Genomic DNA, 70881 nt, shown 5'->3' with positions numbered 1-70881 from the left:
TCCGCAACCGGGGATGAGTGTGGCAAGAACGGGCGCTGACCAAAGGGCAGCTTTCTCAAAGCACGGAAATCAACGAAACCGCTAGCTGGGATGTCCCTGTGCACGATGGAAACAGTAGAAGTGGGCCTTGACTTTTTACACCCCCAAGAAGGAGATACTCAAACAGGCAGCTTCCAGAGCACACAACACAATGGACTTTAAACCCTGTAAATGAGTGTGGCCCTGGAAAGTGGAGCAAACTCGCCACACTGAACAAGCACCTACCTGATTTCTCCGCAGCCCTGAAGGCGTAGGGCTGCAAGTGTCCAGATGAATGACTGGCAGCTGTACACTCTGGACCGTGAGGGCCGAGCAACCAGAAGTGACCGTCAAAGAAGAGTATAACGAAGCCCATCTCCCCTTTCTTTTCTCTTCCCTCATCGTCGTTATGCCATTGTCCCTTCAAGGCTTTGCTTCCTTACCAAGACACTGACTCCATCCATACTGCGCGAAACAATCCCACACCAGTTAGGATTTAAAGGGGTATTTATTTGGGGGGGGGGGGGGGGGGTTAAACTCACAATACACCAAACGTCAGGAAAGGAGCCTAGTCGCTGGAGTAGGAGCGGGAAACAAGCACCGGAACCAAGAGAGAGGCTGAGGCTTGCCGCAATTTTTAAAAGATAAATAGACCACGCCCCAGTGGGTTGGTATTTCAGCAGCTATTGGCTGAAGGAGCGGAAGGCTCTCCCGCAGCACATCCACATCACTAGGAATGACAAGGTACACGCAGACCCTGAGACGTGTTAGATCTGCAGGTGTCAACTTGGGTTCAAGTATGAGGCCCTTCCCGTTTTGTCCACAAGGGGGTGCTGGTGCCACAGATAGAACCAATTTACAAAGCCACTAGGATGGGCCTAGCTAGAAACCTGGCCCAGAGGATGGTAGCTTGCAGAGACCAACATCAGGCCAGTCCCTTGCATGGACCCCTCACAGTCCGATAGTCTCTCCCTTTGGATCAGCTGGGACCCAGATTCGTCACGTTCTGCAGTGCCTAGCCCAGAGGTGGCAACCTGGAAGACCGAATCCAGCCTGCAAACCTAGTGAGACCATCTCCCACACTCACTAAATAAAGGAAGGTGAGAAATTTCTAGCACAAAAGCCAAGGTCTTAGCTACTCATTGGAAATCTAGGTCTTGGAGCCCACAGGCCTGCAAGCCAGGCAGGGTTGCAGTGAGGAGTCTGCTCAACCCCTGCTCCCACCACTCCCCTCCCCCACCTGAGAAACCATTTCTCTGTAGCATAGGCTCTGTCCTCACCCGTGCTCTGCAGCAGAGTAGCTAAGGTCTGATAAAGAGAACTGAACCCGGCTCGGAACACCCTTCTACTCCGAAAACCAGCTCGCCTTCCCAGAAGACAAGGGGCCCCTGGATAAGAGCTTTTGCCATCTCCTTTCTGCTCTTGGATTTCCGTCGTCGGATAACCCAGGGAGCAGGGCCAGCATTTTGAGATTCTTTGCAGATCTCAGGATGAGACTCAGGTGATCCAAGTCCATGTGCGTTCAGCATGAACTTTTCCCATTTTTATTTGGGGGAGGGGTCGGTCATTTTATGTGTATGTTTTGTCTGCACGTATGTATGTGTACCACATGTGTGCCTGGTGCCCGAGGAGGTTAGAAGAAGCCATCAGATCCCCTGGGACTGGAGTTACAGATGGTTATGAGCTACCCAGCAGGTCCTGAGAATTTAACTCAGGTCCTCTGCAAGAGCAACAAATGCCCTTAACCTCTGAGCCAGCTCCTCAGCTCCTGGAGAGTCAGTTTTCTTTTATGTATAAAATTTTTAGTTTTTGTTTTGTTTTAACTGCAGATCTGCTGGGTATGGTAGCTTATGAAAACAGAAGCAGGCAGATCCCTGTGAGTTAGAGGCCAACCTGGTCTCCATAAGGAGCTCCAGGCCAGCCAGGGCTGAACAGTGAGACCCTGACTACAAACAAACAAATAAATGAAGGCCATTTGGCTGCTGAGATGGCTCAGCCTCAAAACCACAGCTCTCCAAGTCCTTTCACAGAGGTGTTTATGGGGACTGCTAGCCCACTGCACAGATGAGGGCTGGTTACAGCTAAGGATTGGCAGGGAACCCCTCCATCAGAAAATGTGTCATCGGTGGCTACTTTGCCAGTAACCAGGTCCCTGTACACTTCGGTCTTTGTGGCCGGTGGCAGAGCCAGATAGGAAGTCACAGCCCCAGTGTGTTGGTAGAGAACACTTAAGCTCCAGTACGCTGCCTGCTCTGGAATCCCCGCTAGTCCTCCACTAGCCGGGAAACCATGGTGCAACGGTTGGGTGGTAACTCACAGTAAACTCAGATCACCTTACTTACCTGTGAAATGAAGCTTGCTAATAGTACCTTCCTCCCAGAGTGTTGCCGGAATAGCACTGATCTGTTGTAAAGCTTAGAGCCTGGCTCAGGCAGCATCTGATCAGCGTTTGCTATCACCCTGGGCTAAAGCAGCGTGCAAAACAAGCCACCTCATTCAGTCTTTTTAAAAACGATCATTTGAGGTCTGACCTAGGCACTCTGCATATACGTTACAGCTGTGTAGCTTAATCCTCTTGGGGGACTCCTAACAGTGGGGACAGGCTGTCTCCAGCTCTTCTACTGCCTTTTGGGACCCTACTTGGGTCACTTTGTCCAGCCTTAATACATGGGGAGGTATTTAGTCTTATTGCAAGTTGAGATGCCATGTTTTTTTTTTTTATTATTATTTCCGTGGGAGACCTGCCCCTTTCCTTAACAGAAAGGGAAGAGGAGTGGGTTGGGGGCTGGGAATAAAGGGGTGGGGGGAGGACTGGGGGAAGAGGATGGAGGGGAAACTGCAGATGGAACATAAAATAAATGAATAAATAGGAAAAAAGACCATTTTACAGACACGTCCTCATGCTTCCAACATACAACATAGAGAAAATGGACTTTGAGATAGTCACCAGCTGAGCATCTTGAGGACTCAAAGAAACTCTCACAAGCTGTAGAGCGCATGCCCGATGTACACAAGGCTCTGGGGTCCAGCCCTACCATTAACCTTGAAGGTGTTAAGATACAGCCCGAGAGGAACCTTCGCTGCATCCCATAGGGAGTTGGTACCAAACCACCATGGGTGACAGAATCGCCTTGCAGAAAGAGCTTGAGTCATAGCGGTGGGGCTTGGGGAGAAATCTGAATGGAGCTTGACTCTTAAGGGGACCTTTGCACCTGTGTACAGATTAGAACCCTGGTCTGGCCAGGATCTGCCTGGGTTCTCCTGCCAAATGCCAGGGCAGGCCAGCATAATGCCTGAAACCTAACAGAAGAAGGTGAGGCATGATTGCACCTTTAATCCCGGGGCTTGGAAGTCAGCGGCGGGAGGAGCTCTGTGAACTCAAGGCCAGCCTGGTCTACACGGTGAGTTCCAGGCCAGCCAGGGCTACACAGAGAGGAAGCCAAGAAGGAGGAGTTACCCTATCCACAGTCTGACTCTTCTGGCGAGTGTGACTTCATCAAGGAACCAAGTAAGAGTCGCGGTGCTCACCTACCTAGATAGAATGGAGTCTCCATTTTACTGTCCTTGTCACGCCAACAAAAGCACAGAGGAGAGATTTATCGAGGCTGTGTGAGGGGCTATCCGGGCCAGAAGGAGCCTGTGGAGTGTGGGTAGTTTATATATAGCTTGATGAATCCTTCTTCTAACAATGGCACATTTCCCAAAGATTCCATAACCTCCCAAAGCAGCATCCGCAGCTGGGGGCCCACTCTGCAGACACACAAACCTGTGGGGGACATTTCAAATTTAACTATAACAGTCTCTGCTTGGAGAAAGGAGTTGAACTGGGGCAAGAAAACAGATGTGGCCGACTTAAAATATCACCCGTTGCACCCTGTAGGCTGCTCGATTTAGATTCTCCCTGAGAAGTGAGCAGAAGAATTTTAGTACAGGGCACTAAATAGGATAATATCACCTGCTGAGGTGACCAGCAGATAGAACGTTACCTTTAATGAGAATGAAACCTAAGAACAAAGAGAGAGCCTTCCAATTGAAAGCACCTTTATAGCGGAGTCTTAAGAAGTCGTAGCCTTTCCCAGCATGTGTGCCTTATACCCTAGTTAATTGTCACAGTGATGCTGTTTGGGTTTCTCCCAGGATCTTTGGTTTACAAATGTGTGACCACCATGCTCCCAAATTCATTAACTTGGATTAGATATGCAATAATCTATTTTTCCCCCCTCAAACACCGATGATAGATGCTAAAAAGAAATCCCACACTAGCTCAGAAATGAGTATAATAAAGGGTTATTTATAGCCGGGTGGTGGCGCACGCCTTTAATCCCAGCACTTGGGAGGCAGAGGCAGGCGGATCTCTGTGAGTTAGAGGCCAGCCTGGTCTACAAGAGCTAGTTCCAGGACAGGCTCCAAAGCCACAGAGAAACCCCGTCTCGAAAAACCAAAAAAAGGGGGGGGGTATTTATTTAGGGGTAGACTCACAGATTACAGTCCTCTGCACGAATGGGGAGTAGGAACCGAATCCAACAGCCCCGGAAGAGAGAGAGAACATGTGCTTTACATTGGCATCTATAGTATAAGAGGCCACGCCCAAGTGGGCAGGTAACTTAAGGGCTACTGGCTGTAGGAATTCCTACAGCAAAACATTACTTTTCGGTCTGGGGAAGCTGCTACTCTGGTCATTCAGTTCAGGCTTGCCCAGCTCTGGCAAACTGGGTGGGGACGACGGCCCAGGGTGGGAATGGAGGCCTTAGGCTTACACTTGGTGCCTATAGAATCCCCATAGGATCAAAAACATTTACATACCTTATTGGCATAAAAATTCTTACTTGTTTTGGCTGATATTTGTAGCCGCTAGAGATGCTAACATGGACAGATGGCTCGGCTGCTAAAGACTAGGCTTTTACAACTCGAAACATAAGTGATGTTAACACGTATGGATTTAGCCACTCTTTTCCAGCTTTGGTATCAATTTCCATAGAAAACAACCCTTGGACTAAAGTTTGGAGACGCAGCAGAGCGCACGCACTGGCGTGTTCTGTTTGCTAGCCCAGACATTGTAGGTTCTGCATCCACGCTCACCTTGCGAAAAAGTTCCCCTCTTTGAGACGGATGTTCCCAAGACTGTCTCCCTGTCACAGTAAGCAACAACCACCCAGAGGCTGATCTTGTGGCTGTGTCTGGGGACAGAAAGCCGCAGGATTAAAGTGCAGTCTACAGACCCAGCCCAAGTGACACAGGCCGTGGTCTGCTTACCTTCTTCATTCTGGTTCCTCAAATGGGAGAACTGTCCCAGAGCTGCCAAGTAAGATGACCTACCCATCTTTTTAATGAGGCTAGTCACTATCCTCAATAAAAATCTTATTTTCTGATGTTTTAAGATACAAGTTAATGCCGGGCGGTGGTGGCGCACGCCTTTAATCCCAGCACTCGGGAGGCAGAGGCAGGAGGATCTCTGTGAGTTCAAGGCCAGCCTGGTCTACAAGAGCTAGTTCCAGGACAGGCACCAAAAACTACAGAAAAACCCTGTCTCGAAAATAAAAAAAAAAAAGATACAAATTAATAAGCGGGACATAGTGGCACATGTCTTTAAGCCAAGCACTTGGGAGGCAAAGGCAGACAGACCTCTGAGTTTGAGGCCAGCCTGGTCCACAGAGCAATTTCTGAGACTGTCAGGGTTACACAGAGAAATTGTCTCAAAAAACAAACAAAACACAAAACAAAGATAGCAGTCAATAAAACGTTAATTACTGACCAAGATACAACTGACATTCTCTGTATGGACATACAGTGCACAAATATCCTACGACAGAAGGACTCTCTGGGGTCCCCTGATGAGGGCCCTGATCCTATTCATGAGGATGCTACCCTCTTGACCTAACTACCTTCCAAAGGTAGTTAGCCTCCAGTTGAGAATCAGTTGACTATCAGAGACAGTGCAACTTCTTGTTCTTTCCTTCTCTGTTGTTTTGCTTTCAGACAGGCTACTGCTGTGTAGCCCAGGCTAACCTGGAACTGTGTAGCCTAGTCTAGCCTTGAGCTCATGATTGTCCTGCCTCAGCCTCTCAAGCAGGATTGCAGGCACACATCGCAACCATGCCTGGCTTTCTAGACAGTGCATTCTTGGTTGGAATATGCTTTGTCCCCCTTCCAAAATTCTTACATTGAGATCCTTGCATTCAATGTGAGGCCTTTGCAAGGTAGTTGGGTCAAGAGGGTAGCATCCTCATGAATGGGATCAGGGCCCTCATTAGGGGACCCCGGAGAGTCCTTCTGTCGTAGGATATTTGTTCACTGCATGAAGATGTATTGTGATAGCTGTAATAAAAAGCTGGATGGTCAATAGCTAGGCAGGAGAGTACAGGTGGGAACTTCCAGACAGAAAGAGAACTCTGGGAAGAAGAAAGGCAGAGTTATCAGCCAGACAAGGAAGAAGCAGGACAGGCAGTACAGAGATGAGGTAATGAACCTCCTGGAAGAATATAGATTTAAAAATATGGGTTATCTTGAGCTATAAAAGCTAATTGGAAACACGCCTAAGCTAAGACTGAGCTTTCATAATAATAGTCTTCCTGCCATTACTTGTGGGCTGGCCGTCCCAATGAGAAAGTACTACTACCCCCTTCCTGTCCCTCTCCATCCATGTGAGGATATAGGCAGAAGCTGTCCCACCTAGAGTTCCACCAGCACTGACTCCTTCATCTCAGATGTGCACCCTGCTGACCGGTGAGACAGGAATGTGAACCGTGGGAGTCACCACTAAGCTGATAGCATTTTGTTACCCAAACCAGAGCTGCTGAAGACTCGCTGATTGTAGAACCTGCACGCTAGTTTTCTGTCATGTGCATACTAATGTTGAATATGGTAAAAAATGCTTCGAAGAAAATCACACTCCTTGGGACTGCGGTCTTCTCCATAGTTTTATTGCTGCTCTTGAATGCAAACGAAACATTCCACCATCCCAACACTGCTTAGGGGCTCAGGACCAAGCTGCTGCCCCAAGCAAACTGCACCACCACACATCTCTAGAATCTCGCTGACTCCCAGGAAAAGGTCATGGTCTTTGCTTTACTCCCAAACACTCAAATTGTGCTGCCTTTAAAATGTCATATATCGGAGCTAGGTGGTGGTGCACGCCTTTAATTCCAGCACTTGGGAGGCAGAGGCAGGCAGATCTCTGTGAGTTCGAGGCCAGCCTTGTCTACAAGAGCTAGTCCTAAGGCAGGCTCCAAAGCTACAGAGAAACCCTGTCTCGAAAAATGTCATATATTGGGGTTAGAGAGATAGTTTGGTGGCTTTGCTCTTTCAGAGGACCCAAGTTCAATTCCCACCATCCATATCCCATCTGGCAATTCTCAACGGCCTCTAAACTCAAGCTCCTGGGCTACATAATAAGATTCTGTCTCAAAATAAAACAAAATTAATCAATCAACTAAAAAATACCCTCACATCTCTGAACTGGAGAGATGCCTCAGTCAGTAACATGTTTACCGTCCAACCATAAGAATCTAAGTTTGATCCATGGATCCCACATTTTTTTTTAAAGCTGGGCATGGTGATACATATCTGTAATTCACATGCTGAGGAGGCAGAGACGGGTGGGCCTCTAGAGCTCACTGACCAGCCAGTCCAGTTGGTGACCTCCAGGCCAGAGACATACCCTATCTCAGTGGCTCAGTGATTAAGAGCACTGGCTGCTCTGGAAGAACGAGGTTCAATTCCCAGCACCCATACGACAGCTCCAAACCATCTCCATCTGTAACTCCAGTTCCAGGGGATCTGACGCTCTTTTCTGTCCTCCTCAGGCACCAGGCACAAACACGGTGCACAGACATAGACAGAGATACAGACAAACATCCATATACATAAAATAAGGATTTTTTTTAAAGACAGAAGGCTCCTCGGGAATGACACTCTGGACCTTTCACACATGCGTTCACACACATACACACACACACACACACACACACACACACACACACCTGCCCATATACAGCGAGTCACCCCTCCCCCTTTTTGTCCCTGCTCCTCAGGGACCCACCAGCGGACACACTTTTCTCGTTTTTCCTCCAACATTTTCTTCCTCCCTCGCTTAGCCAGGAACTCTCTCCAGACTCTGGAACTCGCCCATTGAGTCTCTAGACATGGATGCTGTCAAGATCTCCATTCTCCTACCCCCCCACCCCCCACCCCCCACCCCAAGGCAGGGTTTCTCTATGTAGCTCTGGCTGTCCTGGAACTCATTCTGTAGACCAGGCAGGCCTCGAACTCAGAGATCAGCCTGCCTCTTCTGCCCCCGAGCGCCGGGATTAAAGGTGCACCACCACCGCCAATATCCCTTCTTATCTCCAACAGGCTAGGGGAAGACAGGCTCTTTTCCTGGACCTTTTGTGTTTCCTTCCCTGTCTGCAAATTAAACGTGGCGATGAAGGTCCTCCAAATGTCGGGTAAGCTGGTGGAGGAAAACCACAGGCAAATCCTTCAGAGCATCTCGTTATCTCACAGATACAGCAGCCTAAGCGCTGCTGATGGCGAATGTGTTACCAGCACCCAGGGATGTGGGTCGGAACCAAGAACTGAACTCCGGGTCTCCACGCGTTTCCCGTCCTTGTCAGGCCAGCATAGTCCCCTGGACAAGGTCGGAAACACGGGCCGAGCAGCAACATTTCTCCGATTCGCTTTTTAAAAAGCATTTGCGTGATCCTTTAAAAGGTTTCTGATTTCAGGGGTTGGAGCAATGACTCATCTGGTCAAGTACTTACCATACAAGCCTGAGGCCGCAAGTTTGATCCCCAGGTTCACTTGCAATCTTGGGTCTGAGGTGAGGTGGTGGAGTTAAGCAGATCCCTGAGGCTTCCTAGTCACGCAGCCTATCCTAACAGGACGAACTTCAGGCCAGTGAGGCTCAACCAAGGTGGAGGGCACTGCAGGGAGCCATGGAGTCACACTGACTTCTGTCCCTCATACCCCCGCACAGGTTCAGACTTCAGACTTCCAATTTCAAGGAAGCTCAGCTTTAAGTAAGTTCTACACAAACAACCCAAATTCAGAAAACTCCCTGAAATCGGAAATACCCTGAACCCATAAATTTGAGGTACACCATTTCAGAACATCCCGGCATATCAGACACTTAAAATGCCACTCGCTCCTACCGTCCAGGTCACTACATCACAAGGAAAGGAACCATGGAGTCGTTCCTTTGCTATGCCACCACCTATGGTCTTACTTGATGCTTCCCCCCTCAGTCTTTGTAGGTATTAGGGCTAGAAGATCAGGGTTTTAGGGACTAAAGCCTTTTTAATTTTTTTTTTTTGAGACAGGACTTCAAACAGCTCAGGTCGTACTCAAATTCACGTTGTATTCAAGGATGACCTTGAATTTCTGATCCCCCACCCCCACCCCTGCCTCCCGTGTGCTGGGATTATCTGTGTGTACCCCAATACCTGAATTCTGCACTGTTGGGAATTGAACTCAGTTCTTCATGTATCCTGAGCAAGTAGTCCACCATCTGAGTTACATCCCCAGCCATCTCTTCTTAAGCATTCTGCCAGTGCTGTGTTGCCTTCCCAGGCAATAGCCCCCAGACAGAGCTTGCTACCTGCCTAGAAAATGACTGACTGTATCACACATCTAGTAGCACTGAGATGGAGAATTGGGGCATTGTAAGGGGACCAGGATTGTGTGCTTGAGGTGTAAGAACTGGGTTGGACCCCAGGGCTAACTAACACTATCTGTTTGATCTTTGAGTCTCTTCTTGTGCCTTTCAAGGTAGGAGAGCATGCTGGATTATTAGGAGAATTGAAGGAGGTAGTATTTGTAGACTTTGGGACATAAGAAACTTCCCCATGACTCTAGATATGCTAACACAGGCATTTAATTTTGACAGTCAGGAGGCAGAGGTAGGCAGAGCTCTGTGAGTTCAAGGTCAGCCTGGTCTGCACAAGAGTTCTAGTACAGCTAGGGCTACACAAAGAAACCCTGGGGAAAAAAGAAGACTCAGTTAACCTTGAACATACACAAACCCAGGAATCATAGGATTATTTTTCCTTAATAGTATCATAAACACAAATGTTATTTCCCCCAAAGGTGAGGCCAGGCGAGGAGCGAAAAAGATGTTTCTGAGACCCTTTGGCAGAAACGACTGATAACGTAAGGCATCCCACTTGGCACTGTGACTTTCATAATATCCCTCCAGGCTGCGGCCATCCTTCCAAACAGGAGTGAACTTGGCCTCGGAAAGACTTCTTTCCTCCACGAAGTGACAGGCTAAACGTCAAGGCGTGTAAAGGGATTGCTGGATGCAAGTCTTCAAATAATAGTGAGGTCCCCAGGAGCATGCTGGGCTGAGAAAGCGTCCGTCGAGTGTCCGTCGGTGAAAAGACTGGCAGTTATGAGCGTCGCTGGGAGCTTCTGGAAACAGATGTCAGGTGTTGGCAGACCGACTGCCAAAACCAATCTTCCCCCGCCCCCAGCTACCAAGCTGATGGAGCGCTGGGCACAGGGGGCCTGGCAGGCCCCTCTTGCTTGCATCACTGCTCACACCATTATTTCTCAGTGGCTGGATAAAACAGATGGTTTACCGTGGAGTCCTGATTTTCTGTTGGGTTCAGGCTCCTATTCTTCCCTCAGGGTCGGGCGTGCAATCAATTATGACAGTGACGGTGCAGGGAGGTTCCTGCCAGTGAATCCGAGCATCCCCCCTTTATTACGCTGGAACAAACCCAGCAACCTCCAAATCCAAAACCCTGAGAAGGTTTAGCAGGGTTACTTGCACTAGCACAGAACAGAACCACAGTTCTCTGGCCCCCGAAAACCCCACTCTCTACTTGAATGTCCATTGTTTGTTCTTCTTACTGTGTGTTTTGGAGAGTGTCTTCCTGGCGACCCCAGGCCTGGAACTCTGTACTCACTTCTACGCCCCAGGTTGGCCTCCTGAGACCCCACCCCACCCCGCCTCAGACTCCGGAGCACTAGGGTTATCCGTGTGTGTCGCCATGCCAGCTGGGGCTTTTTAGTCTTAGACTTACAATCCCGCTTGTTCTCTGTACATCCTTTAATGTATCAGGTTATTTTATAATTTGGGATATCAAAACTGCACATAATGCCAGGTGTGGTGGCGCACGCCTTTAATCCAAGCACTCAGGAGGTAGAGGCAGGAGGATCTCTGTGAGTTTGAGGCCAGCCTGGACTACAGAGTGAGTTCTGGGACAGTCAAGGCTGTTACAATCCCTGTCTCAAAAAAACAAAAACGCCGGGTGGTGGCGGCACAGCACTCGGGAGGCAGAGGCAGGCGGATCTCTGTGAGTTCGAGGCCAGCCTGGTCTACAAAGGGAGTTCCAGGACAGGACAGGCTCCAAAGCTACAATACAAAGAAACCCTGTCTCGAAAAACCAAACAAAAACAAAAACATCCCCCCACAAACAACAACAAAAACAAACCTGCACATATTTATGGGGTGACAGCGCTGTCTTCATTCACTGGAATGACAGACCATGACAGTCAGCCTGAAATGTGTATTTCTTTGCATCAATTACTTTAGAGTCTACACATTCCGGTGAGTCTTCAATAAGTTTCAGTTCAGATTCATAAATGATTTAATTTAAAAGCCGTGAAGAGCTTCCCATGCAAACATGAGTGCCCGACTTTGGTCTCTAGTACCACCTATGGGAAAAACCCACTGTAGAGGCTTGAATCCCAGTGCTGGGAGGGGGCATGTAGACAGGAAGCTCCTGGGACTTGTTAGTATCCAGTCTAGATGAACCAGGAAGCTTCAAGTTCCCTGTTCCAATAAATAAAGTAGAGGGACGGGAGTGGCAGCGTATGCTCTATTCCAGCACTCCAGAAGCTGAGGCGGGTGAATCTCTGTAAATTTGAGGCCACTGTTTTTATATATTTTTTTTTTTTAAAAAATGCTTCAAGATCCCCAGCTGCAGTAGGCAGCAGAAATGCTGTAGGTCCCAAATGGTGGTAGCGGGCCATGTGGCAGCAGACAGCGGGCCCTGGGAGCAGCCAGTCCCAGGCAGAGACGGCTGCTGGTCCCAGAGCAGTGGTGGCGGGCCATGTGGCAGCAGGCAGTGGGCCCCAGGCAGAGACGGCTGCTGGTCCCCGAGCAGTGGCTGGTCCCAGGCAGGGAGACACATGGCGGGTGGGCAGGAGACAGAGACATGGATAGACAAGCCATGCAGAGTGAGGCTCAATATTTATTCAGGGAGTTATGAAGGGGGAAGGGAGAAGGGGGCAGAGATAGAGAGAAGAGGAGAAAGAGACAGAGAAGGGGGGGAAGCAGAGAAGTGGGGAGAGAGGCAGAAGCGAAGCTGCCTCTCCTAGAGGAAGATGGGAAAGAGAGATCAGCCTGCCTCAGCAGATGGGGGTGGGAGTGGGCGTGGCTTGTCTCTTAAAGAGACAGAAAACCATAACAACTGTAATATACAGAGTGAGTTCCAGGAGAGCCAGAGCTACACAGAGAAACCCTGTTTCAAAAACAAAACAAAACAAAACAAAAAACCTAAAAACAAACAAACAAACTTGTTGGGGAAAAAGAAAGGGTTAAAATCTCTAGCTAGCTCTCGGGACCCAAAAATGGTGAAGTATTACAAACATACTGGATCTTTCCCTCACAGGATCTGCTAGAGTTAGTTCCCTGCAGTTCAGCCTGGCACTTAAAGGCCTCAGGGTGATCCACAGGGAATGAAGACTGAGGGCCTGAATTTATCCCGTGCCAACTGTAAGGTTGGGAGCATAGGTCCCAGCACCCAGGCCTGGTCTGGACTTCAAATCCCAGCAGGCCAGGTCAGGACCACTTCCCCCAGGGTACTTAAGTGATCCTCCCCCCCCCAAAAGAAGAACAGGTGGTCTCCCTTTCTTCCTCCCAGGGGTCACATCCTGTGGCTTCCTGGTTTCCCCCTGGGGCCACCCGAGAGCACAGATCTCCCATTAAACCTGGATATTTCTTAATTTGGCTTGGTTGGGAATTTTTGCGTCGTCACAGAGCTCACTTAGGAATATTCCTAACATTTGGAGGTTCCCGCGAGCTAGGGCAGGTCCTTTCCACGTGGTAGGCCTCGTGTTGAAAGGCCCCTAGCCTGCAGTTCGAGCTCTCTAGGCCATGCTTAAAACCGGCTTCTGGGCTGCAGCGGCTGCCTCTTGGTGAGTCCCTTTCCTTGTCTATGCTATAGGGTTTTGGGGGTCCCATTCATACTTATTTTTGTCGTTTTCGGATTTCCATTGAAGTCATGAGCTCACACTGGGAATTCGAATCAGGTTGCAGTCAATCCTGTGGGATCGGGGTTGGCTGAGGGAGAGATCTGTGTGTACCGGGATGCTGGGCATTCAATCTCCGCGACCCCTTTGGACCTAAGAGCCACTTTGGAGGACGCTCTGAAATGGACTTAGGCCACGTGTGCTGTTCCTTTTTTAAAAAATGCTGCAAGATCCCCGGTGGCAGTAGGCAGCAGAAATGCTGTAGGTCCCAAATGGTGGCAGCGGGCCATGTGGTGGCAGGCAGCGGGCCCTGGGAGCAGCCAGTCCCAGGCAGAGATAGCTGCTGGTCCCAGAGCAGTGGTGGCAGGCCATGTGGCTGCAGGCAGTGGGCCCCAGGCAGAGTAGGCTGCTGGTCCCTGAGCAATGGCTGGTCCCAGGCAGGGAGACACATGGCGGGCGGGCAGAAGACAGAAACGTGGATAGACACGACATGCAGGGTGAGGTTGAATGTTTATTCAGGGGGTTATGGAGGAGGAAGGGTGAAGGGGGGGACAGAGAGAGAGGGAGAGAGAGAGAGAGAAGAGGAGAAAGAGACAGAGAAGGGGGAAGCAGAGAAGTGGGGAGAGAGGCAGAAGCAAAGCTGCCTCTCCAAGAGGAAGATGGAAAAGAGAGCAAGCTCAGGCCAGAAGCTGAAGATCAGCCTGCCTCAGCGGATGGGGAGGGGAATGGGTGTGGCTTGTCTCTTAAAGGAACCAAAACCGTAACATTCCCAGGTCTTTCTTATAATAAAAAGCACGCACATCAAGGAAGCAGAAAAGGAAGGGCCCAAGATGGCGGCGGGCAGGTCAGAGGTAATGAAAGTGGGCATGGCTTGTCCCTTAAAGCGACAGGAAAGCACAACAACATGGTTGGGCATAGACTCTAAAATGGGCACTTGCAGTTCAAAGCCAGGTCTGTTTTTGCCTCTGTAAGCCTATTACAGAAATCTTTTAAATTGAGCCTGCCTGATACAAATGAACAAAACTTACATATATATGGTTTTTTTGTCCATGGTTTTTTGGTCTCTGTGCTCTTGTCCCTCCCCCCCCCCCCCCCCCCCCCCCCACCTAGCCAGTCTCATAGCACCTAGCTGCCTGAGGCACTGGCCCCTCCCCCACTCCCTCAAGCCCACACACCCAACCCCTCCTGTGGAGCAACATTCTTTCCCTCCCCTCCCCTTCCCAATTTGGATGTTCAAGGTCAACTTCTACCTCTTCCCCCCCCCCCCACTTCTGGATCCACCCCCCCTTGACGCACTGGGCTAGTCCCTCCCCTGCTAAAATCTCTCACGTAAAAAAAAAAAAAGGGGGGGGGGCTAGCTTCCTTTTCTGCTAATCATCCTGCTTCCTCAGTCAGTACCAGATATTAGAAAAGAGTTTTTTAAAACAAAAAAAAATTGAGAATGAGCCGGACGGTGGTGGCGCATGCCTTTAATCCCAGCACTTGGGAGGCAGAGGCAGGCGGATCTCCGTGAGTTCAAGACCAGCCTGGTCTACAAGAGCTAGTTCCAGGACAGGCTCCAAAACCACAGAGAAACCCTGTCTCAAAAAAAAATTGAGGATAATCCCCAAACTCCTATACGGGAATTGGTGAAAATGGCCTTTAAAGTTTTTAATGCCCGAAAAAATAAGCTGAGTCTTCCCGACAGACAAAGCTACAACAATCTACAGGCCCAGGCCTTAGCAGCTGTCCTAAAGTCACAGAAGGGGGACAAGGGAAGTCAATCACAGGGCTCTATCAAGTGTGGCCTAAATGGTCACGTGGCACGATATTGCACTACACCTGCTCCGAGGTTGTGCCTTATCTACCAGCAACCTGGACACTGGAAATCACAATGCCCCTGTGCAGGCTTGTCCTCTATGCCAAGCCACGGAGGTCCGGCCTCATCACCATCGGCAAGTGAGACTGTGCCAGCCTTCAAATGTCTCAGCCTTGCAGAGGACTGACGCTGCCCAAACATGGTATATCCCGTAACCCTCTCCTAGCCTAGGGTCATGCTACAAGTGGCGGGTAAGTCCAATACTTTTATTCTCCCTCGGGCTTTAAGTTTCCCTCACCAATTTCAGCTATGGGGGTAGACGGGACCTGTTCCTTCCCACTTAAAACTCTGCCACTGTCCTACATTCTTGTAGGACAATTTTTCTCTCATTCTTTCTTAGCGATATGGGCTTACCCAGCACATTTACTGGGTGGAGATATCCTTAGCCGCTTCCCCAAAGCTTTGTTCCACTTCTTGGAGCCCCTTTTAACTCCGCCCATCTCCAAGATTCTATTTTACAGGTTCACTCCTCCTGCCAGATGTGTGCCCAGGCCAACCCACAAGGAGCTCTCCATATACACCAGCTTCGTAGACACCAACCAGGCAAAGATTGACAGGTTAATTTCACCCATATGCCTACTCATAGAAAACTTCGTTATCTCTTAACACTTGTGGATGCTTTTACAGGATGGATAGAAGCGTTTCCAGTCTCCAGGGAAACAGCAGATGCGGTGGCTCAGGGTCATGGAGCTCATGTCAGAAGCTCTCAACATCACCTGGACAATGGGACTCATCAAACAACTACTAAGCAAGCTCTTCGCTGAACTCAGGTTATCTTGGCCCTCGCCTCAGGGCCACCCCACATTCCCCTATGGGCCTGAGCCCTTTTGAGTTGCTTTATGGCAAGCCCCTTCTCCTTTACCATCACCTCCCAGTTCAAACTCCTCCACTGGCCGGGTACCTACCCTACCTCTCCCTTTTAAGGTCCCTTCTCCGTTCACATGCTGACAGTTGTCTCCCTGCCCCCACACCAGTGGACCCTAATGCCCCTAAACCTGCCCCGTTCTCTCCAGGGAACAGAGTACTCCTCAAACAGTTAACTCCTAGGTCTCTTGAACCTCGATGGACAGGACCTCACACAGTAATCCTCACCACACCCTCGGCTGCCAAGCTCTTGGGACACCCATGCTGGTACCATCTCTCCAGGCTCAAGCGGGCACGTACTCAAGACACTTGGTCTGTCCAGCAGACAGGACCTTCCACCCTCCGGTTTTCCAGGATGCTGCAATGAAGGACCTACCTGCTCCTCATTCTGGCACACTCATCTTTAGCGATAACAACTTTTTTTTCCTAGACAGCTGTCTTCTTATCTTCCCCAAGGAACAGCTGCCTGCCTTCTCCAGAATGACAGTTCATGGGAGGCCTTTCCAGCCACACCTCTTGCTAAACATGGACACCTGGCTCTCCCCTTCCCCATGCCGCCCCGTGCCCACAGAAGTAGCCAGATTTGAGTCTACGCTCTTTGTTCCCAAAGAGAGCCTAAGTGTTTGTGATAATTACCATTTCAATTTTCTGTCACCCCTATAGCCAAAGAGTCTGGAATGTTAGGTTGGGAGCCTAGGTCCCAGCACCCAGGCCTGGTCTGGACTTCAAATCCCAGCAGGCCAGGTCCTGACCCCACCCCCAGGGTACTTAAGTGATCCCCTCCCCCAAAAGAAGAGCACATGGTCTCCCTTTCTTCCTCCCAGCGTTAGCGTCTGGTGGCTTCCTGGTTTTCCCCTCAGGAATGAGATCGCAGATCTCCCATTAAACCTGGATATTTCTTAATTTGGCTGTTTTGATTTGGCTTGGTTGGGAATTTTTGCGTTGTCAGAGAGCTCGCTTAGGAAATATTCCTAACACCAACTACCATTGTGCATTGTGAGCCTAAACAAACTGCCTTAGCTCCTTGTGAGCTTACATTTTTCATCCCTGTACCAAGGACTAGGAAGCCTACCTGTCCTGTCTTCTGCCCATGTGTCACAAGATCAAAGGCAGTGATGCATGGGGTGCAGTTTTGAATCAGTCTATCTAAAATATAATTGGGGGATCACCCCAATACATGGTCTGTCAAACGTAAGGATTTAGCTAAGAATGCAAAAAGACAACACAATCCAACATTAACAATGGCCTGTTTCATACTATAGTTAACCAGCTTGCCTAACAAGAATAAATAGATTATTACTATTATTTATTTATTATTTGTCTCATTTAGGGTTTCTATTACAGTGATGAAACACCACGATGAAAAAGCGAGTTGGGGAGGAAAGGGTTTATTTGTCTTACACTTCCAAATCTTAGTCCATCATTGGAAGGAAGTCAGGACAGGAACTCAACAGGGCAGGAACCTGAAGGCAGGCACTGATGCAGAGGCTATGGAGAGGTGCTGCTTACTGGCTTGTCATCATGGCTTGCTTAGCCCATGGAGGCACCACCCTTAAAATAGGTCAGGTCTTCCCTCATCAATCACTAACTAAGAAAATGCCATAGAGCCGGATTTTATGGAGGCATTTTCTCAATTGACGTCCCCTCCTTTTAGATAACAATAGCTTGTGTCAAGTTGACACAAAACTAGTCTTTACATTATTATTATTACTTTGAGGCAGCTGTCCTGGAACTCCCTGTGTAGACCAGGCTGACCTCACACTCAGAAGATTCTCCTGCCTCTGCCTCCTGAGTAATGGGGTTAAGGGTGTGTGCCACCACACTTAGCTAAAGAGACTCTGTGCCCTTCCCTTTGCCTATGAGATGGTTGAAACGAGATCCCAAGAAATTATCTCCGCAGGAATCTCCTGCTGGAGGAGGAAAAAGTCTTGAAGGCAGTCAGAAGAGGACCTTTCTCTGAGAGGAAAAAACTGAGACAATCCTCTGGGGGTGACTGGTCTCGGCTGGATGGCTTGGTTGTGCTTACTTTTTAACTTTTAGAGGGAAATTTTAGGATCCCACAGATGGTCTGAGGTGGGGAAGTGGCTGTATTAAATAACTCCTTTTTCTGCCTTTTGCTATTTATTTGGCCCTTTCAATTGGCATATGGAAGATAGGTGGCCAAAGTCTGTTTGGGGCGCAGACTGTAACCCTCAACTCCGGTCTCCCCTTTATTCCATTTTCCTATCATTTGGCTGAGGATTATAGGCTCAGTCTCAAGGTTTTGAAGACTTTCTTTTTAATTTTTATTTTATGTGTCTAGGTGGTTCGTTTAGCTGTATGTATGTCTGTGCATAACACGAGCAGGAAGTCAGAAGGGGGAGCCGGATACCCTGGACTTGGAGTTGAGCATGCTTGATAGCCTCCATGTGGGTCCTGAGAATGGGACCACAATTCTCTAGACGAGCAATCCGTGCTCTCAACCCGTTGGGCCACTCTTGAAGGCTTTAATACAGAATCTGTGTAGCTGCATCCGTTTGTAAGGGAAAGACTTTATTCCAGGTCACGGCAATAAAGGTCGCATTCTTTACCATAGGGACTATTGTAAGGAGTGGTTGAGTTCAACTCCTGTTACAACAGCTATCAGTGGAGACTTCTGGAGGGCAAGATGGAAGAGTGACTTGATTATGAATGGGAGCAGCATGAGCGATGAACTGGCTTGGTAAGATCGGGCTCCTCAAAGCAGAAGGCAAGAAAGAGGCCTGACTAAAGCTTTTGGTTAAGAAGTTGAGAGTGAAACCCTAGATCGACATACCTAGCTTGATCTTACTTGCCAGGTAAAGGATAAAGCTAACTCTCACAGGATGCAACTCCTGGTTCTGTACACCGGGAGAGAGTCATCGCCTTGGCAAGCTATAATCCCTACACACCTCGCACGCCTTCCTCAAATCAGTTGTAGGAAAAAAAAAAAAATCAAAGCGGTCCTTATCTGCCCCTGGCGCAGGCGGCGGTCTAGAGCTGGCTGGACTCCCAGGGCGTTATCCTAGGGCGGGGCCCGCGCACCTGCCAGGCGCCAATCACAGGCCGGCGCGCCGGGGCGCAAGCGCCACTGGCCTGGGCGGGGTTTCTTTGGGCTCAATCTCCGCTCCTATTGGTAGCCTTGTGATGACGTTAAGGCAGCTTCGGCCAATGGATATGGAGCCGGTCCGCAGGGCAGGCGGAAGTAGTGCCGGCAAGGTGGCCCCGCAGTGCCGGCGCAGAGCGGTAGGGGGAAACCGGGTTGTGGCTCCTCCGTCTTGGGGCCCCAGCCGAGATGCCGCGCTTCGCCTTGACCATCATCCGCCAGTGAGTAATTGCAGTCGCCGGGAGCTTCCTGGCCTGGGTCTCTGCTGGTCCCTGTGTGCTCCAAGCCCAGGAGGGTGGTCTTCCATGTACTTTGCTTTGCGTCCTCTCAGGTCTACTTCCCTTCCTTTTATGGCACACCACCCTGCGTGAGCATGGCAGGTCTTAAATGTCAGCAGCCTTCCGTTTTCACGAGTACACTAGTGTGGAGAAGCACACGATCAAGATTCCCAGCCAGAGTGAGGACACGACCCCGTCTACCGACTTCTCAGCGTGACCTTTCTGCTCCCTAGTAGATCCAGAGTTTGCAGAATTGCTGGGCCGCGCCTCATCTTTCCGATGCTGCTTGCCTTCTCCCTCACCCCACCCCCGATTCTCTTCGCATCGGGGGTACTTTTGAAATTTACTAACCTTTATAGGCTACAGTTTTGAAAGAAGAGAAAGCCCCAGCTCTTCTCTGTCAACTGCATCACCCTGAACATTTTTTTTTTTTTAAATCTTGACAAATTACATAGAGCAGAGTCCGACCTTAGGTCACCTATTGCTTTCCTTCTCAGCACGTGTTTGCACTGTGAAGATGGGAGGCGCCTTCGGGGTGAATAGCAGGAGAGGTTTTTCAAGGCAAAGAGAAGTTGGTTGGTGTTGGGGCTCCAGCTAGGAGCAGCTTCATAGCCTAGGCATCTGAGGAGCAGACTTAATTTAATCTTTCTGTTTTTTTTTTTTTTTTTTTTTTTTTTTTTGGTTTTTCGAGACAGGGTTTCTCTGTGGCTTTGGAGCCTGTCCTGGAACTAGCTCTGTAGACCAGGCTGGTCTCGAACTCACAGAGATCCGCCTGCCTCTGCCTCCCAAGTGCTCGGATTAAAGGCGTGTGCCACCATCGCCCGGCTTAATTTAATCTTTGTGACCTGTGTCTGGATAAGCAGATTGGTGACCGCAGTCTTTCTAAACTCACTGGGTTGACCACGAGAATTAAATGGAGAAGATGGAGTGCATGGCAGCAGAGAGGAAGCTAGATATCTGGGAATTAATAACTTGTTCTTCTATAAGTAAAATTTAGCTAAAATGCAGCTAATTCTCACCTGTGTAGACCAGACTTATCAGAACCGCCTTCAGGTGAGGTCTGCATTTATCAAGGGGCTGAGTGACCCTTTTGCCTTCTTATGGCTCATTGAAGTGCTTACAGCATTTGAAGCTGGTCAAACGCCGTCCTCTTTTTCAATGATGCCTTCTCTGTCCAGTTCCTTCTTTATAGGAAACTAATCTCGGGCATCATGTGAAGTGGGCTTTCAGGATTCAGTCATTTCAATGACCAACTTAGAAATCTGCTTCCCTCCTCTCTTCTGCAGCATCCTCTGTGTTCTCTAGAAAGTTCTGGGAGGGTTCTTAACTTTCTTAAGGTTAAACAGCTTTATGCCGGGCGGTGGTGGCGCACACCTTTAATCCCAGCACTCGGGAGGCAGAGGCAGGCGGATCTCTGTGAGTTCGAGACCAGCCTAGTCTACAAGAGCTAGTTCCAGGACAGGCTCCAAAACCACAGAGAAACCCTGTCTCGAAAAAACAAAAACAAACAAACAAAAAAAAGGTTAAACAGCTTTATTGGGAGCACTGTAGGCATTTGAGTCCCCATTGCCCTCTTTTTTTTTTTTTGATTTTTCGAGACAGGGTTTCTCCGTAGCTTTTGGTTCCTGTCCTGGAACTAGCTCTTGTAGATCAGGCTGGCCTCGAACTCACAGAGATCCGCCTGCCTCTGCCTCCCGAGTGCTGGGATTAAAGGCGTGCGCCACCACCACCCAGCACCATTGCCCTCTTTTCAATCTGAGAATATTTTGGACCCAGCTGGAAAGCTCTATAGGAAATCTGGGCTGGAGAAACTGCTTGGAAAATAAGGTGACCCCCATTTAGCCTCTTACTGGGCAGTACCTGTGTGAACAGGGAGTTTCTTATCTTGACACCTGTGATTCACGGGTGAGTAAGGGGCATCAGACCCCAAGTCATTTGCTTAAAGTCCCGTGGCAAGTTGGCTGGGTAAGATTTGAACCAGAGCAAATTAGCCCACCGTTCTCTGCCTCTCAGTTACATTAAAGCCAAGCTAGTGTTTGATCGTCATTTGAACATCACCAGCTTCGGGGCTGCTTTTTCTCCTCCTGGTATAATTTTAAGGGGTGCTAAGAGTCGTTTTATTTGACGGTCGTGGTGCAGCAGCCTGTAAATCCCAGCAGCAGGAGGCAGAGGAGTTCAAGGCCAGCCTGATCTGCACTGCAGTGCCACGCCAGTGAGATCTTGTCTCCAAAGGGGGCGGGTATTCTCCTTTTGACTCAGGAAGATGGACATGTTGAAATAAAGACAGGGCTGTGATTAGCTGCCTTCCTGTCATGGCTATCCCAGCTGGCCTCTTTCTGGAGTAGCTGTGACAGCTGGAAGCCTCGAGGTTCGAGAACAGACCTGCTTTCAGATTTGACTGGTAGTCTTAAACATAATGACTCCTGGGAGAGTTGACTAACTGCATTGAACTGTATTATAATGCGAGAGAAATTTAAAGCGATTTCATTTTGTCTAGTCAAATCCTTCATTTTTATATTTTATATTTATCTTAATTTGTTATGTTTAATCTGTTCATCTAACGTGTATAGGTGTTTTGTCTGAATGTGTGTCTGTGTACCATGTGTGCACCTGGTGCCCGCAGAGGCCAGAAGATGGTGTCAGATTCCCGGGAATTGGAGTTATGGGCAGTTGTTAGTTAGCCTGCCATGTGGTGCTGAGAATTGAACCTGGGTCCTCTGGAAGAGCAGCTAGTGCTCTTAGGCCCTGAGTCATCTCACCAGCTTCCAGTTTTTCTTCATATTTGGAAATGGAGGTGTGTCATTTTGGGACTAGAACACCCTGGGTTCCGAACGTCAAATCTCATTTGTATTGAACTATAATTTCTCATGAAAGTTACAGCACAAGGAGGCCGGCGTCAGTGTTCCTACATAACAGCACAAACCAAATTTAATTTACTTCTTGTCTTCTTTCCTCTCAAGCTAACCTTTGGAATCTGTATTTGCCAATGAATTAATTGATTGGTAAGAGGGAGTTAGGATGGAGTCGCATTCGTGATTGAGCATCAGGTGACATCAGGCAAGGCTGTAATTACCCTTTTATGCACACGGGAGTAAATGTGTTGTGAAAACCCCACATGCGTGTTAGCTTCTCATGATGCCTGACTTCTGTTGTGCCCAGCTGGCAGCTGTCTGTTGAATCAGAACCCTTTGAAGGGATCTAACAGATTAAGCACGTAAACCTGAGCTAAGGAACTCATTTTTAAGAACAAGTGGTTTTATTTAAGCGGGGCCTGTCCTGTGTCTTATGTGTCCCCCATCATGTCCCATGCAGCACCCCTCCCCGCACCACCCACAGAGCCTATAAATGGCTGGTCATGAGACTTCAGTTCTTGGCACAAGTGTCTAGACTCTTCTGGAGCCGGGTGTTCTGTTCCGGAAATGGATCACTCTGCAGAATTTGAAAATGAGTGCTGTATCCATGACTCCTTCCAAATACATCTGTCTGACCTTTCCGCAGCCTCCGCCTCCTCTCTCCTTCATAAGCCAAAGTCTGGTTCAGGGAAGTGAATCCCTGGCAAATGCTTGCTTAGCCTTGCCCGCCCCCTAAACTAGCTTTAAATACCTGCCTCCAGGATGCTAGAGACACTTTAAAGCTGCTGAAGCTTTAATACTAGATATTTACACAGACTTTGGGAAACAGTTCTATTTGGGGATACCTGGTCTTTGAATATTTATAAAGTGGCTTCAGTGCAAAAATGCCTGCTAGAAGCTAAAAGGAACCAGTTGTGTGTGTGTGTGTGTGTGTGTGTGTGTGTGTGTGTGTGTTGGGGCATATGCACACTTGGAGGTGGGGATACTGGAAGTGACTTTAGTAACTGAACCTGGAGTTAAGCCAGCAAGTCCCCAGGATCCTGTCTCTCCCCAACCCTCCAGCACATACCCTCCCGTTTAGTGAGTGCCAGTGTCTAAACACAGGTCTTTCTGCTTGCTCTTACCCACTGAGCATCTCTCTCCAGCCCCAGCAGAGATCTTGATTGGCCCACAGTTAAAAGAAGTGGCTTACTATATCACGTTTATTTTTTTTTCTTTTTACCGAAAAGAAAAATTACTAGATGAGGGGCAGTGCCTTAGAGTCACTGGAAATCATTCCAGTATGTGTTCTTTTCAGAAAGATCAGACTTCTGGTGCCACCTGCAAAAGTTTGGAGTGGCAAAATTAGCAAATTTCTCTCTCCCCCCCCCCCCATGTGTGTGTATCACTTCACTTTAAAAAAAAAAAAACAAAGATTTGATTATTTTTATTTTATGTGTATGGTGTTTTTTTGTCTGTCTGAATGTCTGTGCACCGTGTGCATGCAGTCCCCACAAAGGCCAGAAGAGGGCAGTGGATCCCCTAGAACTTCAGTTACAGATGGCTACGCATCACCATGGGTTCTCAGGAAAAGGGTCAGCACTTTTAAACCAGCCACTTCTCTAGCCCCTCCACCTAATTTTTAGAGACAGGGTCTTTGGTTGATCGTGGAGCTTTCTGATTGTGCCAGATTGGCTGGCCAGGTAGCCCAAGAGATACTCTTCTCTTCAGTTCCCCAGTGCTGGCATTATGGGCCCACCCAGTTTTTGTCTTCAGGTATGAAGCTGGGGTGCCCGTGTTTGTTTGGAGAGCAGTGTACTTATCATCTGAGGAATTTCCCTTGCTCCCCATCCTTGATTTTAATTGTACACAGTGAGGGTGCGTCTTTGGCTCTTGCTGGGAGTAATCAGGAGGGTGATAGTTCTATTTAAAAGCTGTTTTATTTCTTTAGTCTTTTGAGACAGGTTTTCTGTAGCCCAGGCTGGCCTTAGAGTCAATGTGTAACTTTGAATGACCACAAACTCCTGACCCTCCAATTTCAGGCTGTGTCACCGAACCCAACTTTTGATTCTTTGAGAGAGCTTTGCTTTGTAGCCTGAGATAGCCTGGAACTCAATATGTAGCCCAGGCTGGCCTTGAACAGTCTTCTTTCCTTGCCCTCCCAAGTGCTGGAATTAAAGGCATTAATCTCTAGGAAGCAGTTTTTCTTGATCTCAGGAGTGACCCCAGGCCACCCTTCCTCTCTGTTGATTAGGAGCCATCCTTGACTTTGTGCTGCTGAACTCTCGGTATGTCAGAGGTTAATATCCTTTTCTGTGGACAGTTCTTAGGATGCTGCAAGACTTGGATGCTAGGAACTCCTTTAATGATAGTGGTCCATCAATAATGGCAAAACCAAGCCCTAAATAGTTCTATACACAGTAATTTCTTTTTTTTTTTTTTTTTTTTTTTTGGTTTTTCGATACAGGGTTTCTCTGTAGCTTTGGAGCCTGTCCTGGAACTCCCTTTGTAGACCAGGCTGGCCTCTAACTCACAGAGATCCACCTGCCTCTGCCTCCCGAGTGCTGGGATTAAAGGCGTGCGCCACCACCGTCCGGCTATACACAGTAATTTCATTTAGGTAATCATGCATTTTGTTTTTATATCTGCATGTTTAGGAACCAAACCAGTTCTCCCTGTTCTTACTTCTCTACCCATGCGAGACCACACTGATTATTTATTTATAGTTTAGTTACTTAGTTAATTTTGCAGTACTAGGTATTGAATCTGAGATCTTGCATGGTAAGCAAGTGCTATAATACCACTGAGCTACATCCCTTAGAAAGCAAAACAAAACTTCATTTTATTTTTGAGAGAGATAGTCACTGTGTCTCTGGCAGGAACTCACTATGTAGCTATGCAGTCCAGGCTGGCCTTGAACTCACAAAGTTCCACTTGCCTCTGCCTCCCGAGTGCTGGGATTAAAGACATGTGCTGCCATGACTGGACCTCTTACTTTTTAAAGGTATCCTTTCGGTGTTTCCTTCTGTGCATCCAAGTGTTTTCCATTTCTCTCACTTCACTATTATTTCAGCCTTGCCCTTTAGTCCTTTATCGTGGAGGTTGTTCTCTTTCCACACGCGTTTCGTGTTGTTTTTTTATGTATGTGAGTGTTTCTCCAGAATATATGCATGTATCACATGTGTGTCTGATGTCTGTTGAGGTCAGAAGAGAGAGCATTGGAGCCTCTGGGACGGAGTTGAGAGCCACCAAGTGGCGGCTGGAATGGAACCCTGGTCCTCTGCAAGAGCATGAAGTCCCTTTAGCCACCGAGCCATCTCTCCAGTCCCCCTTGAAGTCTTTTGGACAGACTCTACGTTCTGTGTTTTTTTGTTTTGTTTTGTTTTTCGAGACAGGGTTTCTCTGTAACTTTGGAGCCTGTCCTGGTACTCCTTTTGTAGACTAGGCTGGCCTTGAACTCACAGAGATCCGCCCGCCTCTGTGTTTGTTTTTAAGGAATTAGCTTTGTTCACGACCCCTGCCTGACATGGAGTCCACAGATTGACACTGAGTGTCTTCCACTATTGCTCTCCACTGTAATTTTTGAGGCAAGGTCTCTTACTGACTTGACCATCAAGCCTCATGGGGGTCCCTCTGTCCCTCACCTCTCCAGTGTGCGTGTCGCTGTGCCCAGCATTTCCATAGTGCAGGAATCCCAGTTCAGCCCTTACACCTGTGTGGTAGTCACCTTACTGGTAGACTGAGCCGTCCCCGGGCCTCACTTGGTGACTTTTATCGTAAGTCTACCTTGCCAAATAGGCTCGCTCACCTCCCTCTTCCAGCCTCAGTTTACCCAGATACTTCCTAGAAATGGTTCCAGTCTTGTGGGTCATCTGGTTGCTTTCTGGTTGGGATTGTTTTGATTTTTTTCTAAATTATTTATTATTATATATACAATATCCTGTCTGTGTCTATGCCTGCAGGCCAGAAGACAGCACCAGACCTTATTACAGATGGTTGTGAGCCATTATGTGGTTGCTGAGAATTGAACTCAGGACCTTTGTTTTGATTTTTTAATCCCTCAGAGTGTAGCCACACACCAGTTGGGTGCACTCTTGGCAGGCAAGGCGGCTGGAGCCCCCTCACGGTGTGAGTGTCTCAGCTCTAGAACCCAGGTTAACTCTGGGTGGATACCAAGGGTCTGGGAATTTCTTTCTTTTCCCATTTTCACACCCAGTCATGTGCTTCTTCAGGGCGGTGACCCACAGCCTGCCACCCTGGTTGCAGTCCGGTTTGAAGTCAGGATTGTTGATCAATCAATATACTTATCTTTAACAAGGACACCTCATCAAATGAATGCGTACACACTGCCTTTTAAATAAATAGCTTTTTCCTCCAGCAGTTCATGTAACATTGGTTTCCTGATCCATATACATTTGCTTTCATAAGGGAATTCTTGACTTGGAATTCATGAGTTGGGGTGGATGATTGGAAAGAAAATGTTTAGATTTGGAAGTTTAAGATTTATGAATGTCATTACTCTTTGTTGTCATTTTTCTTCTTTTCAGAAATAATTTGGTAATGTATTTTCTTTCTTTTTATTTTAGTGGTGAAACAAGACTTAATAAGGAGAAAATCATTCAAGGTTAGTCTTATCTGATGGTGGCCTAATCAGATTTGGAAGGGGAGGGACTGGTAGGAGGCACTGCAAGAGCAGTAAATTGGACTGGGACTAGGGGATGAGGGTACCATGGTAACCATAGACTTTGACTAAAACAGCCGATCACCAGGAAGAACAAACGTCTCTGAAGTGAACATGTTACACGAGGGTTCTCCAGTCATCCAGTCCTTCAAAGGGACCCGGTCACCTAGGACAAAGTTGTGCTGGGTTCTTGAAATGTGCTTAAAACCAGGTGACACATGCCAGTAATCCCAGCAGGTAGGTGCTGAAGCAGGAGGATCTCTGTGAGTTTGAGGCCCCTTGAACTTCAAGGAGTTCAAGACTGGTTTTGAAAGACCCCCAGTGCTGGGGAGACTCTCACTCAAGACTCGGGATAACATGACCCCCCCCCCCAGTAACTCACGAGAGACCGTCCTTGCTGCAATCACGAGGCTTTAATGATGAGAGGAGACGGGAACCAGTGCAGTGGGGCCGAGACTCATAACCCACGCAGGGGAAGAGTTCAACCCCGAGTGACCGGGAGAAGGAGTTTTTAAGGGAAGAAACCACAGCCTAGTAATCCAAAAGGGTCATAGAAAATTCCTAAAATCCAGTGAAGGTCACAAGGGGGCAACCCCTGCCTCTCAGGACCACTCCCAAGGTCATAATCAGCTAGTTCCTAAAACTGTACAATGATAATCACAAGGGGGAAACTCCCTGTTTTTTCAAGATTACACTCTAACTTTATCTTCAGCTAGTTCCTGAAACATAGTCACTGAACCAGCTAATCCTAGATTTTTGATTCTTCTCTTCCTGCTTGGATTTTTGGCTATTTTCTTCCTGCTGGGGGGGGGGGTCTGGATTTATCCAGGTCTTTCAGTTTATTCTGTAAAAAACGATTTTATATTAGGAAATATTGCATTTACAGGCTAGTATTAACACTTTTCCAAACAGTTAACTGATTTCTGTACTGACAGTGAAATTCTCTATGTTCTGGGGTGGTCCTTGTCATAATGCGTGCTGGGCCCTTGTATTCTGTGCTCAGACCCACGAGTCTGGCCTTTTGAGGAACATCCTGGTGAACTTCTGGGCAGATGTTGTTTCTGTGCCCTGATTCTAAAAGCTTTTGGTTTTTGTGTTGGGGTAGGAAATTCTGGCTATGCAGAAGTTGGTTTTCCTTTTTTTTTTTTTTTTTTTGCTTTTTCGAGACAGGGTTTCTCTGTGGTTTTGGAGCCTGTCCTGGAACTAGTTCTTGTAGACCAGGCTGGTCTCGAACTCACAGAGATCCGCCTGCCTCTGCCTCCCAAGTGCTGGGATTAAAGGCGTGCCCTATCACCGCCTGGCCAGAAGTTGGTTTTCCTTCTCAGTGTGTCTGGCTCTTTTTCTGGAGACCTATGGGTTGTGTGCCTAAACCACCTTTACTACTTCTGAGTGTAGTGCGTGCCCACCTGAGTTATCCTTGGGCCTGGGCCCCTCACTAACCTTACCCCAGCTCCTGAACATGGATAACCAGGTATCCCGGCCAGTGGGATACCAATGGGTGATACCTGATAAACCTAGGGGAGGAATGGAGGGGCAAGAGACACGAGAAATGATGGCAAGACAGTGTTTCTGATCAAGCCACCGTGTTTAATTTTTTCTCGGAGGCTGTTAGATAGCAAAGGGACCAGCAGGGAGGGAAGGGGTGTGTTAGGTCTGCTGGAATTCAGGCCTGGAGACACCCCTAGCTGATAGGTAAATACTGAGGGTCTGTGATTGTTGACTAACAAAGGAAAATGCTAATTGTTTCTAAAGGCCTGGCGCCTGCTGGTCTCACTAGGCTAATGTCCGGAACTTGCCTGCAAAGGTCTTGTGAATTTAAGATGGCTGTAAACAAAATGCAGATCTTAAAATACAGGTCTTTGCTTCAGGCAATCAGGATTGCATTCACATTCATTTCTAGGCTGTTTTGTCTCCTCCTGACTTTGTAAGCTGGGTGCTCAGTTTCTTCCCCACTCCCCTTTTTAAAAAAACAAGCAAAGCCCCCACATAGCCCTTATGAGGCTGGTGAGGTAGCTTAGTGGTGAGAATGTGTATTGCTTTTACAGAGAACTCCAATTTGCTTCCCAGCATCCATACTGGGTGGCTTTCAACCACCTTTAACTCCAGTTCCAGGGGATCTGGCACCCTCTTCTGGCCTCTACAGGCACTGCAGTCATATGCACACAAACACACACTCACACACACACACTCACACACCTGCCCAGACCCACATCATTTACAAAAACAGTAAAATAAATCTTTAAATCCAGTCTTTCTCAGGCAAGTTTGGGCACTTTTACCCTGTTAACTTTTATGTTTAATCTTTTATTTTTTCTTTTGCTGTTGCTCCCCCCTCTTTTTCTAGCCTGTCTTCTTTGCTTTACTTTTTCTTCTTTTCGACTGCATTTGTTTCTCCCTAGCCTTCTCCTACTCTTGAGCCATAGATCTTCTCATACAGACCTTTAGATTTGTTGTGCTTCTGACCTCTTGTGATCAGCCTAGGCTGCTGAAACAGGTTACCACAGACTGGGTGGCTCAGAAAACACTTTTGTTTTCTTCACCCACTTCTGAAGGTCACAAGTCCAGGCTAAGATGAGTACCTGTGCCAGCTTGTTGTTGCCAGTATGGCACAAGCTAGGGTCATCTGGGAAGAAGCATCTGCAGTCAAGATTGCCACCCTCAGGCTGACCTGTGGGCACATCTGTAGGGTATTTTCTGGATTAATGATTGATTACAAGGGCCCAACTCACTATGCGTGGTACCATCATGGGGCAGGTGGGCCTGAGCTGTATAAGAAAACAGGCTGAGCAAGCCAAGAAGCAGCTTTCTGTTTGTGTTCTCGTCAGCTCTAGATTGCGCCTCCCCTCAGTTCCAGAAAGCAGTCTGCCGCTGCCTCTTCATTACCCCCTCCACTTTCTCTCATGGTCCTCTGGAATTCTGTTAGATGTATGTTGTAGACTAATGCGTGTATCCCTCCAAATCCCTGTGTTGAAATTCTGACCCCCCCAGTGACGAGGTTACAAGGGTCATCTCTCACAAAGGAGAGGTGTCACCCCTCCTCTGGGTGATACCCCCGAGAGTTTTCCTGTTCTCCTTCTGCAATTTGAACTTTCCCACTGTGTGCCCTGGCAGAGGACCTCGCCAGAAAGAACCCTGGCATGCTGGCATCTTGACCCAGAAGTTGGACCTCCAGAGCAGTGAGAGATGGGTATCTGGGGTGCCTTAAACTAGAAGTGCATGTGGGAATTCTCTCTTCCTTCATATCCACAGCACATCGGTGGATTGGTCCAGCTCCTCCCAGTGCCTGCGCTGCCTTCTGAGTTGTCTTCAGTTCTGTGTTTGAGGGCCTCACACGCCCTCCTACTAAATTGCTGCCCAGGGAGGGATTTTCCTCATCAAGTCCTTCATTCAAAAAAAAAAAAATTTTTGATTCTTTAGAAGACTGTCACATTTTTGGCAGGTTTTGTTCATCGATTATTCTGAATCTGTCTCTAATCTCTGCTGCTGATTTTAATATCTAAAATTCTTAGTGTTTCTAAATCCCTTGGCTGGTCTTCCTGGCTTTCATTCATGATGTGCCTGAGTGTGCACACTCACACACAGAGTGAATGCTGGATCTTTGTGTTGACCTTTTGTTTGCTTTAAATGAGTGAGAGCTTATTACCCCTTATTGAGAATGATTTTCTCTGAAGGGGGGTTGTGTTTCATTTTTCTTCTTACCTGAGACTGTTAGCCTCCTCCCAGGGTCTGTTTGGCTTTCCAGCCCTCTGTTCCACACAGCAGCCCCAACACCGCCTGCCAGCATGTGCTGATAACATCATGCTTCCATCCTCTCCTGAGGTATAGCTAAGAGGCTTGCTTCGCATCCTGGAGGCCAGCAATGAGTAACACATCCAGTTTAGTTCCTTCCTTGTAGGATGGTCCTTCACAGTGCCCCTGGCTTCATAGCATTTTAATTTAAAAATTCTTTAAATTGTATTATAGGATTTTTTTTTTTTTTGTGACAGTACTACTCTGTAGTCCAGGCTGGCTTACAGCTTACTATGTAGGTCAGGAAGACCTCTAATCCACTGCAGTATTCCTGTCTCAGCCTCACACGTGCTGAGGTTGTAGGAGGAGCACTGAGCTCCTGTCTCCTCCTCCTTAGTGCTGGGATTAAAGGCACTTTGTTGTGAGGAGACCACTTGTTTGTTTTGACTGCTCAGACCCGAAATAATATCACAGAAACTGTATTAATTAAATCACTGCTTGGCCCATTAGCTCTAACTTCTTATTGGCTAACTTTTATTTATTTATGTATTTATTTTGGTTTTTCGAGACAGGGTTTCTCTGTGGTTTTTGGAGCCTGTCCTAGAACTAGCTCTTTTTTTTTTTTTTTTTTTTTTTTTGATTTTTCGAGACAGGGTTTCTCCGTAGCTTTTGGTTCCTGTCCTGGAACTAGCTCTTGTAGACCAGGCTGGCCTCGAACTCACAGAGATCCGCCTGCCTCTGCCTCCCAAGTGCTGGGATTAAAGGCGTGCGCCACCACCGCCCGGCTTGGCTAACTTTTATATCTTAATTTAACCCATTCCTAGTAATCTGTGTATTGCTACGAGGCTGTGTCTTACCAGTAAAGTTTTGGCATGTCTGTCTCTGGTGGAGGCTCCATAGCTTCTCCTTGACTCCACCCTCTTTCTCCCAGAATACAGCCAAGTTTTCCCCACCTAGTTCTGTTCTTCCCTGCTATAGGCTCAAAGCAGTTCTTTATTAATCAATGGTAATCACAACATACAGAGGAGAATCCCACATCATTATTTAATTCCACATATTGTGATTAAAGGCGTGAGCCAACACTGCTAGGCTCTGTTTCTCTTTGAGACTGGATCAATCTAGCATAGCCCAGGGTGGCCTTGAGCTCATAGATCCATCTGTCTCTGTCTCTGGAGTCTTGAGATTAAAGGTGTGCGCCACCACTGCCTGGCATCTAGTGACTTAGCTTTGCACTCTGATCTTCAGACAAGCTTTATTTGTTAAAACACAAACAAAATATCACTACAATACTTTTTTTTTTTTTTTTGGTTTTTGGAGACAGGGTTTCTCTGGCTTTGGAGCCTGTCCTGGAACTAGCTCTGTAGACCAGGCTGGTCTCGAACTCACAGAGATCCGCCTGCCTCTGCCTCCCGAGTGCTGGGATTAAAGGCGTGCGCCACCACCGCCCGGCCACTTTTTGTTTTTTTGAGACAGGATTTCACTGTAGCTTTGGAGCCTGTCTTGGCATTAGCTCTTGTAGACCAGGCTGACCTCAAACTCACAGAGATTCACCTGCCTCTGCTTCCCTAAGTGCTGGGATTAAAGGCGTGGGCCACCACTGCCTGGCTGATGATACATTTTTGAATGGTTCTATTCCCCACAGGACAAGGAGTAGATGAGCCCCTTTCTGAGACTGGGTTTAAGCAAGCAGCTGCTGCTGGTCGGTTTCTGAACAACGTGCAGTTTACACATGCTTTCTCCAGTGACCTCACGAGGACTAAGCAGGTGAGTTCGGGCTAAGTGTCTAGGGATAGGTCAGAAGCTTAACAACAGTGAGTTTGAAAAACCCACTTCCAGAGCCTAATGAGATGATGGCTCAGTAGGTGAGGTGCTTGACAAGGCTGACGGCTCAAGTTCAATTCCTGGGACCCACGTGGGACCCACGTGATAGGAGTGTCGGGGTCCATCCAGCCTCAACTGGGTTTGTACCTTCCAAGGTAGGGGTCTGTGGATTAGAAAAGTTGGGTAGGAGGAACAGAGATAGCAAGAAACACAGAGACATAGGATAGAACCAGGAGGGCAGCCCAGTGAATGCTGAGCACACCTGCATTTATTTTCCATCTCTTATATACCCCAATCCAAAAGCGGGGGAAGAAGGCAAAAGGCTGCTTTATAGGACATGGAGAGCAAACAGAACAATTACTTGCTTCAATTCTTGAAACAAAACAAAACAAAAAAAAGTAAAAAAGCCAGGCGATGGTGGCGCACGCCTTTAATCCCAGCACTCGGGAGGCAGAGGCAGGCGGATCTCTGTGAGTTCGAGACCAGCCTGGTCTACAGAGCTAGTTCCAGGACAGGCTCCAAAGCCACAGAGAAACCCTGTCTCGAAAAACTAAAAAAAAAAAAAAAAAAAAAAAAAAAAATTCTTGAAACAATAGCCACTATATCCTGAGTTAAGTATTCTCTTGGTCAGGCAGGACATGCAGCTCCTACATCTTAGACCAAGTGTCCTGTAGGCAGCCACTCCCTGGGTCTTGAAGGAGCAGAAATAGGCTTGTATTCTCTGACCTTTCGTCAAGGTGGAGCGGATCCACCCCTTGGCCATCTTAATATCTAAAACACCAACTAACCACCCACTAGGCCAGGATATCTTGTTTGTAGCCACTCAGACCTTTTGTCAATAACTTTGAAAGACCAAGAGTAGGCTTGAGCTCTCTGACCTTCAGTCAAGGTGGAGTGGACCCACTTCTGTGGGCCCCCACAAAGGAGCAAATTGACTCTTTTAAGTTGTCCTCTGACGTCCACGTGCCTGCCATAATGCCCACATGTCCACATACACTCTCACAAAGGGCGTGAGGTACTGAAAACAGACAAAACCACAAGGCATACGGGGGGAGAGGGAGGTAAAGAAGAAAATGAGCAAAAACGAGCAAAATAACAGAGCACAGCCAGACCCAGCAGTTATAGATATAGACTTTATTATTTTTGTTTCAAAACAGTGTATTGCTGTGTAGCTCAGTCTAGCCTTGAACTTACCATTCCCCTGCCTGGTCTCCTCACGCTCAGGGATCAAGCCTGGTTATTACACCCATCATTAGACATAGAACTTCAGATGTTACCTTATGCCTTGGTGAAAGATGAACCGGGAGACTAAGCGGAGAACTGGGAACAAGGGAACAGGAATCGGGAAAACTGGAAAACTGACAATAAATCAGACCAAGGCTTAAAGGAATCGGCAGCTGTTTAGAAACAGCTTCACAAAGAGTTAGAACTGGAGTAGGAAGTGAGAAGAGGGCTCAGTGGATAAAGTGGATCTGTGTCTGCAGCCCGACACTAGCCATCCCAGCAACTGGGGGGCGGAGAGATCCCTGGAGCAAGCTGGCTAGCTGGATAAATCAGAACTGATGAGCTCTGGGGTCAACAAGAGATCTACCTGAATAAGTAAAGTGGAACGTAATTCAGGCACACTCTCCAGGTCAACTCAGGGCCTCCCTGAGCACACCAGCACAGATGTGCATACATGTGTGCATACCACACACACACACGAAGAGCCACAACGAAGGGTAGCATGTCTTTTCTGTAAGGAGCAGATAACAAGCCCTCTAGGTCTGACAGTCTCTGTGCTGTCTGTGACAGCTGTTTATTTCCGTTCATACCATTATGAAATGAATGCAGTTGCACAAAGCGTATCAGTAACTGCTCATGTGGCTCAGTTCTAATAAATCTTTATTTGTAAAAGCAGGTGATTGTTGATTGCCTTTGGGTGGGCTACTCAGTCTAGGGTTAGTAACCCGCCTAGCAATTCAGTTATTCCAGGGTCCCGGAGAGGCACTATCTGTAAGATATGAGCTGAGAGAGAGAAAGGAGGCCATGCTAGGTTTGTCAGAGCCTCCGTTTATTAGAGATGGGGTACAGCTTATATAGGGTAAGGAGTTGGGTGGGCACAGGGGCCTGGGCTCTTGCCGCATGGTTCACGTTGGTCACATGGTCTGAGTTGGTCATGTAGGCAGGAGGTTATCTTCGGTCAGGTCACTGTAGGCCAAGAAGTCACGAGTTGACACACCTAGATCTTTAGATAGTTTGAAATGTGGGATGGGTTCCGCTAACAGATAGCTCTCCATAAACAGCCCATTTGGGTGTGGGGTAGGCTCTGTCAATAGAACGATCCCTAACACAATTAGGGGTGTGGGGTTCTCTGCAGACTCCCCAGGGTGATGGTTCCTGTAATGATTTTAGGAGGAAATTGGCTCCTAACAGGTGATAGTCTGAATTGGCCCTGTGGACTCGATGTACATAGCAGTAAATACCAGAGTCAGGCATGAAGAGAAGCCACAAGCCCCGGATGTCATGTATTCTGGGCATGTGCTCTGCCACCGAGCTGCAGCCCCAGCCAGAGAAACAATTTCTGCCCAGGAACACTATTGCTAGTAATTCATAAAAAGCTGAGTGGCATGCTTTTGAAACTTCATGGTGACCCATTCTTATTTAAAAGAAGAAGAAGAAATAAAAAATAAACATTTGTTTTTTGCTTTTCAGACCATATGTGGCATTTTGGAGAAAAGCAAATTTTGCAAAGACATGGCGGTGAAGTATGACTCCAGACTTCGGGAAAGGGTAACTTGTTTAACCTTCTACCATGGATTTCAGTGAGCCATCCCTTGTAAAGCACAGATACAGTCCTCTCATGAACTTATTTTTAAATAATATATTTTTACGTATGAATGTTTTACCTGCATATATAACTATGAACCACAGGCATGCCTGGTTTTCAAGGAGACCAGAAAACGATGTTGACTCTTCTGGGACTCAAGTTATAGACAGTTGTGAGCCGCCATGTGGGTGTTGGGGATCGAACCCTGGATCCTCTGGAAGAGCAGCCAATGCTCTTTACCACTGAGCTACTGCTCTGGCTCTTTCTTGGGAGTATAGAATCAACTAATATATTAATGATCTGTGTAGCTAGGCATAGTGGCACACATCTGTAATCTCAGCACTTGGAAAGTGGAGGCAGGAGGGTTGTTAATGTGAAGCCAGCCTGCGCTACATAGATCCTATCAAAAAAAAAAAATCAAGATCTAGAGATAATAGCTCAGTGGTAGACTTCTTGGCTAGAATGTTTAGGGCCCTGGGTTTAATCTCAGCACAGAGGGGGAGGATCGAGGAGAGGCTGGTAGGGGTGAGGAGGGGGAGCCTACTCAACTATCATGTCGTACTACATATTACGAGTCTACTCAACTGTCATGTTGTACTACATATTACGGAGAGCACATTTAACCATGTGAGGTACGTGTCTTGAGTTACAGAAGAAGATCACACTGGTAAAAACTTGTTATACTGTGTGTGAGTTTAAAGTAAAGATAATAAAGTGTTTTCCCTCTCTCCTGCCCTCACTGTGAGTGTGTGAGTTTAAAGTAAAGATAATAAAGTGTTTTCCCTCTCTCCTGCCCTCACTGTGAGTGTGTGAGTTTAAAGTAAAGATAATAAAGTGTTTTCCCTCTCTCCTGCCCTCACTGTGAGTGTGTGAGTTTAAAGTAAAGATAATAAAGTGTTTTCCCTCTCTCCTGCCCTCACTGTGAGTGTGTGTGTGTTTAAAGTAAAGATAATAAAGTGTTTTCCCTCTCTCCTGCCCTCACTGTGAGTGTGTGAGTGTGTTTGCTTTCACCCAGTTTGTATAGCAGAAGTTCGTCTTAAAACTGAGACTCAGCCAGGCCATTGGTGGTGGCTCACACCTTTAACACCAGCACTCAGAAGGCAGAGGCAGGCAGATCTCTGTGAGTTTGAGGCCAGCCTGGTCTACAGAGTGAGTTCTAGGACACAGGCACCAAAGCTACAGAGAAACCCTGTCTTGAAAAACCACAAACAAATAAACTGAGATTTAAATTTGGCACATGGAGATTTCCAATCTGAGATCTGAACCCGGGTCTCAAGGAGCATTGGTATTTTTTTATGCCCTACGATACTGACTCCAAGCTTGGGCAACATTTCTCTCAGCTCTGGTTCCTTCTGATCCTGGATAAAAATGGAACAGAATGGTGCGAGCATTCTAAAAGCCCTTCCTCTCTCAGCTTGTGTGCGTTCTCTGGGTCAAGGTACATCCCAAGTTCTGGCAGAAGGAAGTTTCCACTCTGCCTGAGAACTGGTGCTGAAAACAGTCAGGCATGATGTTGGTGGGCAGGCAGGGCCTTGTGCTGCAATCTCTCCATCTTCAGAACTGGGCAGATCCCTTGTTTGTCTGGCAAAGCCCCCATTATCTGCTTGGGATAGCCTCAGGAAGTTCTTTCCCACAGACACCTGGACAGAGCACCCTGACTGTGTTATGGGGCATGGGCCTTTGCAGAGTGCATTCCCGCCAGCAGCTCAGGGGAGACGGGATAATAAATACCTGAAGGAAGCTGGGCTCCTTCCTGGACAGTTTCAGATTTCCAAGGGCCTTTACTGTTATAGCTAAGCAGCACCTTTGTCTAACTGGACTCTTGTAGAAGTATGGGGTCGTAGAAGGCAAGCCACTGAGCGAGATGAGAGCCATGGCCAAAGCCGCTGGAGAAGAGTGTCCCATGTTCGCTCCGCCCGGAGGAGAGACACTGGAGCAGGTATGTAGCCCGCATCTAGGTTGCCACGTTGCTGGCACATCAGTGAACTGGCTAGTGACCTAGTCAGTGAATTCTCACTGATTTTGTACCCTAGCTGTTTGTGACTGACAGCCAAGTGGTTTGCAAACTTTGAAGACAGCTGCCTGCTCCCCACCCCGACACCCCCATTTTCCAAGTTACCCTGTCTGTCTCAACTACTGTGAGCCAGCAGCCATCCCTGGTGATAGAAGTACTCACTCTCTTAGATGATACTAAGAAAAACTTAACACGAGGTGGTGGTATAGGCAGTGTTGGCACAGGCGGTGGCGGCAGGCAGTGAATCAAGGTCTACCTCTGGATCCCCAGAGGTCTGGTCTTCATGCTGTGTGGCAAGCGCTTTGCCCACCAAGGTGTTTCCTCTTCTCTTCCCTCTTTCTTTTCTTTTCTGTTCTGTTCTTTTCCTCTCTCTTCTCCCTCTCTCTCCTTCAATTTTATTTGCATTGGTGTTTTTGCCATGGGTGTTGCAAACCCTGGAATTATAGCTACCAACAGTTGTGAGCAGCCATGTGGGTGCTGGGAATTGAACCCCGGTCCTCTGGAAGAGCAGTCAGTGTTGTTAACCTCTGAGCCATCTCTGGCCCCCTCCCTTTCTCTTAATGTCTTTAGCAACTAGTGATTTTTTGAAGTCCTGTAGAAGCCTTAGGGTTTTAGCGGTCAATTGTGTATTTTTGGCTTGTATTTTGAGGACACCGTTAGCTTCATTTTCTTTCCTCTTGTACTTCTTTCATTGCAGGTGAAAATACGTGCAAAGGATTTCTTCAATTTCCTTTGCCAGTACGTCTTGGACGGGACAGGTCAGAGAGAAAACTTCTTCCCCAGAGCTCCAGGCAGCTGTCTGGAGAGCAGTTTGGCGGAGGTGTTCCCTGTAGGAAAACGGGACAGTTTAGAGTTGCATCCTGATGGTGGCGCCCCAGGCTTAGCGGCCAGCATCTTAGTTGTGAGCCATGGAGCTTACATGAGAAGTCTCTTTGGTTACCTCATCAGTGACCTCAAATGCTCATTGCCAGCAACACTAGGCAAAGTTGAACTCTCGTCGGTCACTCCCAACACTGGGATGAGTGTCTTTCTCATAGACTGCGAGGAAGGACGCGAACCAGCAATTCAGTGTATCTGCATGAACCTCCAGGAGCATCTGAACGGAAAATGCCAAGTTTAAAGCCCTTACACTGGGAAGCCTCTGAAGGGAGTGCCTTGGCCTGCTGCTTTTGTGTCCTGCTCCTGCTGTTTTAGAACAGTTAAGAATTTGTGTGATGAAGCCCCGCTGGGGTCCTGGCTGTATCAGGTGATTGAGGAAACCCACCCAAAGTCAACCTGTTTTTTCCGAGTACACTTGCCATTTTTTGCAGTAACTTCGCCACTCTGTTCCATATGTTTCTTGTTAACGAGTGAGGACATTCAGCACTGCACAGTCGGGGACTACGATCTCTCTTTCTACATCCTTCATTTCACTGACCCTTTTGATATCTGGCTGATGGTATTGCCTTTTCAAGATAATTGGATGTTTTTTCACTAGCTTATCAAGTGCTTGCAAGAAAGAATGGTTTGTATAATTCACTGCGTAGTTGCAGTGATTGTGTTACCGTCCAAAGCCCTTTAAACTGCAACTTCTTACTGTCTTCAGTATGTGTAATGTAAAATGAGAAAACACTAAAGCATCTTTCATAGAAATCAGCTCTTGGGGTTTTTTTTTTTTTATGTTTTTTTATTCTAAAGGCTTCAAAATACAGGACTGGAGGGACGGGTCAGTGTTTAAGAGTACTTCCTGTTCTCCCAGACCCCAGTTCAGATTGCGTGTTGGGCAGCTCACAACTGCCTGTAACTCCAGCACCAGGGAGCCAATGCCCCTGGCCTTGTGGGCACTAGCACACACACAAATAAAGATGATAAAAAGAGCATACCACTTGATTAAGACACATTAGGGAGCCTCTGAGCAGAAGGCAAAAGCAGTTTTCCAGGCAAACCAGGAAGAAAATAGCTTAAATTATCCCTTACTTCATAGCCACTCAGCATGTACAGACTTTCCAGGTGAGGAATGAGCGAGAAGTAAACCCAGACTAGCATCCAGAAGAGGCGTGGGAAAATGGTTTTCAGAAGTAACAGGCGAAGTAGCCTCCTTTCCCCCAGATGGCGCTAGAGGAAAGGGATTTTGATTGCCCCTCAGGAGTCCTATCTGAGAAAATGATTCGCTGCTGAAAATGCGGGGCTCAAGTCACAGCATCAGGGAGAGGAACCAGGTGGGGAAAATGTGGTTGTAACCCTGGACCCTGCTGTCAAGAAGTCTGACCCGAAACAGCTAGCGGGACTGAGTTTTTACTGAGCAGTAGATACAAAATATAAGATGCCCCGGAAAAACAAAGTTCACCTGCAAGGGATGAACTTTACCTAACTGTAAAGCACCAGGTCCTTCCCCTGTTGGGACACTTTGTGGAGCTGTTGCCAACACTTTGGAGATTGGTGACCCAAAACTAAGAGTTTATTTGGGACTCCAAATGCATGTGTACCCTGAATGAAAACATTCCTAACATCGGGAGTCCAGAATGTGATCCTGTTCCAAGAAACTCAGGGAGTAATTAAGGTGGCAGAAAATGTGCCCCATAGGTGACAAAGAACTTCAGCTCAGAAATCATATTAGCATTTGGGACAAGAATTGTCACCAGAGACTTGAGTCAAGCCCAGGCTGTGGGCTTTGGTTCTGTTGCCACTCCTGGAACAGTTTTGACAGCAGGTGTGGTGAGCTGGGTTCATCCGCCCGTTTCACACACAGCCGACCCGAGTCCCTGATACTCTCTTTTACCAGGCTGTATTTTCCCATCCCTGTGTCTAGAAGATAATGTGTTACATCTTGAACATGCTAAAAGGAATAGAAAACTAAAATTGACAGGAAAAATGCGTAATGGATAAACTACCCCAAAAGCAGTATCAAAATGTTCTTCCAGCCTGAAATTAGGCGAGAAGGAACCGAGATTCTTTGCCTTCTCAGGATTAGCCGTAAAATAGGATCCTTTAAAAGTCCTCTTTCTAACTCCCACCCTACCGCCACAGGCTACCAGAGATGAATTGACACACATCTTCCTCCTGCTGAGCTATGCTCTAACCACCCCCAGCGCCTCTAGTCCAACTAAGTCATATTCAGCTATTAATTTTTTTAAGCAATTTCAGATTTATAGAAAAACCATGCAAAAAGTAGAAAGTTCACCTACTCATCCTCCCTCCAATTTATTACCAAAGCCTTACCATAGTGTGTTTAAAAGAAGTCTGTATCCGAATCAAGTGTCCTACATGTCAATTTTGAGTTACCATGTTGATGACTGCACGCATCTCGTGTCGCAGAAGTGCTGAGTGTCCCATCAGGTCAGCATTTCCTTTGACATCGGCATCACAAAGACAGTTCAGTATTCATGCCATTCTTGGGTGTGCCGAGCACTACCTGAGTTTTCCACCAGTGTGGGCCTGTCCTGAATTTGAGCACTAGAGGAGAGTGGTCTAAAAACTAGTGGGGTTCCGAGCTGTTGTGTGTTACTCTGTGGCCCTCGGTTCCATCCTCAGCACTGGGGGGAAAACCGCAAAGGGCAAGGACCCTGCTCTTTAAAGAAGAGAAATCCATCCTCAGCCAGCTCTCCAGGGCTGCCCAGGCACAGGGCGCCAAGTTACATTCTCTGGTTCTTTCTGCTTCTCCCAGTGTGTATTGTCCTGACACCTTTCAAACGTACACAAACACCCAAATGGATTCTTCATTGACCCATATTGTTTGGAACACTATTTGGGAACGTATGGATCTATTTAATTGTAACCACTCTTCTACTGAATAAATATAGCAACTTTGTTTATCGTAGGTGTTTGGTCTGTTCAGTACTCTGTAGGAGTAGAGTCACAGGGAAGTCTTGTGGGAGGCGGTGAAACAGCCTCACTCCGAATGTCGGGTTTAGTGATGAGCTACTACATGAGGACAGATGGGACACTCACCAGCTTACCATTTAATAGATGTCATCCCCTGACCAGGTAACCCTATGGTTTGGGGGCCTGTAGTTCATGGGCAGAGTGGAACTTCTGTCCTCAAGAAGTAAAACTTGAAATCAAGGCTCTGGAGTCCACCATCCTTTCAAAGACACCACTTTTGACCTAAAGCCTCCTAAAGGTCTCAATGCCTCGTACTAGGGTCTTCAGAGACATTAAATCTAAACTATAGCAAACGCCAGCAACCTTTCTTGTTTTATGCAAGTATTGCATAAACAATATCCCATCATTATAAGGATGGCACTTAGATAAAGTACATTTATGAGATTCTACATTCTTTGTCCTCATGAAGGATCTCCAAGCATCCTAACAAATAAGTCCCCAGGCTCAAAAACCAGATGAAAGAAGCATTCTCCAGACTGGTGAGCTGCCCTGTAGGCTGTGCAGTGAGCTCCACGCTTCCTGCTCTCAGGAGTCCTCACCCATGCTGGCTTTGGCGACACAGCTGTCTAAGTCATTTCTTCTGGAAGTAACCTCAATAAACTCTGGTTCACCAAGCTGGACATTGATAGTATCTGTACTTTGAACTATTGTTGATTCTCTCTCCCTAACTGAAATGAGTAGGTATTTGTCCCTGACTCCCCAGGAAAAGTGCCACCCAGGAGTCCTACTGTCACACCTCACAGGACAGTCACACTGTGTGTGTTAGGAACATATCCTTTGGGTTTATAGCTTTGACACACCCCTCCCCCATGTGTTGAAGGCCTGGTCCCTAGTGGTACTAGTGGGAGGTAGTAGCACCATTTAAGGGGCAGGGCTTAATGAGATGTCCTCATTTCATTGGGGGATATTCAGACTAGTTGGGATCCAGACTCTTTTCCCTTGCCAGCCTGAAAGTAAGTGGTTTTGCTCTGTCATGGGCTCCCCCACAATGTGCCAACTTATCTACCATAGGCATAAAAGCAGCAGTCCTCTGGGCTATGGACTAGAACTTCCAAAGGTGGCTCAAACCTGTTATCCTCATAAGTTGATCATGCCACGTATTTGTTAATAGTGATGGAAAACTAAAATGATACAATATCTGGTTAACTGAGATTTCAGTGTGGTGATGCCAGTGTGTCTTTTCCAAGCTAAAAATTCTTTCAAGGAATCACTTGGGTAATCAGAAACTCAATATTGATAAAATCACATCATTTTTGATCAATTGAAATAGTTGAATATGCTCATAAGTGGAAGAAATTTTGACTCTGAAAGTTCCTTTCCTTTTTCCCATTCTGTTTTTTCCAGATTTCCCCAAATGCCTCCCCTTTATTCTCGCATCTCAACACACACTTATGCAGTTGTGGAGAGGAGAGAGCAGAAGCTGAGAGAAATTTAATTTTTATTTAAAAATAGAAGGAAAGAAGTGGGGTTACATTTTATAAATAACTATAAATATAGAGTGATAGGCAAAGTCTTCCAAATAAATAAATAAATATTGCCACATGCGAAGGGACCTAAGAAATTACAAAGTTACCTTGGCTCTGCCATAAAGAAAGCCACACGGTGTTGGGCTAGTACGTTTACAACCAGTTGGCTACTCGAGTCCTTTCTGGGTTTTTCCCATGTAGTTGCCTCAGTGGGAGGGCCTCCAGTGGCTACTGTGCAGAACGATGCCCACAAGGGGAAATGGAAGCCAGGGAAGAAAAGGGTTGGGGTGCATGGTGTCTACTGCCATGCACGGTTTTAGTGTTTTGGGGGTGGGAGCTGGTTGGTCCTTCACCGTTGCCTGATGTTCCTCTGATAAGCAGAAACAATGGATTCACTTCTGAGTCTGGGTACATGGAGACAGTGGAAAAGGCATCTGAATCGGCTTTGCCGCTATTCTACTCTTCAGGTGTTCATTTGAATAGAGGTAGAAAGGGGGCGCCCTTTGTTGAAGTCTTTCACCAGCTGAGGCTCAGAAGAGAGTAGAACTTCAAAGCCTGCCTATCACTTTCTTGCTGTTCACTGTGAGGCTATGCTCGCCCCAGGACAGCCCTGGGGTTTCTGAGACTTCTGAAAAATGTGTTCATTTAATGCCCTAAGAGTTTCCAAGAGTAGCCTGCATTTCTGGGTTAGCCCCTGCTAGAGACCTCTCTTGCTAGCTAGACCCATGGGATCCCTTTTCACTTAGGAGGGGGAAAAGAAAAGACTTCTGTTTGCTTATTTGTTTTTCAGTCCACAGATGGCATCTAGAGCAGCTGGCATCTCAAGGACTCTTCCTCCTGTCCTGACACATGTCCACAATCCGCCTAGAACATATCACAACTCAACCTGCTGGCGGAGGCTTTCACAAAAACGCCTCTACAGAGAGTTCGTTCATTTGCATTTTGCAGAACACCTGGCAATGTGGACATTCCTAAACCAGGGCGGCAGAAAAGGACGTCCTGCTCAGAGTGCTGGCAACAGAGCAGGGTCAGAACTAGTTCTGCGAATCTGGCAGAGAGGCTGAACTTTGTGGAACGTGCTTCCGGTCACCTCGCGTTTGCCTCTCCTTGTTAGCCTCCTGCCAACCTTTCCAGCAAGAAGAAATCAGGGTTTTCTTTCTTCAGCTTGCCCAGTGAAGCCATTAAGGTGCTCAAACGCAAAAAAACCCATATGGGTCCCAGCACAGTAACAAAAAGCTATAGCGATAGCCTCTTCCCTGTGCTCAAGGTGTGAACTCTGGACCATCTTTTCTTAATTCTAATTGACCAGTGAGAATGCTAGGCAACAGACAGGCTAATAAAAGCCAAGTTTACCTGTTAGTTTTTTTTTTTTTAATGAAAAGCTAAGTGTCTACTTTACCTGATGGGGTATTTATAACAGATTAACATAATAAATTACGTGTATGTGTGTGTGGTGGTGGTGGGGAGTATTGTGCGTGTAAGTGCAGGTGCCTAGGCAGGCTAGAAGCATCAGATTTTCTTGGAGCTGGTAGTTGTGGGTGCTGAGAACTGTCCTCTGCGTGAGCAGCACAGGATCTTAAGCTCTGAGCCATCTCTCCAGCCTCCCACTGTTGGGTCTTATTCCTAATGGTAGTGCCTTGGCTGGGACCTCGCAGGTGACTCTCAGGCCCAAAGGGAAGGGGGAGAGAAACAGGCACCCAGCCTTCCACCTTGCACGTGGGCTGAGCCGATTGAAGGATGGAGGCTGAGGCCGCCAGGCTGGTGGCCTAAGCGAACCTGGGAAATGGGCGGCAGCGGTCCGCGCCCCCTGCACCCCCGCGAGCATTCCCGCGGCCTCTGCGCAGTACGCCCAGTGGGTCACTGGCCGCGGGCCCGCCTTCCTCGGCGCTCTGCAGCTCCCGCGAGCAGGATACGGGCATCGGCGTGGCACGGGGCCGCGGCTTGAGCACGTTGAGCGGGTCGCGCTCGGGAGGGTCCTCTGCGCTGCGCGTGTGGCGCCGTGGTCGCGCGGTGTGGAAGCGCAGCAGGGGGACCTCGTTCCTGCGCGCCAGGAACTGCGAGAAGGGCGGCGGGTTGGTGCCAGGCTGGAAGGGGCGCTTGGCGCGGCTCAGGCTTACTAGGTAGTGATGCTGCGGCGACAGGTAGACGTCGTAGCCATTCTCCAGAGTCCACTGGCGGAACCTGCAGTTCTCCGGGCTGAAGTGATGCTGTAGGGGAAGGGGAGCACGAGGAGATGAGGATCGCCGTTTGGTTAAGAGGTACTGCTCAGCCCAGCCCAGCCCCGCACCTCCCTATTAAGAAAGGCTGTCCCAGCCCTGAACTTGGCCCTAGCTTCAGGAAAGTGGCCGCCCTAAGAACCCTGGAGGGCACTGCACGAAAGACCTTGATCTGGAGCCCAGCTTGCTGGAGCAGGGCTCAGAAAGAGTTGATGACACTCCTCTTGTTCGGTGTTCGCGAGAATTCAACATTCATATTCTCATTCATAGCCATTCATTCTCTCTGTTTATGTCTCTGTCTCTCTTGACTGTCTTCAGGGGGACTAGGCTAACGTTCATAGTCTCCAGCCCCTCCTCCTTTGCTCCCTGTCTCCCCCTTCCTGGGAACTGACTACGGTTTCATATAGGCCAGGCAAGTGCCTTACTACTGACCTACAGTCCCAGCCCCTCCTCCTTTGCTCCCTGTCTCCCCCTTCCTGGGAACTGACTACGGTTTCATATAGGCCAGGCAAGCGCCTTACTACTGACCTACAGTCTCCAGCCCCTCTTCCTTTGCTCCCTGTCTCCCCCTTCCTGGGAACTGACTACGGTTTCATATAGGCCAGGCAAGCGCCTTACTACTGACCTACAGTCTCCAGCCCCTCTTCTACTCTTTTCATTTTGAGGCAGAGACTCATGGAGTTGCCTGGGTTGGGCTTGAACTCTGCTGCTTCTTCAAGGAAGACCTTGAACTTTCAGTCCTCCTGCCTCAGCTAACCAAGTAGCTTTGATGACGGCTTGGGCCACTTGGCCTGGATTGGAAGGAGGTTGTGGCTTGTCTCTGCCTAGAGACTGGAACTGGGATGGACTTGGAAGGGTCAAACATACGTGAAGGTACTGACACCAAGACATAGTGTAGACTGAAGATCAGGGACTTGAATTTGCTAGCAGATAATCTGGGTTGAACCTCATTCTCCCATTTGTACTGAGTTTTATAGAGTGTCTACCCTGACCTTTACAGATTTCCCAGACTGCACAGAGAATTCTAGAGGCGAGGGCTTCCTGTGTGCATAGGTGTCTATCCACTCTGGACAGATGGTTTTGCAGGTGCTGGGAGCGCACAGCAATAACTAAACAGAAGACTTTTACTTCCGGAACTTCGTAGTGACATTGATAAGGGATTCCTAAATCAATTGGCCCTTCTTCGTTTCTACCTCAAAATGATTGGGACTATGCTTTAGCCTTTAGTTTTGAAAAACCTTGATTTACAATCTGAAGGACCAGCCATCACCTGAGGGCACAGGTAGTTAATTGGTGGTTATTAGTAGGAGGGAGAGCTTCGGGTAATGTGACCCACCTCCCTTTTTCTAAGGGAAGAGACCGAAGTTGGGAGGATTGAGAGAACTTACTCAAGGTCACAGTTGGTAGCAGTACTGTGAAGACACCAAGGGTTTCTCACCTTTTCTAATGTATACATTAAAAATACGAACTGGCATGGCTTTAGAACCTACAACTTAATAGGAACTGTGTTCCATGCAAGAATGCATACCAAGGGACAGCAAGACCAGAGGCCATTTCCTATTGGGACTGAGTGAAGTGCTTAGTGACAGCAAGTAGTGACCAAGGAACACTCTAAATGGAATCTCTAAAGTTCGAAATATTAACCCCCTGATGAGAAATACAGTTAGGGCTGGAGAGATGGCTCGGTGATTAGGAATGCGGGCATGCTCCTTTCTCAGAGCTCAGTTCCCACACAGACATAGGATTTTAGAATTCACATCCTAGAGAAAGAGATAAAGTCATTATAAACTGGACCAACACAAAAAGAAACTCACCGATCCAAAAATGTTGCCTCTGAGATCCATACAAAGGAACCTTCTAGTCGCAGCTCCTGTTATGACCACGAAGCCGGCGTCCTCTGATCTGATCATCAGGGCACCTGCAAGAAAAAAATCTCAGGTCAAAATATACAGTCACCCCTCCCTGGAAATGCTTTCTGAAAACACCCCCTCCCCGTGACACCTCTCTGTCGGGGATGACATCACACAGCTCTCCGAACACCCCTCCCCCCGTGACACGTCTCTGTCGGGGATGACATCACACAGCACTCCAGGTCTAACTGCCACTCTCATTTCCGGTGACCCCCAACTCCTACATCAATGCACTTCCTCACCTCCTGCTTTATTGTCCTCCCGCACGGGACACCTTGACTTTCCAATGTCCCCCATCCACGCAGCACACAGATTTCCCTCCATCTGGATGCTATTTCCCTCTTTGCCTGGCTCATATCTTTTAGAGTTCAGAGCAGCAGTTGAGCCCTTCTAAGACGGCTGCTTCTGTGATTTCTGTGTTGAGATGTCATTCAGTGACCCAGCTTGTATAGAGCCCAGGTCCCCCTCACTCCCCGTCCCAATCTGTATGCTCAGAGATGCTGAAGTTGCTTCTTCAAAGTCAGCTGTAGCCATCTCTGTTTCTTACCTCCCTGACCAGTATTGCTCTTCAGTATAGTACCCCTGTTGTTACTACAGCATGCCCCCTTCTGGCTCTATCGTATCTGCACGCCTAAAACCTTTCCCAGAGAAGCAGAGACCCCCCCCCCCCAAAAAAAAAAACATTTAATAGACATCAGGGATGATAGAATTTGCTTTTTGGACCCAGCCCTTTGTGCTTTTCTCACTTGAAGATGCTTGCTCTTGGTGGATGCTGGTCTTGGACAACTTTCAATAAGCTCACTTAAAAACTTGCTTTTGAAGGCTGGAGAGATTGCTCAGAGGTTAAGAGCACTGACTGCTCTTCCAGAGGTCCTGAGTTCAATTCCCAGCAACCACATGGTGGCTCACAACCATCTGTAGTGAGATCTGGTGCCCTCTTCTGGCCTGCAGACATACATGCAGACAGAACACTGTATACATAATAAATAAATAAATCTTTAAAAAAAAAACTTGCTTTTGATTACGGCCTGCAGTATACGTGTATCAGCTGCACCTTAAACAATGGGTCGATACCTTGAAAGGGGTATTCCGTAATAAAGGCAAGATTAAGCCACATTGTGTTGGAAGCTGAATGGGGATTCAGCCAGACTGGACATTTTCTGTTGAAAGTAATTCCCTTAGATCTTTAAGGACACTTTTAAGTGCCTGCTGCGGAACTTCACCTCACGGCCCCAAGGAGGCTGCGCAGACAGGACTTCTAATCCCGCTTCAGGAAACAGTCTGTGCCTAGTGTGTGATAGAACATCATGGGATGCTGTGAAGCCAAGGCCTCTTTCCCACCCTGTGAGGCTCAGAACAAACACCTGCAAGGGGAGTGAGCAGGCAAAGGTCAGCTCCCTCCTAACTACAGAGCCTGGTACACGCTGAAGCTGGCATGATGTGGACAGAGGGGATGAAGGCAGACAGGAGCCCAGGGAAGTGACAGCAGAAGAGGACCAATCAACAAAATTTGTTTGTTTTAAACGGTTCAAAGTTGGGCTGCAGGTTAGCCAAGTGGGAGACGCACATGTGTTCTTTCAAAACGATGCCTGACCGTGTGTCTCAAATGTATAGCTGATTTTGTGAAAACTCAGACAGACATAGAAATACAGAAGAATTTCTGTCCTGAGGGCTTTTTGGCCCAATCGAGGGAGCTGAGGAGAGTGATTACATTTAGTAAGTATGTTTTCTTTTCCTTCCTTCCTTCCTTCCTTCCTTCCTTCCTTCCTTCCTTCTTTCCTGTCCCTCTTAAGCACTCTATATGTTTTAAATTCTCATAAACTGTTATAATGTTAAAATAAACATCATTAATATTTAGTAGCTGCTGTCATTTTAATAGTTATTGGAGCATCTTTAAGAGACAAAGAGGGATTTGCACTCAGGGCAGTGACATCTTCCTGCCCTGCAGCTGTAGCCTCCGACCGGGAAAGTGATGAAATGCCACGGGGACATACGAAAGGTGATGAAATTGCCCATGAAGGATTCTGGTCCCAATGTGGCTCCTTAAGAACCTTGTGGCCTTGGGAATGTCATCACTGTGGCACCAGTCTCTGAAGCAGTCTTCACTGTGACATGAGCATAGCATAGCCGTTCCTGCCTGCTTGGTAGGGGTCCCATCAATCAGGAGGGATAATGCTTGCAAGAGCGACTTGGCAGCTGACCACTTCCGCACCCTGACACCTTGTCAGCCTGCCTGGTGGTGGGAGGCACTGCAGGCAGTGAGCACAGTACCCTCACTCTAGGAACAGTCCTGATGGAAAGCACACTGCGGGGTGAGTGGCTACCAGAGGGGGCACTTTCGAATGAAGCCAACAGCAGTCAGCAGAAACGTTCACTTGGCCAAGCACATGCTAAGCCGCACACTGAAGGAAAGGAATGAGCAACTCTTTCCTGCCATTTCCAAAAAGTGAGTTTACTGGGGAGTGGGAAGCTGACATTGTTCATATTAGAAAAAGATTACCAACCCCAGGGAAGCCCCAAAACCCTTCTGAGTTCAGGGGAGCTTGGGCGCCTTTGGGGCAGATCATCCCATCTTGTTAAGACCAATAACCTAAACAGGAGTTGGATACTCAACTCTTAACCAAGAACTTACTACAGCAAAACTTTACATTGAGACAGTAGAAACTGCTGCCCTGTTTTGTCTCCTTAAAGATGTGATGAGAGGCAATTAAATGCTCACCTTACGAGACCTGGATAGAGGTGGGCAGTCCTTGGGCTTCCCACAGGTCAGGGAACCCTGATTGCTCTTCGAGGGAGGGGGACTTGATCGGGGGAGGGGGAGGGAAATGGGAAGCGGTTGTGGGGACGAGGCAGAAATCCTTAATAAATAAATAAATTAAAAAAAAAAAAAGATGTGATGAGAGGCCCTGACCTCCGGGGGCACTGAACATACGTGGTTCAAAGAGGTACATGCAAAGAAGACCATCATACATATGAAATAAAATAAATAAGATTGGAATAAAACCAAGTTTTGCTGTAAATAGCTAATTAATTAGTGGGATGATTATATTAATAATATGTAAAGATAAGAACAAGATAAAGATAAAGTCTGCTTTTAGGGAAATACACATAGCTGAGCAGTACTTCAGGTCCAGGTCCCCACCCCCCAAAAAAGGAAAGCTTACACAAGATAAAATCATACACAAAAGCTGAAGTCAGGTCAGTTCATTGTACTGCCTGTCAGCCACCTCGTCCATTGCTCCAGGCTTCCTCCAGCCCCTGTGTCTGTCACCACCTGACGAAAAAGGCCCGCCATTCGGACTGCTTTCAAAGCAGGCTGACACCATACATCCTCCCCCTAGCCAGCCTGGACTGTTCCAGACTGACTTCTTGGTCTCTGCAGAGGCCCTCCAGCAAAGGAATTCTATGATTCTATGCGTTCTCTATTTATAAGCAAATTCCCAATCTCTGAAACCAGAATAGTTTATCCTTATGCCCTGCCCAGCGTTTGAAATCACATGTGGTCTTGCAGCGGAAGTCAGGGCAGTCTTCCAGGAGAGGAGCCCAGTGGTGCTTCCTAAAAGTTCGATAGTCCGCTGGGAAATGAGAAGTCCATGAAGAACTATGTCGTTTGCAGTGACAGGGGCTGGGTGGTCAGGCACCTTGGAGGTCCTGTTTCACAGAGCACAAGCAGTGCTGGGGACCCATGAAGTGTACCCGGATTTATTGCAGGTTCTCCCCATCAGGCCCTGACTTCCAAGAAGGAACTCTAGGGTCCCGCTTTACCCCCCTGAGTTCTGGACGATGCTTGGTATTTGGAGAGAGCCTTTCTCCTCCTCACCTCATATACCAGTGTAGCCCTTGAACAGGTGTAAGCTGCTGGCTTTGTGTGTGCCTGTATTTAGCTGCTAGATTTAAGGTCTATTGATCATAGCAGAGAGAATGTCATGCATGCAACAGGGCCACATCCAGAAACTGCGTTCACCCATTACAACAGCAGAAGACAACAAAATCCCTATAGAAAGTTCTTCAGTGAGATGCAGATCGTTACTACTCTGAATGCTCTAAGTGAACTCAGCTACATCCTCTGAGCTCCTCCAGGAACCTTTTAGATTTTGGCTTGTATTTCACATGCCTGGCTGTCTTGTCTTCACTCCTGTGTGCCACATGTGTGTAGGTTTTGGTTTTTCTTTCATGTGTCTTGCTGTCTGGTCTGCGTGTATGTCTGGGCACCGCATTTCTGCAGTGCCATCGGAGGTCAGAAGAGGGCATTGGATCTCCTGGAGCTGGAGTTATGGATCACTGTAAGCCACTACTCGGTGCTGGACTGAACCTGGCTCCTCTGCAAGAACAGCAAGTGCTCTCGGCTGCTGAGCCACCTCTCCAGTCCTCCTTGGAATACTTCTTACATGACTGCTAAAATAGAAACCATGTTTGCCAATACCCATCTCTCATCTCTCTATTTTCTATATATCAGCCCTTATGCTTGAAGGGGCTCTTATTTTAATACATGTAATTGATTGACATTTGTGGCTGGTGATCCAATTTTCCATAGACTCTATCTTTAAGAATATTCCAGGTGTTTCACGGCACCAGGGAGTTCACAACCAGTTCAGTTTGTTAGCAACTAAACACATTTCAACTTCCCAGAGAACCACCAACTCCTACAAGGAGCACCCAGCATACCCGTTGGATAGATGCATACAGTCAGACTTGTCAAGGAAACATATCTTAGTGGACTCTCTGTAACACATGCCCCTTGAGAAGGTTTTGTTTTGAAACAGAGTCTTGCTTTGCAGCCCTGACTAGCCTGGAGCTCACTATGTAGACCAGGCTGGCCCTGCATTGTATTAAGGATGTGCCTGACTCTTGAGAACGTATCCTAGTCAGAATACTAGACCTCGGAGTTGAAGAGTCCCTGTTTCATCTATTTTAGATCTTGGGATCCTGGGATCTCCCCCACTGTCCCCCACGGTCACATTTCATCATCTGTGGCTCTGTCTGGGTTATTCTCTTTGAGTCTTGTCTTTCTATCCATTTCCCCTCCGATTCCTAGACAGAAGGAAAGAAAACTGTCTCGTGTCATTGGCAGTGATTATTTGGGTTGAGAAAAACCTGTAAGTCCAATTAAGGAGGAGGAAAAACATCTTCCTCTTAGGGTCCCCCCCCCAAACACACACACACACACACACACACACACAGAGAGAGAGAGAGAGAGAGAGAGAGAGAGAGAGAGAGAGAGAGAGAGACCACCGTGCACCAAGAATCTAGAAAATTAACTTCTCCCTCTCATCTATCTCCAGACTTCCCCTGCACACCCCTGCAGATCAACAACAGGACAACAGGTAGCCTCCCCTCTTCCCATCCTGGAGCCAGTACTCACTGTAGATGGTCTGGTGGGGTGTGCCATCTACATGGCCATCCTTGTGGATCTGTAGGTGATAGCTGTTCCTGGCTGTAGCCGTGTACAGGTGAGTCAGGCTGCCCCAATTGGAGCCAAGCAGAGGGGAGGTGTCAGGGTAGGCTCCAACAGTGCCCAGGCTGCAGGCACCACACAGAGCACCCACCAGGAGTCTGAGGCAGGTCCCCAGCATCGCACTGCTCTCTGAGTGGCTAATGCTGAGTTTGAAATCTGACACTCGCAGACAGGCCGGGACCTTTGCTGGCCTTCTTCTCTTCCTAGGAAGAAACTGAGAAGTGGAGTGGGGATCCTGGATTCCCTCCTTTCGGCCCCGGGGCTTTTAAAGGGTAGTGGTATGACATCAAACAGGAAAAACAACGCTGCCACATCCTCTGTGTTGTAATCGGCCTTTTGAAGAAAAAGCCCAGGCTCCTTAGGCTTGCGGAAGGCACGTCGGTTCCAGGCACACACATACAGGCACGCACACGCCCCTCAATTTCAAGCCAGTGCTCCCAAAAGTGAAGAGCGCGTGGGCAAAAGTTATCTATGACCGTGGGTCATCCGTTGACCTGTCCCACTTCCATCAGGAAATGTGAAGGCAGCCAACAGTCTTTAAAAAAAAAAAATAGCAACACACCAGTCACCCGCCTCCTCAGCAGCTCACCTCCCTTCAGTGTACTGAGTTTGGTTTGCTGAGACCTTTTACCTCCAGCTGCCAAGAATGTGCCGAGCTACTCCTGGATGCTGCATTAGGCAGGTGTCTTGATTGATATGGAGATATGTGGTTCCATCACAAATGAGACCCCCCCCCACACACACACCTCAGGGTGGGTTGTTAGGTAGGAACAAGAGCTCACCACCCCCATTCCCATTTGCAAAGACTTCAAGACAAGAAGAAAGAAAATAAGGTCTTGAGGTCAGCAAAAATGGCAAGGTCTGGCTTCTCAGTTTCCCTCGTTTGGATGATGCAGGGACCTAAACTGGCAATTATGGCTTTGCCAATAGGAAGGAGACTCATTTGGAGGATTGGAATGACACTGCTGGCTATACAGAGGGGTCTGAGGACAGGAAGCATCCAGGAGCTGAAGGATGGCATCTCCATGGCCAGGATCTGCACATTGGGACCTGGTTGTGTGAGTGGGTGCCTGGTGGCAGACAATGCTCTCCACACACCCTCTGCAGAGGTGCATCTGATGCAGGGTGGAGGAGTTGGTGGTGTGTGCTAGAACTAACACATATAGTCAATTGGAGAGCAGGCTGCTGTAACAGACACCAGAAAGGCAAGACCACAAGGAGAGAGCAGCTCACTCAACTATCCCAGTTTACTGAGTGCCTACCATGGAGAGGTATACCATATAGGACATCAAAATTCACGTAAGAGAGCAAGATGGGACCAATCCAGCCAAGAAAGCAGGTAAAGACAGGTAACCATGGTATAAAGCACTGGTTGAGGCAAGTGGAGATGCCAGTCTCACCTCCAAAAGAGCAGAGGCGGGCAGACTGGACGCTGGCTCCCCTAAGCCCTTGGAACAATGCATTAACTCCCACAGCCTGTCAGAGCCAAAGTTATTCGACCTACCTCTGGGTAAGAAAGAACAGGTAGCGAAGAGATCACTTTCCCCTCTAGTAACTCAAGCTTTCTCCCAGGCTATATCTTCAGGGAATATGTGCTTGTCACTCACTCCAAGGTTGGTAGAAGTTGCCTGACATTTAATTGTTCATGTCTGAGTCTTATTTAATAATGACCACAAGGGAGTGGTGGCACACGCCTATGCTCCCAGTGTTTTGGAGATAGAGGCAGGAGGACCAGGAGTTTAAGGTCAGGAGGCTGGAGGCCAGCCTGGGCTACGTGAGATCCTGTCTCAAATGCCTACTAAACGCCTCCAGCTCCTGGCGCTATCAGACTTGGGTTGTTCTCAGCATTGGTTAGAGAAGCTTTACTCTGCAGTGGGCAGCGGCCGATGCAGACTCGCAACTGGTCAACGTACAGAGAGCAAGGGACTGAGAGCTCAGCCCTAAATTGGACACCAGTATCAGCATCCACCCCCACGAAGGCACAGAGGACGTCACAGAAGACAAGGTGGAGAGACTTCAAAGCTGGAGGAAGGGGAGGAGTGCTGGGATATGCTGTCGCCTGGGCCATACAGCTGCTGTATCCACAGAGCCCCAGCAACTGTGTTGCCTGTACACGGTCAAACCAACCAAACCCGCAGCATAGACAGAAGGGATAGATTTTTAGGCCTCAACCCTTACTGAGGAGCAACTGTTGGCAGGAAATAGTTGCTGGGGGAAGAATGGTCATTGTTTTTTGGATGTGGTCACTGGTCCAGGGAATGGTCCCACATTCATACACATAAGGCCACTCTAACTGCACCTGATGAGTTATCGAGGGAAGAGATACGATATTAAGTTGGGAGGGTACATGTTGAGAGAGATAAGGAGAGTTTGAGGGGGGTGATGGGGTAGATATGATCATAGCTCATTGTATACATGTATCAAATTATCAAAAATAAAAATTTAAAAAAGAAAATCCCAACAACAATAACAATAGCAGTCACAAAACAGTTTATAGCTGATTGAAGGAATAACTGGCTTTCAGCATTGAAATGCCATTTTCTCAGAAACATTTACTGATTGCTTATCCCATGATTCCTCTTCTGGTTAGGAATGGCAAAAGCCTATGGAGTTCCTGGGAGTCAATTCATGGCTACTGAGACTCTTCTCTGAGAAAAGAGGTGAGAAGGAGGGAATTTTAAAAACCAAGCACAAAACAAATATTCTTCAAGGCGTCTGATACCACTGCAAAAGGCTTTGCTCATTCCCAAGCTCTGTGGGAGTACCAAGTTAGCAAGATGTGGAAGAAATGCTAAGGGCATTCCCAGAAGCGAGGCCCTCGGAAGCGGAAGCGCGGTGCAGCCCTCCAACTTAGAAGGAAGGGGAGAGTTGAAGAAGCTTTGCGGGAGCCACAAGAAAGGCTGTCACCCACCATGGCTGGCTGGGATTCTGGAGAGACAGCGGGATAGAGCTCTGGACCTTTCCACTTGTCTTACAAGGAAGTGATATCCACAGACTTTCCCTCAAAGAGAGGCTCTGGACACTCAGCAGCCGGATCGAAAGGCAGGAGCCTTGTTTCTGTAGGGTGTGAGAGACACGTTCCTCACTCGACAAGAGTGGAAGATGCAAGGCTCTCCAAATAGTTCTTTGCATTTCGCAGTTGTGGAAATGCTGAGAATGAAGATGAAGTTTTTCCTATCGGAACAGGGTGGAGGCGATGTTTCTAGCTCCTGGGTGCCCTTCCAGCTGGAGGACCCTGTGGGATTCCCAGAAGAACTTTAAAACCCACACATCCTAGGATTGATCTGACGTTATCACTGCTGAAGCAGGAGGGGTCAGGACGGGAGATTCGCCATCTGTGCTTTGTTCAAAAGAACTTGGAATATTCGGATACTCAAGTGTTTATCAACAAATGGGCTGGGAGCCCTGGCATGCACTAGATTTAGTACAGAGAGACTAAGGGTCCCTTTGCAGGTCTGCTCCACATCCCACTGCCTTCTAGAATGACACAGCTGGCTAGAGAGTGTCCGTGTGCAGGCTCACAGCCTTTCCTTAGAGCCTGGAGGGTGGTGGAGGGTGAGCCTTCGGAGCAGCTCTGTAGGCATGCTGATTTTGAGTCCTTGCATCTAGAGGGCACTGCTCTGTCACAGTTCAGAATCTGAGAACCGGTGTGAGCTTCTGAGCTCAAAGTGAAGCACAGATACCAGATGTGAACAGGAAAATCGTGGGTTTTTTGTTTCCCTTTTTTTTTGTTTGTTTTAGGATGTTAGATGTTGATTTCCAAATGCCTGGATGTGGCAGAAGGATTGGTCCCATCTTTATCCTGCCCTAGAAGCCCTGGGTCTGGCCTCACGAGCAAGTATTCTTAACTGCCAAGCCATCTCTCCAGCCTGACTTGAGACATTTTTTAATGAGAATAAAAAAATTATTAAAAATACAATTCACTCCTGTTATTTTAGACATACCGGCTCTAATGACACAGATTTCAGCTGCGAATGGTAAGAAAACTGCCCCCAAAGCTACCACAGCCCCGAGTGGCAGAAAACTGCCAGCCACAATTAAACTGCCACGCTTATTTAGTACAGTGTGTCTCTAACTGGCTTCATAGGAGGCCAGATAATCCAAATGATGAAGAGTTATAAATATCTTATGAAAAAAATCAAACCCTATCAAAACAATCTAAAATATTTAAATGCAGAAATCTCAGTTTTCCTGCCAGGTCAGAAACGATCACACACAAAATCATCGTCACAGTCACACACACACACACACACACACACACACACACACACACACAGACAGAGAGGGATGTTTAACTTGACACAAGTTAGCATTATTTGGGAAGAGGGAACTTCAATTGACAAAATGCCTCCATCAGATTGCCTGTAGGCAAGTCATTTTCTTGAATAATGATTGATGCTGGAGAGCCCAGCCAACAGGTGGGGATTGCCACTCCTGGGAAGGTGGTCCTGAGTAAGTCATGAGGAGCAGGGCAGTTTCTTCAAGGCTTCAGCTTCAGTTCCTGCCTCCATGTTCCTCATTTGAGCTCCTTCCCAGACTTCACTGGATGATGGCCTATGATGTGGCAGTGTAAGATGAAAGAAGTTCTTTCCTCCCTAAGACACAGGGTTTTTAATCACAGCAATAGAAACCCTGACTAAGACATCTTCTGTGATGGAACTCTTTTTTGGTCCTTACTTCTCTTCACCTTTAACTTGTTTTTCTCAGACTGGGTCATGTTTTCTCAATGTAAAGACATCATAACAATTTAAAAAATGACAGCATTGACTTGACTGCCCATAGGCTGTGATGGAAGTGCTAGAAGAAGCAAGATGAAATAAATACTGAGAGACAGAGAGGAGGGGTCCATAGTGGCTCACCTGTCTGTCACTTCCTTGTGGTTCTTTTTCCATCGCAAGCATCATGGGTTGTCAGTGCTCCAGTGATTAGCACACTCAGTTCCTGGATCCAGGCTGATGCACAACTAAGTCAACCTGGACACGTGCTTGTTCTTCGGGTCCTTGAAGTTCTCAAGGGAGAGGCCAGAACCTTCCTGAAGATGCCATTCATGTGTCCCGTCCTCTTGACAGTAAATTCATGCTTCTTGGGCTAGAGGGCAGCTCGGTAGCAGAGCACACACCTAGCATGTGCAAGAACCGGAGTCTCATCTCCAGTTCACAAACACTAACCAATTAAATCAACCCAAGGCATGGGTCTTTCTGTCCAAGCAGTTTCGCTCTTAATGTGTCAGTCAGTACTTTCAGAGAGGTCTACAAATGGCGGGGGGGCACAGGCTGGGACACCAAGGAGCTGGCAGTTCACCAGGTGGAATACATTTTGCATTTCCCAGACCTTCTTACTGACATTGTCTAGTTATTGATCATCTGTATGGCCCTGTGAGCTGGGATGGAGAATGGTTGCGGGGACTTCCCAAGAGCTTTCTGACTCCAGATACATGTATTCTCTATTAAAGGAATCTAAAGGAAATAAAAAATGCCTCATTTTCATTCAGAATTTATTAAAAAAGCAAATCAATGTAGACTCTCTAAAATAGAAAGTTGCTGTGGAATAATGCTCTTGTACACTGTAAAGATTTGTCATTTGTGTTGGTTTAATAAAACACTGATTGGTCAGTAGCCAGGCAGGAAGTATAGGTGATGTGGGATTCCCCTTTGTATGCTGTGATTACCATTAATGCATAAAGGAACTGCTTTGGACCTATAGCAGGGCAGAACTTAGATAGGCAGGGAAGGTAGAACTGAATGCTGGGAGAAAGAAGGGCAGAGTCAGAAAAAATCCAGGTAGTCCCGCTAGAGATGGATGCTGGAACTTTATCTGGTAAGCCACAGCCTTGTGGCAATATACAGATTACATGCTAAATTAATATGTAAGAGTTAGCCAGTAAGAAGCTAGAGCTAATGGACCAAGCAGTGATTTAATTAATACAGTTTTTGTATGATTATTTTGGGTCTCAGTTGCTGAGCAGCCAGGAACCAACAAGTGGCTCTCTCCTCCTATATATAGGTGGGGCAATCAGACTAACAGAATTCTGGGAAGAGGAAAGACAGAGATGCAGTTGCAAGTCAGAGAGAGAGCAAGATGAGAATGGTTTACTGAGAAAGGGGCTAGGCCATGTGACTAAACATAGATAAGAATTATGGTTTAATTTAAGTTGTAAGAGCTAGTTAGTAATAAGTCTGAGCAACAGGCCAGTTTATAATTAATTAAACCTCTGTGTGTTTATTTGGGACTGAACAGCTACAGAACCAGAAGGGACAGAAACTTTCATCTACAAATGGCACCCAAACATTTGGCAAGAATTTCCACAAAATGCCTGAGAAAGATTAAAAAGAGGATTCTAGACACAAAAGAACAGAGTCAAGCAGGACTTCTTCATAGCAGCATTGTCTTGGGTAGACTCTGCAAGCAGAGTCATGGCTCCTTTAAAAGAAGCTTCGTAACTCAGTGTTAGTGGCAAAAACCTTGCAGCTCTTTTTTTTAACTTTCTTTTTGTTTTATTGAGAAAAAAAACAATTTCCGCCTCCTTCCAGCCTCCCACTCCTCCCCCCCCCCACTCCTCTCCCCCTCCCTCTCAAGTCTGAAGAGCAGTCAGGGTTCCTTGCCCTGTGGAAAGTCCAATGTCCCCCCCCCCCATCCTGGTCTAGGAAGGTGAACATCCAAACTGGCTAGGCTCCCACACAGCCAGAACATGAAGTAGGATCAAAACCCAGTGCCATTGTCCTTGGCTTCTCAGCAGCCCTCATTGTCCGCCATATTCAGAGAGTCCGGTTTTATCCCCTGCTTTTTCAGTCACAGTCCAGCTGGCCTTGGTGAGCTCCCAATAGATCAGCCCCACTGTCTCCGTGGGTGGGTGCACCCCTCTTGGTCCTGACTTCCTTGCTCGTCTTCTCCCTCCTTCTGTTCCTCATTGGGACTTTGGGAGCTCAGTCCAGTACTCCAGTGTGGGTCTCTGTCTCTATCTCCATCCATCGCCAGATGAAGGTTCCGTCCAGATGGAATTCCCTTGCAGCTCTTTTAAGAGGCTCTCACACCAAACACTTAAATGGTGTTATGAGCAGCTAGTAGCAGACTTCTAGGTGGTGGCAGGGACTTTGATGCTCCACAGAGTTGTGGCAATAAACATAGCTCCCACAGTACCTCCAACATGAAGCTAGACCCTCAGAAAACAAGGAATGTGGCAGAACCAGCCACCAAAGCTGCAGCTTTAATACTAGCCATGTCACTTAGCAGATTAAAGACTCATGTGCTCAGAAAAAGATAGATATATTCAGTAAAGACAGATTCAGATGGGAAAAAAATACCTCTAAACTCTTTATAGTGTGTTTAAAAATATATGTAGGCCTGGGAGAGAAAAGTAAAAGGACAGAGAATGCCCTTTAAGAAAGAAATAGAGTAGCTGGTCGTGGTGCTCACACCTTTAATCTCAGCACTTGAGAGGCAGAGGCAGGTGAATCTCTATGAATTTGAGGCTAACTTGGTCTACAGAATAAGTTCCAGGACAGTCAAAGATACAAAGAGAAACCCTATCTCAAAAAAAGCCACATAATGGAAAATATACAGAGAATCTGACACTGTATGTTATTGTGTTGTCTTTGAATTATTTGGCTGATGAGGAAAAAGCAACATCTGCTAAAAGACATTTGAGTATAAATGCTGCTGGATTACTTCAACCTATATATTTTGAAAATGCCTTGACTTCAAAAATTAAGTCAAAAGATGTTACTTTGGAGAAAAGGTTCTGTTTTTGTTTCCACGGGAAATGAGAGGATGTGGATTCATTCTAGTTTAAGAAAAATAAGGTTTGATCAAGGAAGAGCCCCTGAAAAATCTCTGATAAGAGGTGATGGCCAAGATGATCCAATATTTTAGAGTTCCTCTGTTGCAGTTTCCTCTGAGTTCTACATCCAGAACAGCTTCAAGGTGACTGGTTGAATAATCCAGACTCACAGAATACTCCAGTCAGAATTTGATCATAATCCTAAATTTTCTCAGGATTCCTCAAAGATTACCAGTGCCCCCAGTCAGCAGGGAGTGCCTAGAAAACTAGTCCCACATTCCTCAAAAAATGGATTATGAATGTTTGTCTTTGTTTAGCATATTGGCTACAAGTTGTTATGAATAACAGTAAGGAAAAAAGCCAAACAAAGGAGATTAGATTCAGAGTTTTTGTTTTGGAAAGAAAAAAGGGAAAATGCTGTGGGATAATGCTCTTGTGCACTGTAAAGATTTGTCACTTGTATTGGTTTAATAAAATGCTGATTGGCCAGTAGCCAGGCCACAAGTATAGATGGGGTGACTACTAAGAGAATTCTGGGAAGAGCAAAGGCAGAGACACAGTCATAAGCCAGATGCAGAGGAAGCAAGATGAGAATGGCTTACTGAAAAAAGGTACCAAGCCACATGACTAACCATAGACAAGAATGATGGGTTAATTTAGGTTGTAAGAGCTAGTTACTAATAAGCCTGAGCAATAGACCAAACAGTTTATGATTAATATAAGCCTCTGTGTGTTACTAAATAGCGACTGGACCAGACGTGACAGAGACTTCTGTTCTCAGAAAGAGAAAATTCTTCCATAGTTTCTGGGGATAAGATGTTATTAAAAGTAAAATGGTGGGGCTGGAGAGATGGCTCAGAGGTTAAGAGCATGTCTGCTCTTCCAAAGGTCCTGAGTTCAATTCCCAGCAGCCACATGGTGGCTCACAACCATCTGTAATGGGGTCTGGTGCCCTCTTCTGGCCTGCATGGATACAGACAGAATATTGTATACATAATAAATAAATAAATATTAAAAAAGTAAAATGGTGACCTAGAGGACAATGACATATATCTATATATAATTACATATATATTGTGTGCTATATTGTAAATAAATATATATTCATCCATATATATGTAAAAGCCAAATTAAGTATGCACCGTATTTTGTATAAGCAAGTTTTGTCCACATTAACCTGTATTTTGACCTTTATTTCTCCCCCTTCTCCTCTTCTTCTTCCTCTTTTCCCTAAAGTCTTGCTATGCTGGCAAGAGCCTGGCTTTGTACTTACTTACTATGTCCAACTCTGTCTAGCTTCAAATGCACAATCCTCACGCCTCAGCCTACTGAGTGTTAGGATTCCAGGCCTGTACCATCAGGCCCAACTGCATCCTCTTTTTAATAGTTACAACAGCATTTTTGCACTATGTACTTCTCATTCCTTTAAAACAAAGCATGATTAAATCACTTACCAATCTGTCATGTGTGTTGGTTTCCCCGTCAATCTTAAGTCTCATTCCCTTAAACATGTAATGGAATCCTATACAGATCACTTCTGGTCTCTATACCTGTATCCCCATAGGTCAGAATGGGAGGGCGACGATGCATGGGACCCTTCCCAAGGCTCCACCCACTCAGCACTCTGGGAATTTATCTTGTCTTCCACCCCTTCTGTTGCCCTCATTTATCTATTTGTGGTGTCCACTTCCTAGTTTACTTCTCAGTTACTGTAATAAACACCATGACCCAAAACAACTCGGGGAGGAAAGGCTTTATTCATGCATCTTCAGTTCTGAAGCCACTCTGGGTCACTCCACGGAAGGTAGATGACATAACAGGAGAAGCGGGGAGCCTCAATGCGCCGGGGACAAGGTCTCTTTGGATGATCTTTGGATGCCTCGTCTCCAGGTGAAGGAAGGGGCAGAGGTGGAGCCCTGGGTGACCAGTCCTCCAGGACACTACCAGGGAAGATATGCATACTTCCAAGGCTGGGAAGTGTATAGGGAGGCAGCAAAAGAAGCTTGGGACTGCAGAAGAACCGTGTGTGTGTGTGTGTGTGTGTGTGTGTGTGTGTGTGTGTGTGTGTGTTGCTCACACCAGCTATCTCATCAGATTAGTGCTCAGAGGTCACCCATGGGACCCAGCCCACCCCCCCTCCCCCAGGATGCCTGGGCTTGTCACGAAGCCCACGTAGGGGAGCAGATATCCTGGTTTCCTCTCACCTCTTTGGAACTCATGATCTGAGCTAGCCTACCCACGTTCAGGACACTCCATATCCGGACTCATGTTATCTTGGGGTCCTGGGACTCCTTGCCTCTCTCCACCCTGTGGACACGTAGCCACTGCAAACTTCTCGGAGGGCTATTTCTAGCCCAGGGGCCGGTAATTCCTTCCCAGTCTGTCTGCTCAGGCTGTCTGTGTTTCAGCTGGGACAGGCAGCTGAATGGATTGGGGGTTCAGCAGGATGTTGGGGCTTCCGGAGACAGGCATCCCTTCATCCTGCTAGAGGTCAAGACTACTGAGACGTGGGGGTTGGGGACAGGACGCTCCTGCTATGTGATTGGAAGGAGCTGGACTGCTCAGGAAAGTCCAAAATTCTCACTTCTGGGACAGCCCCTTGCTTGGTAAGAATCACTTGTCCTTAGCAGAACAGAAGCTTAGCACTAACCTGTGGCTGAATGCAGACTCTAGGGTCAGGCAGTCTTGGTCTGAAATGAAATTCTTCCTGCACCAGGCAAGCCAAGTTACTAAAGTATCCACTCAGGGCTGGGAAGAGGGATTGCTCAGGGGTATCTTAATTTACTTTCTGTGCTACCTTGCCGGAAACTGCTCTTCCAAGTCGAACAGAGTCTGGGTCCTTAGCATCCACGTTTGGAGTGATCACAACTGTCCATAGCTCCAGTCCAGGGATTCACCACTTTCTTTTGGCCTTCCGCTGCACTCAGGTGCATAAACACACACATATACACGAATTAAAAGTGAAGATGAAAATCTTCAAAAAGAAAAGTATCTACTAGGTAAAAGGATGAGTTCTTCTCCTTTAGTTTGAGACGGAAGAAAGAATACTGAATTTAAGCTGAAAGCCAATAGTAAACATGGGCTCCCATCTGGCTGCATTGGCTGTCCTCTGTTTCACTGCGCCTGAGTGGGCTTTTCTCGCGTCTTGTGTTGCAATAAAACACCCAAGAGAAGCAACTCACTATTGCAGGGAATGTAGATCGTCATGGTAGAAGCTGCCCAAGGGTGTGGTGTGTGGAGTATGCTCACATCTGAATGGATCAGGAAGCAGAGGGAGTCCAGCTAGACTCCAGCATATGCTATAACTCTTGTACCTAGCACCCAGCCCCAACCTCAGAAGTTGCCCTGCTTGAATCCACCTCCTAAAGTTTAAATAGCCTCTTCTAAAGAGTGCCACCACCTGGGAGCCAAGTGTTCAATCACATGAGCTTGTGGGGACATTTCCCATTCAAATCATAGCTCGGTAGTGCCTACCTCTGTCAAGTAAGGGTGGATCCCCTGTACAGCTTCTTCCCAGGTTGATGAGGGGGTATGGGATGGGGACACTTGGAATCTGAGCAGCTGTGCGCTTGAAGGCAGTTTAGTCTTTGTCTCCAGTGACTTTACATTTCACTAATTACCTTGTTTTTAGCAAGCACTGAGCTGTGCCTTAATCATGCCATGGCTTCTTTCTCCCATTTTCTCCCGCAAAACACAGGGCTCGGCTTTCCAAACGGAGCCAATTCACCGCATAAAGTGTGGTTTCTCCTAATGACATTACCCAGCCTCCCAGCCACCTTTCCCCCAACATCCCTCAGCCAAGGCAGTAGTAGCACACCTTCTCCACTGCTTGTGCCCCGTTTCTAAAGAATGCAGTGATCCTCTGTATCTCAAAGGCACCTGTGTGACCACCTTTCACGTCTTGATACAGTCCAGATCAAAGTCACCCGATAGCACCAGACTTCCCAACAGCTCTGTGTAAGAGCCATGTTCCTACTTTTTATTTATTTATTTATTTATTTTAAATAACACAGAGATTTAAAGCAAGATATTGGATGAATCAAGGTCTTATGGACAGTGAGTTGTGCCCAGTTCCCCAGCGTTCTGTGCATTATAGCTGTGGAATCCTGGGAGAAGGGTAAGTCGGTTTCTCCTGTGAGATCACGTGGTATGAGTTTTTGGCTCTATACCTGATCTGTCTGAGGGTTTCAAACTCAACTTGCATCCTCCCTGGGTCAGGGAAAAATTTCTCTGTCATTTCAGATTAGGCAGTATGTCTATAAAATAATCATTCAATATCTAGCACACAGGTCAAGCGTCTGTCTCATGGTAGCTCTCCAACACACCCATTCTTTATATATACTCTTTATAGTTCCTAAAATCCATCTGCTCTAGTTTGCTTTTTGTTGTGTGAAAACCACCCTGCCCAAAGGCCAAATGTGTGGGGGGAGGTAATATTTGGCTTATACTTCCAGGTCACAGCCACCAGTAAAGGAAAGCAGGACAGGGACTCAATCAGAAGCAGGGCAGGAACCATGGAAAGACCGCTGTACTAACTTGCCGAGGGATGGTGCCTCCCACAGTGGGCTGCACCCTCCTACATCAGTTAGCAACCAAAGAAAGGTCCCACATCTGCTCACAGACTGATGTGATAGAGGTACCCGAGGTTCTTTGCTCAACCAGGATGAGCCATTACAAATCCAGCTGTCTCTGAAGAGTGTTCCTGCTACACTCAGCAGTTAGGACACGGAAACAGTCTAAATGGCCATCCGTCCGTGAGTGGCTAATGGAAATATACACAGTGGAACTTCATACAGCGGTGAGTACAACTGAAGCCGTGAGATTGGCGGTTAAGTAGATGGAGCAGGAAACTCCATTATTCTGAATAAAGCAACCTAGCTCCAGAAAGACAGATACCACGCTGAGATTCATATATGGGTCTCAGTACTGAGTCTTTAGATTTGTGTGTTTGGCTTGGAGGACCTATAGCATCTAGGAAGATAGAAAAGGTCCATTGTTCAGGAGGGGGATAAAGAGTTTCAGGGGAGGGAGGGAGAATTGTTCATGGAAGGGAGGTTGTATTCAGAGGAGGGAGGAAGAGTTCAGAGAGAGAGAGAGAGAAAGAGGGGGGGGGGGGAGGGAAGGAGACTCAGGGGAGCGAGGGAGAGTTCAGGGGAAGAAGGGAGAGTTCAGAGGACTGAGGGAGAGTTGGGGGAGAGAGAGAGAGAGAGAGAGAGAGAGAGAGAGAGAGAGAGAGAGAGAGTTAGGGGAGGGAAGGAGAGCTCAGGGGAAAGAGGGAGAACTCAGGGGAGGGACAGTTCAGGGGAGGGAGGAGAGCATTCAGGGGAGTGAGGGAGAGCTCAGGGGAGGGTGAGAGAGTTCAGAGGAGGGAGGGAGAGCTCAGGGGAGGGAGAGAGAGTTCATGGGAAGGGAGGGAGAGAGAATTAAGGGAAGGGAGAGGACACAAGTGATATGAAGAGGAAATGGAATTTTGATGGGGGAGGGGAAAGAATATGATCAAAATAGATTTTATGAAAATTTTTTAATAAAAATGAATTTGACTGGGTGTGGTGGCACATGCCTTTAATCCCAGCACTAGGAAGGCAGAGGCAGGCTAATCTCTGTGAGTTAGAGCCCAACCTAGTAGTCTGCATTGTGAGACTCTATCTTTAAAAATCAATAACAACAATAAATTTTTGATTTAAAAAATTATTTCCTCTTAATTATGTACTTTCCAACCTGTTAAATTTGGCAAAAACCAGAGGATTCGGTTTAGAATAAAAGAAGAAAAATACTGTGTATGACTGTAGGGTGTGTTCAGTGAGACAACATCATTTTTAAAAGATTGATTTACTTTATTTTATGTGTATGGATGTTTTACCAACATGTAGGTCTGTGCACCACGTGTGTTCAGGACCCCAGCAGCTTGGAGAAGGTGTTGAATCCCCTGGAATTGGAGTTACAGATGACCGTTAGCCACTGTGTGGGTGCTGGGATTCAAACCCCAGTCCTCTGGGAGAGCAGCGCATACTCTTAACCACGGAACCATCTTTCCATGCACCAGGGAGACAACTTCAGCCTGTGTATCAATCCAATACTGAGTAGAAGTGCTTCGTGACACATTATCATTAGAAAAGACAGACACAATATCTGCTCTCAAAGTGGAAAAAGGCAAGTCTATCATTCCATTAATGTGTGGCAAAGGTCATGGGGTAAAGGTCAGGATGGGGTAGAATGTAGACACAGGAAAAAGTGACATGACGGGTCCCTTCTAGAGTGTTCAGTAAAAACCAGGAGGACGTAGTTAAACTGACTCCTGAAAGAGGAATAGCTCTAGAAAATGAAGAAAAGCAGAGGGTCAAAAATAATTCACATTCTCTGCAATAAATAAATAAACTCATCACAACTCACTGCCTTTGGGGGTCTTTTTTTTCTTTTTAGAATATTTCAATGCAAAAATTATACTCATACACATACTGGAAAAGGTAAAATAACCAACCAACCAACCAAAACCCTCAAATCAACACTTCTAAGTATTCACTTTTGAGCGCGCATTATTCTGCACACAGCTAGGTGGGTATTTATGGATAGAAGAAAGGATGGGCATATTTAACGTATGTGTTTTTGTAACTACAGTGAGATTGCATGACATCATGTCATTTTTCAGGCAAAAGTGTTTAATTCTCACTAGGATTATATAAGAAAAAGAAGTGGGAATCCAGCTACAGGCATTGGTGGACACTCTGTGTTTGCACAGGAGACTGTGTCCATAGCCCGTCTCCATCTAAATCAACAGATTATGAAAATATGACAAAAGTGTTAATGAGGTTATATTGCTGCATAACTACATTACAGACAGGCATAAGGTTACTTGCGGCTGGGTAAATACTCTCTTCCTCTTGTCCTATGTTTGCTAGTAGTGACGTTGGCTAGTGCTCAGAGAGAAGATGAGCCAAGGCCAAACACATGCTGAGCCAGGACCTGAGCTTAGATCTGTTTGAGTCTGTATTCGATGTCGTTTATAGCAATAGCAGGACAGGGGTGGTCCTGATCATGGAACCAAGGATGTCTGGCTATGGGTGTTGAAATAATTAAAATGGTTATTTCAAACCACCGACTGCTCCATCTTATCTGGCACCTTTCCCTGGAGTGCTTTGTGAGAACCCACACCTGCTGTAACTTTTCCTGCCTGTGCCTGGCTTTCCTGCATTGCTGAGGCCCCCAGTGACTGTATCTGGAGAGGGCACTGGGTTTAGTTTCCTGCCTTCCTCTGCAGGGTAGATGGAGGACTCCAGAGCGGAAGGCAGGGAACAGCAACTTGCTGAGACTCCATCAGTCTGAGTTCACTTTCTGATATTAAAAAGAACGCATTCAAAATATAATTTGAGTCCCATAACAAGGCCAGTTCCCTTTGACAATCCCCCTGACACACACACCTGCACACACACACACACACACACACACACACACACACACACACCTACACAAAACAGCTGTGCAGTGAGAATTGGCAGAGGTGACCAGGCTTGGGGAGAGATCTCATGGCCCCACTGTGGTAGCTTAGGGATTTAGAATGGCCATTTAGACTCTGTAAAGGTGCATCTTCAGGAGCTCAGCTTGCCAGTCTTTGATGCAATCAGGGATGGCCGCTTGCTCAGCCTTATATTCTTCATAGAAGGATGTGACTGAGCAGCCAACATGCACAGCCTTCTTTTGTGTCTACAACTGTCTACTTTCAGCTCCAGGACCGATGTTCTCTTATGCACGACCCTGTGAATTTCCATCCCAAGGAGCTTGGTCTGCTTCTCTCCTCCGTAAACCTTGTTGTCCTCAAGGCTGGCAGACACTCTCTTCATCCAGATGTGGTCAATTCCTTGTTGGTGGGGTAGTGATATCTGCCAGGGGCTGCTGCTGATGGGAACTGAACCTCTGCAAGAGCAACTTGTGCTCCTAATAGCTGAGCTGCTTCAACAGCTTTCTTTTGAGTGTTCTTTTCTATGCTTCTTCTTGTACCCTGGCATGCTAGTCATAATTCAAAGTCAAAGGGAAAGACTCACCCTACAAACACACTACTTTAAGGTCACCCACTAACAAGCACTTCTGTTTATTTGGTTAAGAAAAGTCTAAGCCCAGCCTGGTGGCTCATTCCTGTAATTGCAGGACTCTAGAGGTTGGGGCAAGAGCATTGCCTTGTGTTCAAGGTCAACCTAGGCTACAGCAAGAAAAAAAAGAGCAAAGAAAAGGGAAAGAAAGGCCCCAGCCACTTTTTAGAAAATGGGAAAACAGGCCCAGAGAATACATTTCTATCTGTCGTCCCTGGACATGACTGTGCAGATGGTGGCTGGATTATTGTATGATAACACTTTCCCAGAGGCCTTCTAGCAGCTGGGAGGTAGGGACCCAGGAAGAGGGCGGCAGAATGGTCCCAGCTTTTGAGATTCCTGTGTGACAGTCTCAAGTGAGATGTGGAATAGGACCTGGCCTTGAGGCTAAGGGTCAGGGACCACAAAGTTGACTTTAGGGAAGCTGCCAAGGGTTTCATTGAGGGTCTCCTCATTAATTCTGTATTAGCATTTAGTGTGTGTGTGTGTGTGTGTGTGTGTGTGTGTGTGTGTGTGTATTCATGGGTGAGCACATCTGTACCCACGGTGTATGCATGCGAGTCTTGAGCCAGAGGTGGACATTTGGTGTCTCCCTCCATTGTTCTCTATCTTATTATTTATATGTTTATATTTTATTTTACTATTTCATACGTATGAGTGTTTTGCCTGCATGTATGTCTGTGTACCATGTGCATTTCTGGTACCTGGGAAGGTCAGAAGATGGCATCGGATGCCCTGGAACTGGAATTATGGATGGATGTGAGCCATCAGATGGGTGATGAAAGTTGGATTCTGGTCCTCTGCAAGTGCTCTAAGCCACAGAACCATTTCTCCAGCTCTCCCTGAACCGGGGGCTAGACTGACTGACCTGTGACTGATGGAGGAAGGTCATTGGTTAAATAAAGAAACTGCTTGACCCTGATAGGTTAAAACATAAGTGGGTGGAGTAAACAGAACAGAATGCTGGGAGGAAGAGGACGTGAGCTCATAGGCCTTGGCTCTGCTCTCTGGGGCAGACACGATGAAGCTCCAACCCAGGATGGACGTAGGCTAGAATCTTCCTGGTAAGCGCACCTTGGGGTGCTACACACATTATTAGAAATGGGCTAGTCCAGGTGCGAGAGTTAGCAGAGAAGAGGCTAGAGCTAATGGGCCAAGCAGTGTTTAAAAGAATACAGTTTGTGTGTTATTTCGGGGCATAAGTTAGCCAGGCAGCCGGGAGCCAGGCTGTGGGAAGAGGCCCGCAGCTCCTACAACATGTGACCTACTGGATCCACCCATCTCGGGCCCTGCCTCCTCCCACAGTGCTGGGGTTATAGGTGCATGCAGCTAAACCTGGTCCATCATGGTGGGGAGGGCATGGTGAAACAAGTCCCATTGTGTGGGGTGGGAAGGAAGCAGAGGAAGAGAACGGGTTTTCTTCTCACAGCCTTTCTCCCCCACCCATTCCATTTGGGCCTCCAGCCTGCTGGATGACGCCACCCATATTCAGGGTAGGTCTTTCCTCCCACCTTCTTCTGACTGACTTTACAGCTTGACAGTGAGCACTAATCATCAAACCACGCCAGTAGTTTTTTTTCAGTAATAATTATTGTTTATCTTGATCATTTTTCTGATTAACCGAAGAATACATTCTTGTGGTAAGACACTCATGCTGGGTACATGAATGTTCCCTACATTCGCTCTTCAAAGGAAAGTCACAGTCAAGACTCAGAACTGTGCCTGAGGTTGTTTAACCAGGCTCATGTCATCGGATGCCTGGGTTTAATAAAGATGATTCCAATCTTTATTAAAGATAACATTTTGATGACCATTTTCCTCCGCAGACTCTCCTGACATATGTAATTGCAGCCTTCGTGTGACTTCCTAGGAACGGAATTACTGGGCTGAATGATGTGACATCTTCAAAGCTCCTGGTTCATCCTGCCAAAGAGCTTTCTGGAAGGATTATTCCAGCCATCCTTTGGCCAGCATTGACGAGCATGTGTGACTTCTCCATCTCCACCAGAATTTCTCAACTTCTCTCAGCTCTTTTACAAGAAAGCGACCCAGATTTGCAGAAAGTGCCGAAAGCCTGACTCAGTGCATGAGGACCAGGGGGCCGGATTTGTAGCTCTGACTTCACAAAAGCGTGTGTGCGAACTTGCTGAACCCCCTCATTTCTCAGTGCAGTTCCAAAGAAATCACACGCTGCCATGAGCGCTGCTGACTTCATCCTCACAGTTATTCCTCCCCCTCTCTCCTTTGAGACGGGGTCTCATTAGGTAGCCCTGAGTGGCTTGGAACTTGCTGGGTAGACCAAGATGGCCTTAAATTCATAGATTTCTACCTGCCTCTGCCTGTTAGGTGTTGCAATCAAAGACTTGTACCACCATGTCCAGCTGCCATGTCCAGTTGCCCCTGTGATCTCTGAAAAGAACCTCCTTCAAGGTTTGACTCCCCAGGAGACGTAGCCCTCAGCCCAGTGGGTGTAGCCCTCAGCCCAGTGGGTGGACGCTACTAATGTGAGCAGAAGTTCTCACAGCTTGCAATCTCAGGACCCCTTTACACTGCTGGAAATTCCTAGGAACCCAAAGAACTTGTGGGCATATGGATTCGATTGTATTTTCTCTATTTGTCTCTAAATCTGAGGGAAAAAAATCTTAAAACTATTTATTAATTAATTTAAACATGACCAAGCCTATGAATACACTTTTACAAAAGCAAAAAGTAAATAAATGTGTGATAAAGGAAAACAATACTTTTTCCAGTCTCTTCTTTGTATGACTCAATAGAAGACACTTGGGCTCATACAGCTGCCTTTGCACACTCAGTGGAGTGGGCGACCCATCATGTCCCTCACATAAGGTGGCCACAACTCCAGGGCACTACAAAGTCTAGCTGGAAACCTGTTGGGGTGATCTCATTGCCCT

At 47.2% G+C, this 70881-nt stretch overlaps 2 protein-coding genes across 2 annotated transcripts; one reads left to right on the top strand and one right to left on the bottom strand.

Moving 5' to 3' along the window:
- The first annotated feature begins 19132 nt into the window (after positions 1-19132).
- Tigar (TP53 induced glycolysis regulatory phosphatase) lies at positions 19133-40987 on the top strand. Its single transcript, XM_041642859.1, has 6 exons — positions 19133-19261; positions 26736-26773; positions 32202-32323; positions 35075-35152; positions 37018-37128; positions 37901-40987. The coding sequence occupies exons 1-6, from the start codon at positions 19230-19232 to the stop codon at positions 38321-38323; spliced, it is 804 nt and encodes a 267-aa protein (XP_041498793.1). The 5' UTR covers positions 19133-19229; the 3' UTR covers positions 38324-40987.
- A 3309-nt stretch (positions 40988-44296) lies between these two features.
- On the bottom strand, positions 44297-52229 carry Fgf23 (fibroblast growth factor 23). Its single transcript, XM_041636097.1, has 3 exons — positions 52019-52229; positions 46561-46664; positions 44297-44737 (listed from the first exon to the last, which is right to left on the bottom strand). Exons 1-3 carry the CDS (start codon positions 52227-52229, stop codon positions 44297-44299), a joined length of 756 nt encoding a protein of 251 aa, XP_041492031.1.
- Positions 52230-70881: the final 18652 nt, after the last annotated feature.

Source organism: Microtus oregoni, unplaced genomic scaffold (assembly GCF_018167655.1).
Source record: "Microtus oregoni isolate MIOR12 unplaced genomic scaffold, Mior012 000002F_ref0000024, whole genome shotgun sequence".
Classification (NCBI taxonomy): domain Eukaryota; kingdom Metazoa; phylum Chordata; class Mammalia; order Rodentia; family Cricetidae; genus Microtus; species Microtus oregoni.
The sequence above is the reverse complement of the archived record's forward strand: the minus strand, read 5'-3'. Positions and strand labels throughout refer to the sequence as shown.

Excerpts from the sequence above, each read along its gene's own strand:
- Fgf23 (XM_041636097.1), bottom strand. The coding sequence starts at position 52,229 with ATGCTGGGGACCTGCCTCAGACTCCTGGTGGGTGCTCTGTGTGGTGCC. Across the intron at positions 46,665-52,018 it reads ACCCCACCAGACCATCTACA|GTGCCCTGATGATCAGATCA; the intron begins GTGAGTACTGGC and ends TTTTTCTTGCAG. Across the intron at positions 44,738-46,560 it reads GAGGCAACATTTTTGGATCG|CATCACTTCAGCCCGGAGAA; the intron begins GTGAGTTTCTTT and ends CTTCCCCTACAG.
- Tigar (XM_041642859.1), top strand. The coding sequence starts at position 19,230 with ATGCCGCGCTTCGCCTTGACCATCATCCGCCA. Across the intron at positions 35,153-37,017 it reads ACTCCAGACTTCGGGAAAGG|AAGTATGGGGTCGTAGAAGG; the intron begins GTAACTTGTTTA and ends GGACTCTTGTAG. Across the intron at positions 37,129-37,900 it reads GAGGAGAGACACTGGAGCAG|GTGAAAATACGTGCAAAGGA; the intron begins GTATGTAGCCCG and ends CTTTCATTGCAG.